Source organism: Amblyomma maculatum, chromosome 11 (assembly GCF_055883805.1).
Source record: "Amblyomma maculatum isolate TAMU_Amacu chromosome 11, ASM5588380v1, whole genome shotgun sequence".
Lineage (NCBI taxonomy): Eukaryota > Metazoa > Arthropoda > Arachnida > Ixodida > Ixodidae > Amblyomma > Amblyomma maculatum.
Window position 1 is genome coordinate 150,132,750 of NC_139354.1, and position 54,332 is coordinate 150,187,081.

At 49.1% G+C, this 54,332-nt stretch overlaps 1 long non-coding RNA gene and 1 pseudogene across 1 annotated transcript; one reads left to right on the forward strand and one right to left on the reverse strand.

Annotated features, from left to right (window-relative positions):
• The first annotated feature begins 316 nt into the window (after window positions 1-316).
• LOC146175172 (uncharacterized) lies at window positions 317-11,264 on the forward strand (annotated as a pseudogene).
• Window positions 11,265-51,053: 39,789 nt separating this feature from the next.
• On the reverse strand, window positions 51,054-52,584 carry LOC146175173 (uncharacterized). Its single transcript, XR_014701873.1, has 3 exons — window positions 52,509-52,584; window positions 51,406-51,549; window positions 51,054-51,303 (listed from the first exon to the last, which is right to left on the reverse strand). It is a non-coding gene; the product is annotated as an uncharacterized LOC146175173 (long non-coding RNA).
• Window positions 52,585-54,332: the final 1,748 nt, after the last annotated feature.

Sequence of the window (54,332 nt, forward strand, 5' to 3'; positions counted from 1 at the left end):
TACAGCAAGAAAAACGCACCTAACTGCAACGGTACTTGATCCGCTACCACCTGTGCCAGGGCATTTTCAGCCTCCTCGTGGCTCACACCCATCCCGATGGAAGTACTCTGTGTGCACCGAAGACGACAACGAGCCGCTAACTGCAGGCAGGGACCTGAGTTATGTGCTGCCATCTGATGCCAGCTTCTGCAGGTATTAGTATTTCCACTTCAACAGAGTTTCAATATTTAAAAACAAAAGCCGCAGCTGCAGACAGTCATGATATAGTACATTACACTGCAAGTGTAGATCGGTTGCACTTATTCAAGCTAGCTCAATGACATACAAGTAAGTGTCTAGTAGGAGCATAAAAGTATTCAAAATTTCCTAGTTTAGTTCTTCAACAGCATAAAAGCAGATGTCAAACGAAGATAAAGAAGCATACTACATTTTTAGTCTGTGCTTAAATTTCTTTGTCCCTCTTCGTGCTGTTTCTCCTTTGAAATGGATGTCACCTACTGCAGCAGGGCCAAGTAGTACATGTTCACAATTATTTCAGCTAAATCAGATGCAGACTTGAACTTTCAAATACCATGCAGTTCAACGAATAATGTTGCAAAGTTCATCTAAAGCCCTTGCTAGCTTCATTCTTGCAGTGTTTCAAAGACAGGATCAAGACTGCAATGCCCCACAGTGCATGGGATGGAGGGCTTGGCTGCAATATGGGAAATGTAGTTTTGCAAGTTGTGCACAAACAAGCATATAACGCAGTGGTGACATAGCATCGATGTCATAGCCTCCTTCCTTGTTCTTAGGAGTGTACATGTTGGGATGTGAAGAATATATGCAGGATGGCAGGCGCCATTAGTCTGCTTCCCTGTAGTATGCGGGACGTTCATGGTGGGGCCAAGACGCAGAAAAGGGAGTTGAAATATATCTGAATTACGGCATTCCATACTAATCATGTAAATAAGTGAACAAAATGCAAAGCTGGGAGCTTGATTAGAAAGGGGCCTATACCGGGCTACGGTAGCTTCATTGGGAAGTGCTTGGTACCCTTTCCTGTGGTCTGGTAGTTACTGCTATCACTGGCCGCATGTTAGAACAGAACATCTTTCAGCCACTTTTGTGCATTTGCTGGCTATGGCAGGCAAGAAAATTTGTCATTTCAGCACTGTTCATTAGGCAAAAAAAAGAAGAAAACGCGACGAAATACATAGACATGACATGTATGCTACGTCACCTATGTGTCACATGTTCACTCATACAAACTTGCATGTATACCCTCCCGGTGACACAGTCCATTCGAGTGATAGCGTTCATAACTCTCATGCATGGCTTGACATGATTAAGGATGTGGTAATACTCACAATGTGTCAACAAATATTGCCTTGATGAGTCTACAGAGACCATGCCTCATACATACCTTGCACACCACTAATCTCGGACGTGGTGTTGGATATTCACAGTTGCTTCAGCTAGCAAAAGGGCAATTTTTCCTTACATAATATGGTCATGTTGTGTCTGCCTAGTGTACATTAGTGCTGTCTTTAGAGCTACTATGGAGCCATCACATGCACTTTGCCGTTTAATTTTGCACAAATATTTGAACAAGTCACTAAGATGCACAAGGATATTTGATTCTGTTGTGAAAAAAAATATATAAGTTGCGTAGCCATAAAGTGTACCTAATTTTCCATGGCATTTTTCTGTTCTCTGTTGATAGACCGAAAAAAAAGCTGCATACCTACTATAAACTTCGACAGCACCTTTATTTAGCACATTTTACAGCCAAGACATTCCGAGATGAACATCCACGGCTGCTACGTATTAGTTCATAATATTAACAATCACATGACACCAATCGCTGATGTCACTGCACTTCTTTTTCAGCGACTATCAGCAAGAAACGGCCCAGTCAGATATTGAGGAACCCCTTTACAAAGAGCGGAAATTCATTGTGTTCGAGGGTTGCCTGCGGCAGCTTCTTGAGACCTGCACAATGTGCGGGCAAACAAGAACCCTTAACTTTAGCATAGTGGGAAGCCTTGTGACTTTGAAGGGGACATGCTCACTGTAGCATTCTTTCCTCTGGAAAAGCCAGCCACTGGTTGAAGGAAAGGCAGCCGGAAATGTCCTCCTGGCTGCAGGCATCTTGTTCTCTGGCTGCGGTATAGCTTCGGTTCTTCGGTTCCTGCAATCCATCGGGGTGCAAGGCATCACAGAGAGGACCTACTACAACTACCAACGGGCATACTTGCTACCTGCCATAAATGAGGTTTGACAATAAGAATATCTCTCATACAACATTCAAGTCAAAGTATACGTTATTAACTCCATAACTAGATGTCGCATCCTTTCATGACAACAACTTGAAGCTACAATGCAACATATAAAACACATAAAATGCTGCATGTATGAAACAGCGGAGGCATTGCAGTGCAATGCACCTGCTATTGCACATCTCTGTTGCCTTTGGCTACATGTTTAATAAACCAGCTGCATGCTCTAGTACTGAAGGCATAATTTTTGCAATATATATTTTTTAGTAAATGTGCTGTGAGAAGAGTGAAAAGCAATGCAGCATTTGAAACCTGCCCCCCCCCCCTCATCCTAATATGCACTAAGGCAACCACATGACTCCAAGTTTGTAGCCTCTAAATTGAACATCTCCTTCTTTGCAGCTTTTTCAGCAAAGGCAAGCAGAACTTGTTAGTGAGCTTGGGACAACAACAGACCTGGCAGGGGATGGTCGCTGTGACTCGCCAGGCTACAGCGCAAAGTACATGACTTACAGTGCACTAGCTCTGCAGAATGGAGCCATTTTGCACACAGCACAAGTTCAAGTCGGTGAGGTAAGCCCGAGTCAGAACAATATAATGATTCTTTCCCAAATCAATTCCATGCTTGAATTTCCTGCCTTGCTTCAATGACTAAAGTGATGCTACACCCTAAACTTCAGCCAATAATGAAGAGCACGTGCAAGGCCACTGAACAAGAAATTCAAACATGGCACAGAACTGGTTTTTGAATTATTATAATTTCAAACCATTTTTATAATATGCTAACTACTGTTCACTTGTGCAGTCACCAGAGGTGCCAAACAGTGTTTCGATGGAGAAACAAGGCCTGATCAAGTGCTTGGCAGCAGTGGAAGACATGGGAATCGGCATTTCTTCACTGACTACAGATACCATCCAATGTTCTTGCACATGTTAGTCTTCAATACAAAAATATATGTCAATGTCACCATCATTTCATCAAGTGTTTAGTCTGATTTATGGGGTCCAATAAACCAAATCAACTGTATAGCTATGAAAGGCGCCATACTAAAGATTTCAGAATAATTTTGACTCCCTGGGTTATTTAATGTGCCCTGAAGTAACCCAGATGCTTTGTGTTTATCCTCCGCCGAAACAGGGCAGCTGCAGTTGGGAGTAAACACGAGTCTCCTGGCTCTGTAAGTGGCAAGAATTAAACCAGCAGAATAAACATTTAGCTTGTCTTACTCTTGCAGATAGATACAAACTGGCCCAATTTATAGCTGTGATTACACAAATAGTCTGATTAAGATTAATGTTCAGTTCAGTTCAGTTCAGGCGTTCAGTCGTGTCCGACTCTTCGTGACCCTATGGACCATGTCACGCCACGCTTTCCGGTCTCTCACTATCTTCTTAACATCACATAGCTTCATCTGCAATGCCTCGAGAATGCCATCTAACCATCGCGTTCGCTGCCTACCCCTTCTCCGGCGACCCTCAACCTTTCCCAACATCAAATCTTTCTCAGCGACTCCTCTCTTCTCATCAGATGACCAAAGTAGCTGAGCTTTAACTTTAGAATTTGACCCTCCAATGAGCAGTCAGGGTTTATGGTTGACAATATCGACTGATTTGATCTTCTGGCAGTCCAAGGAACTCTTAAGAGTCTTCGCCAGCACCACAATTCAAACGCGTCAATTCTTCGGCGGTCAGCCTTTTTCACAGTCCAACTCTCGCATCCATACATCTGACTGCTCATTGGAGGGTCAAATTCTAAAGTTAAAGCTCAGCTACTTTGGTCATCTGATGAGAAGAGAGGAGTCGCTGGAGAAAGATTTGGTGTTGGGAAAGGTTGAGGGTCGCCGGAGAAGGGGTAGGCAGCGAACGCGATGGTTAGATGGCATTCTCGAGGCATTGCAGATGAAGCTATGTGATGTTAAGAAGATAGTGAGAGACCGGAAAGCGTGGCGTGACATGGTCCATAGGGTCACGAAGAGTCACCATCATTAAAAAGTGCTGTGTTTACCTCTGCTCTTACCATTTTGAATGGGCCTCACAGTTCCTTTTCTCCTTTTTCTTTTCTTTCTTTTTTTTCATAGACTGGCACCCAGCCATCAGGCGGTACTGCAGGACAAGCAGACCAGGCATGAAGCACTGGTTCGATGTCTGGCATATTGCTAAAGGTAAAGAACCATATTTTCTCCTCTCATTGACAAGCTTGTAAGCATCTCTTTATTCGTGAAATGTAGGTCTCAAGAAGAAACTGCTTGCCGCCAGCCGCAAGCATGTGATTCTTGCAAGGTGGATTCAGAGCGTTATCAATCACCTCTACTACGTGGCTCGATTGGGCAAGGGGAATGAGGAAGTGGTGATCAGCATGTGGAGAGCTTGCTAAATCATGTTTGCAACAAGCATCACGGACACGATGGTCCTTACAAGCAGTGCCTACATCAGCCACTTCAGGACAGAATATCTATACAGCTCTTTTCGCATGACGATGGTGGGATTGGTGATGGGCCTCCAGTAGTAAGCTGTGTGTCTCTTTCTCAGCAAACATCAGGTGAAACCAGTTATGCCTGTGCACATTAGCTAGTAGGTAGCCTGTGAAAATTTGGCAGCAGCCTCGGCCTTCTTGCGTTCTCAGCCCTAGGTAGCTGGAATACATAGTATTTTAGGGCAGCCTTGGTGCAATTTAATCAAAACCTGTTAGTCTGTAGCAGTACGTAGGAGGCTTATTGCAAAGGTAGTTTGGCACAATCGGCGCAGTATTCCCACCACTGTAGTGATAACATGGCATTCAAGCGTATTGGCTAATAACCCAATATAAACAATCCATTTCTAGCATCACAAGCATTCCTGGAGCTAAAGAAAATCGTGGAGAGCCCACTGCTGCTTCGAGACTTGAAACAAACTTCTCCAAATGCACAGACATTTTCACTGGAGTCATTCCACAGCGTGCTCAACCGATTTGCTCCAAAGTCAAATGCTTATTCAGAAGAAGGAATGCAAGAAATGTACATAAGCAACAAAGAGCAGCGAGAAAACAAGAGTCACACTGCCTGCTTTATTCTTCAGGACTCGCCTGGCTATGCTGCATTTTAACGAAAATGTTTCAAGGCAACAAGCTTCCACCCGGGCTGGCGAGGAACGGTGGAAAGTGAAAACTTCTAAAGCAAGGAGGGGTCACTTCACTGTGAGTCAAGTGAAGGAGGAGCCAAGCTACAGTAAGCAAGCCCAGCAATGAAAACTGATCACTAGTTTGTGCAAATATGATTCACAATGCAACAGTCGAGCCCACTTAAACGAACATGATACCATGCATATTCACAGCATTCACAGCTGTACATTTCATGTTAGACGGTGCAATAGCTCTAATGGGTATTTTGATAATTTTACCCTTGAATGAACCATGGTTTTTGCTTAGAAGTGTTATTCAATCTCAACTGTATTTCCTCTCCAGGGGCTAATGTGTTTTTTTGTTGGGGATAAATACTACAGTACAAGAGTGAAGTCTATTTCAAGCTCTTGCTTACTTAACAGGGATATGGTGTAGTATAGGCAGCTCTAAGATGTATGCTAAGAGAGGGCTGCTTCCTTCTTTTTGCACAGACTATGTTGAAGCACTGCTGCAGGACACGCTGGAGCGCGCACGAAGCTCATATAAAGAAAGCTTCCAGAAGAGGCCCCAACCCACTCCTCATCACATGGCTGCAATGTATGAAAGGCCAGAAAAAGCTGACGTCATAACCTCCAAAAAAAGCCGGTATGCAAGCACAGCCACCCCGAGAGCCATGAGCAATGCCACAGAGTAAGACTAAGCTGTTCTGCCCGCTCACTACTGACAAAAACCAACATGCCAGGATGTTTGGTTTGTGGGGTTTAACGTCCCAAACTGACTCAGGCTATGAGAGACACCGCAGTGGAGGACTCCGGAAATTTCGACCAACCACCTGGGGTTCCTTAACGTACACTGACATCCCACAGCACACGAGCGCCCAGCTTTTCGCCTCCACTGATTGATTGATTTGACCAGAACGGCTACTCTGGATTTTTTGCCTTTGCCGCTGACGTAGGCTAGGTAGTTTAGCTGATTTATGCAGTTTGTGCCTGTTTCTTGAAGCATTATTGCTATGGGTAGGGTTTCTTCTTGAGCTATATTGCTGTAAGAGTGATTTCTTGCTCTTATAGCCTCTGCAGTTCCATTGTGATATTGTGGTGGAGTTCGAGTGTTTTTCTTGATGCGATATGGTTTGTCCTTACTGTTGTGGCTGTCCATTTTGTTCAGCCATTAACATCCTACGTCGTTCGCAAGTCTTTCTCGGAAATTATTGAACTCGTCAGCTAGGCACTACAAATGGCTTCCATGGCCTGCTTCATCTCTATGATTATGCTCTCTGTTCTGTCTATTCTGCTGTTCGTGTCTCTCATTGTTGCTTCAAGTGTTTCCTTTGTTACAAAGTTGTTTTCTGGTTTCTCTGCACACCTTCACTTGGTGGGTGGAGGTTGGTTGGAGCTTTTCTTTCCCCCATTGTCGTTTGGTGTTCTAGGGGAGTGTTTGGATGTGGAAGAGAAATCATTTGTTTCTTTTAGAGGAGTGACAGTGGGTACTGCAGTATTTTTAGGAATGTGGATTTCCTGTCTGAGCACCGAAAAGTGGCCGCCGAGGTCGGGATTTGATCCCGCATCCTTGGGCACAGTAGTTGAGCACCATAACCTCTGCACCACACTGGCGGGGCTAACATGTTAGGATGTCTAGCGAGATGAAAGAAAAACTTACAACGATTCAACGCTGCTGAACCAAATATTGAGCGAAAGCATTAGCAGCGGGTGACCGAGCGTTCTTCTCTTTTTTTTTCTTCTTCAGCCCGCATATAAAGCCCCGCTTTAACCAAGGCGTATGAACGTGCCTTAGTGGCCTATAGGGGTAACGTGAATGCCAGGGTCCTAGCAGGCTGATTCTGACATAACCGTCCCATGTGGAACGACAGACCCAAGTTGGCAGCTTCTGCCGACCACTTGAGTTGGTAGCCCAGCTCTCACCCTAGTGTCACGTGGGGTGTGACCTCACATGGGTAATAAGTGGTTACCGGCCACGTTACACTGAAGGCTGGAAACGTAGAGTAGTATTGCTTTCGCAATAAAAGATCTCTCCATCAGGCAGCATTGGGAACCTCGCCATGAGCACAGTCTAGACGAGAGGAAAGGCTCTTGGATTCCGCTTTGACTGAACCGGTTTACGGTTAATCAGTTTTAACATTTCATAGTGACTGGTCATGACGGACGCTGCAATGCAAGGATTCGAAAAAGCACCTATGGTTATCGGCATCGCACAGTACATGGGTGCCATGCATTCATCAAAACATGGCTGTTATGGTTGAAATCAAATGTGGGTCCCTTAGCCCAGCAGTCAAACACCTTATCCACTGAGCCACCTTGCCTGAAACGGTAAGCAGTCAACTTCATGATGGCAATGGATTTTGTTGGGACAAGGGCAGCTTTGGCCAAAGAGCATCCGGACATAAGGTTTCGGAACCTTTTCATGAATGGATGAGATGAAAGAGACACTTTATTCCAAATTCAGAAGCAGCTGTTTGGTTGCATTCAGCTACTCGATACGGCATCAAAGAAATCTTCCTAATACCCATCTCCAACCTCAGACATCTAAGCAAACGCGGAGGGACCTGTCAGTTAATTACATGGTGTAGTAACCCAGAAGAGAACTGCATGATGCTGATCTCAGTGACATGACAAGCTGCTCCTATTTTGTGCGGATGCCTCTTGCAACCTGTGTAGAGGTTTCCTGACACCATGTAATATGAAGAGAAGGCAGATAAATGACGGGTGCCAGATCCTCCTGCTCCAGGGGTGAATGCTCTACTGCAAAGGATTGAAGCTTTCCACCATCAGCTTCAGAAGCTAGACAATAAGGCAGTGAAGATGATAGCAACACTACAGTTCAAGTTGCCGTCCGAGCAGCTACACTGACTGCCTCGGTAGAGGCAGACTAGCAACCCCGTCACGACATACTGCAAGTGTAGACTGCCACAGACTGATTTCATGAAATAAATAAAATGAAATTAGACAGAAGCCACAAGTCTTGCCAGCATTTCCAGATGTAATTCAAATCAGTATTTCACAGGAAGACGCACAGACAGCACCTGACAAGTTCAATTATTTGAACATCTTCATGACTGCACAAGCTGCGTTGGCCATATCGGGGCTGCAGCCCACTAAGTTTGCTATAAAATGTCATTGGAATTCTGCAAAGCCATTTTGGCGATCAAGAGCCCAAGACAACCGTTAGGGAATGATACCATATCAGGAACAAGAGAGCCTCTGTATCAGCATAGAACATCGACTACAGCCGCACTTCGAAGTACTGCAAGTAATGAGATGCAATGCTTATTTTGTCAGACAAAAAGTAAGCAGAGGACTGCAAGTCTCACAGAATAAGCGTATCCAAGAAGGAAAAAACTCCTAAGATGGGCCACTGTTTTTGTTACTTAAAGCGAGAACACCTGATAGGACTGTAGAGGTTGCATCAAATGTGATTGATGCTCAAGACATTCCAAGTCTATGTGCAGTTTGAACTACCAAGGTTGAGATCGAGAAAGTCTAGCTTGCACCGGTGAGATTTACCTTCAAGCAGACTGACTGCTAAAATAGCAGGGATGATCCAAGGCATTGGAACTGATCTAGAAGACTGAAAGGCATGTTCTCATTCAAGCCTCATGGTAGTATCCATTTTACCAAGCAGAATGAAGCCATAAGCAGTTTGCAACTTCGGTCTGTAGCAAAGTTATAAATATGACCCATTGGGTATGGTTTGAGCAAAGGTCTTTTTGCAAGTCCTATGGAATGCCAATCTTCACTAAGCTCACTGCCGTAACATTTAGAAAAGGCTTTTTTAGCGATATTTATTGCCTCAAGGCATCAGTAAGGTATGAGATGAAGAATGAGCTAATGATTAAACGAATGGGAAAAGGTTGGCTGATTTTATGAAGCCCAAAAGTGAACTATGATGTGGTCCCTCAGTCCAAGTGAGATACGAGGCAGGATTGTTGGCTGAAAGGCCAGCTATCGTGAAGTGCCGGCTACGTGTTAGTTTCAAAGCTGGGCAGACCCACAGCAAATGGTGAATGCCGGCTTCAACATTTCCGTCATTATATCGTATATATCGGGCGGGGATATAAGTATCAGAAATGAGACAAATGAGACCACGTCCGAGTGACAGCTGGTGTGAGGGCAACCCCTACCCGAATCCTCTTAAGCGCAACCTCCTCTGCATGGGTGAGCCCGCAGGGGAGGAATACCGCACACTGAGGGATAAGAGCACGTGTGTGACGCCAGAGGTGTTCCTTTCTTGTTAAAAGGAGGGTAGCGTCGTCCACATCAAGGAGCCATGGTAATGATGAATCTTGGGTCATGAGGCGAGTCGCTAAATCAGCTTGACTTTGTGCAGGCAGAAGGTCCCGTGGGACCCACTCAACACGTACTGGCTGCGGCATGCGCGCCGCAAGATGGTGACTGTCATGACACATCAGAGTAAACGTACCGCTTGAAGTGCGTCAGTGCGAATGACAACTTTGGCCGTAGGGAGCATAGTAATGGTGACCACGGAGCAGAGCGCCTCCTCAGCTGCCACGAACTCAGCGCAGAAAGATGTAGGTTGTTCCGAAAGTTTAAACGTAGATGTCTGATTCAGGCTAGGTCTCAGCAGACTAAATTGCTGTTTTTGCTTCACAGACTTGTATGCTTGCATCCACGTACATTACAATGGATCGGTGGAAATGGAGTGGTAAAGTGGCCACACTTCATGACTTTAGCACACCAAGATTTGTTGCTGCAGGACTGGAAGGCGGCATCGAGCTTCGCATATTTGCCGATGCAGGCCTGAGAGCTGCGGGGCTGTAGCATATGTGCGCGTACATGAAGCTAACGGAACAGCTTGGACAGCTCTGTTGCCTGCCAAGATTAGATTGGTGCCATTGAAACTAATGAGTTTGGCAAAACAGGAATTGATGTCAGTGTTGATAGCAGAAGGATGTACAGTTACTATACCCCGTGGAGAATATTGTTATAGACCAGATGAATAACAAGATCAGGAACTCTGGAGTAGGTGGACGAAGAAGAAGGGAGTGTGAGTGGAAGTTCCGCCTGTTTTGTGTGCACCGTTCCTTGGTCTCAGAAATGTTGCGCAACGTAGAGACATCAAGAGTGTTACACTTTTGGTGCAGAGTGTGGTTTCGATCCCGCTGCATTTCACCACTGACGCACCCCTGGAGCCTCGTCGTAGCCACTGCCTTGCTGGACTCCCGCCACTGATCGTTACAATGCCGCCACTGACTCAGCCTAGCCCAGTGCTTCTCGCCACTTTAAATCAGGCGAGTTCCGGCCTTCAACCCTACCAAAAGCCTCGTCCTTTCGCTGGCACAGCGGAAGAAGACGTTGACGACTGGCTTCGCCACTCAGCTCGACAATGTCGTTTTCTTCCTAACTGACACTGCCCTTGTCTGGTATGAAAACCATGAGGACACGCTGACGACATGGGACCGCTTTGTCTCTGAACTTACACAGTGTTTCGGCGATTCATCAGCGCGCAGGAAGTAGGCTGAGCAGACCCTCGCCCATCGTACCCAACTACCTGGCGAGACCTGCACTACTTATACCGAAGCGGTACTCAAATTGTGCAGGACTATCGACTCTAGCATGTCCGATGAGAACAAAGTTGGCCATCTTTTGAAAGGCATTGCAGATAATGTCTGCAACTTCCTCATCGCCAAAGATGAGATCCCGACTGTTTCCGCTGTCCTCCGTCACATCCGCACATTCGAAGCACTAAAGACCCATCGTGTAACTCGTAAGTTTGGAAGGCTTGCCAATGTGACAACCGTCGCCAACGTTGATGAGCATGTTCCTCTGGACCTTACCTCAACTATCCAGCAGATCATTAGTGAAGAGCTCCTCCAGCTCGATTCCCGCTGCCGGCACCTCACCAGTGCCCTACTGCCCATTTCCATGTGAACCCGCCTACAAGGCGCAATCGCAGCCTGAGTTTTCTTCTGTTCACGCAGCATACCCTGCCTCTTTCGATGAATGATCGCGGCAACATTTCACAAGCCCAGTTTCTTCTAGACATCCTGACTTTCGGCCGTGAAGACCTAGGCGAGGACCCCGGTTCACAGATCAGCACGAACCTAGCTTTTATCGACAGCATAACATCGAACCCTTTCAGGACAAACCCCTTCTTCGGCCTAATACTGTCTGTTACCGGTGTGGAACCCCGGGCCATACTTCAAGACAATGCCGCCGTCGTACACCGTCGCGGTATGACCGATCAACGTATCCAGACACAACCAGTGATCACCCAGTTGACTCCCCTCGGTACTTTTCGTCTCGTCCACACAGCCAGTTTAAGCCCGGTGGCGTACACAACCACTCCCTGCTATTCGCGCCCGTCGCTCGCTGTCCCCGTGGCGTCGTTCCCAGTCACCTCCTCCAGAAAACTAGGCGTCATGGCCGATGGGGGTGAGGCCGCCAGTGAAAGCGCGCTATTCACAGAAATGCCTCCTTTTGTAACTATGCTCAAAAATAGGATCCGTGCGTTTGTTGACGGTATTTCTACAATGCCGTTAGTGGACACGAATGCAACAATATTGATTATGAGTTTAACATTTAAAAATTCCTGGGACAAAAATTTTCTTGGGACAGAAATGAAATTTTCATAGCAGTAGTGGCGATTTGTTGTATGCCGTTGGAGTGTCCAGTGCCAAGGTGTGTCTTGCAGGAACCATATTTTCTGCGGAATTCGCCATTCCACCCCACTTCCACACATGATGTAATTCTTGGTATAAATTTTCTGCACATGTGTGGCACCACCGTAGATAAGTGTTGACGGATGCCTACTGCATGAACGAACCTCGTTTGTGAAGATGTGCTGTGCGTGTGCGATGATACTGTTGTGCCTCCTATGTCTATGTTGTGCATTCCGGTTTAGTGTTCTCGTCGTGCGACCGAAACGTTTGATTTGACCGTGATGCCTAACTATTCGAACTGCGTGAAGAAATCTCTCCTGGTGCCCAATTGTTTGGTGTCAGTAACCAAGGGCTGCACACAATTGTGGACTATTAATTTTTTTTATTACGCAAGCTTGCCATAAGGCATATTATAAAAACCCGTGTAAATTATTTTCTGTTAGGAACCGGAGAAGGCTCCTGCTCTTATTGTTGTCTGTGAGCCATTTAAATAAGTCCTCTTCCCTTGTTGTGGTTAGTCCCACTTGCTGCAGAATCTTTATCCTTGATGCCCTTGTCCATGCACTAGTCCACAGCAGATGGCGAACATTTACTTCTGCAGCAGGTGTTGAACACTACGGGCATGTGGTAGGTCCGATGTCTTCTTCAGATTCCCATCGGCATTTTACCGACGAGGTAAGGAACGCCCGAGCTCTTATCCTCCTAAGGGAAACCTTTTCCTTAAAGAGGATGCTAAGATGAGAATAGCAGAGCGGGCATCAGAAGGGAGCCTTGTGGGGGGGGGTGCTTGAGTATTTGGAACTTCGTGTGTGAGGTGGTCGACCTTTTTCTGCTCAGCGTTCTGAGCATCGTCTTGTGTCCGGTGTACCTGGATGCCACGCAAAATCGTGAAGCGTTCCACATTTTTGGACCGAAGCGGTGGCCTTGTGGTAGAGCATCCGCCTCGCATTCGGGAGGTACCGGGTTCGATCCCTGGTGCCGCCGGGTACCCACCGGTTATAAAATGGGTACAAGCTATCCCCCGGCCTGGTGCTCGGCTCTTCTGGGTTGAAATGCTTGGGAAAAGGGGTCACGGCCCAAATAGTTGCGCCGATGTGGCAGTGATTCGTTCCGCCATCGGACAACAATAAGTCCGCCTTGCGCGGCAACAGCCCATTATGTGGCCCTTTTTTTATTCGGCACGGCCTTTGCAGGCCATGGTTGATCGAAACTAAGCCCCCGAAGGGGCACAGCAGGGTTAGCAGAGCCTCTTCCAAACGCACACCCCTAAAGAAGCCGGGCGCCGGGCCGGGGGACGCTTGTACCCAATTTTACCGGTGGGTGTCCGGTAAAATCTGTTTTTTTATTGAGTGTGTGGATTTCCTGGGTTACACATAGTGTCTTTGTCACTTTCTTTAGTTGTTTAACGGCGGCTAAGGAGTCTGTATAGATGTGGGCTTCTGTTACGGAATCTATTTCATTTATGGCTTCCATAGCAGGCAGTTCTTTTAGCAGCTGGAATGAAGCTTGCCTCTTGCAGTTCAGACATGCCAATATCAGTGGCCTTGGTTATGGATGCACTGCAGCGGAATGTCGCAGCATCCCAAATGAATGCTCAACTGCGCGGTATTAGTAATTCCCTGAACACCACAGAGCGTGATGCTTTGGAAGATCTGCTGTCGAAGTATTCATCCGTTTCTGACTTCTCGAAAGCCACCAGTTCAAGCTCCTTTCCCGGGTCACACACCACTCATCGCATTGACGCCGGTTATGCACACCCAATGTGCCAAAAACCATGTCGTGTGGCGCCGTCAGAGTGCAAGGTCATCAATGAGCAAGTACGTGAAATGTGGCACATGGTGGCGCATGTGGCACAGAAAGGTGGCACATGGTAATTTTGTGTAGGTTACCGCCACTTGAATTCAGTCATTAAAAAGGACGTCTATCCGCTTCCCCGCATTGATGACGCCATCGACTGCTTGTATTTTGTATCATACTTTTCATCTGTAGACCTACGGTCAGGATACTGGCAAATCCCAATGCATCCAGCAGACAAAGAGAAAACGGCCTTCATCACTCGCGATGAACTCTGCCTTTCGGCTTGTGCAATGCGCCCGCAACATTTGCAAGATTCATGGATTCTATACTGCGTTTTCTGAAATGGGAGGTCTGTATGTGCTATCTGGATGACATAGTCATCTCTGGCCAGACATTCAAAGAGCACAACGACTGCCTAGTCCTCGTGCTGGACTGCTTGCGCCAAGTTGGTCTTGTTCTGAATTCAAAGAAGTGCCATTTTGGTGAGTGACAGGCGTTAGTGCTTGGTCACCTCGTCAAAGCTGACGGCGTCCAGCCTGATCCTCAGGAGGCCGGAGCCATTGCCGCGTTTCAGCAACCTCAGAATGTGAAGGAGCTCCGCAGTTTTCTTGGGCTTTGCTCATATTTTCGACGCTTCAACCCTCGTTTTGCAGATGTCGCCTACCCGCTCATGTGCCTTACTGCATATTGCCACGAAACCTTCAAAACTGTATTTGTTGTTTTTTAACAGCCTCCAGCATACAGGCTTATCACTCTGATTCTGGACCGCGCAGCAGTTTCGTAATCTTTGTTTGTTAATGCTCGATGTCGCGATTTACACCTTTATCAGTTTTGTTGTAGCGCAAGATGCACCGAGATCTGTCTCGAAGGTTCCGGCCGCTCGGGTGCCTTTCCACAATGTTCCAGCCCGTACTGGTAGCTGTTTGCGACGTTATCTAGATTCTTTTGTGCAGCCTTTAAATTGAGCGTTGCCGAGTGTGACGGGCATTCTTTGTTCGACGATCGACGAGCACGTTTGTTTCTATCGCCGCCGCCGAGTTGCTTAGTTCTTTTGCGGGCGCAAGTCATCCCAAATAAAGAGTTTCTTTAGGGCAATCATCGACCCTTAATTTGTGTCGTCGACCTCGTTACCACTACGTGATATCTGGTGGGGTGCTGCCTCTGATCCTTCAAGCGAAGACCCAAGCCGTGTTCCTATCGCCCTGGAAGACCAGCCTACAGGTCACCGAGCCAGCCGCCGACTTCAAGGCCTACAGCCCGAGCACGGTCTGCTACCTGATCCCATTCGATCTCGGAAGGCATCGACGCTGACAATGGCACAGCCAACAGCACCGGTTGTTTTCGTCCAGCCCCGTGAGCCCCCCTGCTTCCATGGACAACCGGATGAAGATGCGGGAGACTGGATGGACCTTTTCGATAGTGTGGCAGAATTCAACAGCTGGAACGACACCGCGAAACTTAGGCAAGTCTACTTTGTTCTTCAAGGATATGTCCGAGTTTGGTTCGAAAATCATAAGGCAACTATGAAGGATTGGGAGACTTTCAAGGAAGCGTTTCTAACTGTCTTTTCAAGCGTCGTCCGAAAGGAAAGAGCCCAGGCCCTCCTTCAGTCAAGACTTCAACTCCCTAATGAGCCTGTCCTGGCGTACATTGAGAAAATGAAGCGCCTCTTTCGCCGCGCCGACCCTAATATGACCGAAGGTGAGCGAGTCAAACGTTTATTGCGCGGCGTTAAAGAGTCGCTCTTTGGGGTCTTGTGAGAAATCCGCCAAGAACTGTGGCGGAATTTGAAACGGAAGCGTCTACTATCGAGAAGACGTTGGCCACCCGGATGCGCCACTACGAGCGACCACTTCAGCCGGACTGCTCAACCCACTACCCCAGCGCATCTGCAAGCGGAGAGAACATTCGGGACCTCATCCGGGAGATCGTGCGAGAGGAGCTCCGCCGATTGATGCCATTATCGCAACAACCCCAGGTGGCGACGCTCGCGGAAGTCGTCCGTGAAGAAGTCCAGCAGGCGCTGGGCGTTCCTCAAGCGACGGCTGCGACTGTTCCAGCTCAAGAGGCAACAGCGATGAACTACGCTGGTGCATTACGTCGCCCTGCGCCCCGACGTGATGACTTTCCGAGCCCTTCCCGCTACCGTCCTGTTCCTGAAAACCGCCCCGTGGCCCCCGCCCGCCAAGCTTACGAACAGCACCCAGGCCCCAGGAAGTGCGACGCCTGGAGGAAAACAAACAACCGGCCATTATGTTTCCATTGTGGTGAGGCAGGACACATCCTCCGTCACTGCCCGTAGAGGCGGATCGGCCTCCGTGGTTTCGCTGTCGACGCTCCAGGACCCCGTCCTGGCGAGCGACCACAGGAAATCAATGACTTCCTGCGCAGCGGAGAGCACTCGTCGCCAAGGCGTCTGTCACGCCCGCCATCACCGTACAATGCCCGATTTGCGTCGACGGGCCGCGGTTACGTGCAACGACGGTCTCCTAGCCCCCGTAGGGGAAACTAAAGGCAGCAACCTTTGGAGGTGAGGTTGCTCAACGGCGAAAAGACGAAGATCCTCCGCCGCCGACGACCACTAACGACGACACAACCATTTCATCGCCGCTCCACACGACGACATCGACGACAACACGACCAGAGTGCAAGCAGACACCACCGCCCAGTGAAGTAACAACGGTATGCCCCGGCCATGACCTGAAAAAACGACGGAGCCGAGATCGGACACTAAGGCCCACGTGCAATGCGAGGACGCGAACAAGTGACCTTGAAGTTGATATTGACGGTCGCAGAGTCACTGCCCTAGTAGACACCGGAGCTGACTATTCAGTCATTAGTGGACCGTTAGCCTCTCAGCTCAGAAAAGTTACCACAGCTTGGGATGGCCCGCTGATTCGCACAGCAGGTGGCAACCTGATTACTCCATCGGGACGATGCACTGCAAGAATAACCGTAAATGGGCGTACTTACCCCACCAGCTTTGTGGTCTTGCAGCAGTGCTCCCGCGATGTGATTTTAGGCATGGACTTCCTAAATGAACATAGGGCTATCATCGACCTGCGATCCAAGATCATCAAGCTCTCTCAGACAAAGCCATTCCTGCTACGACGACGTCGATGCAACACATCCCTCTAAACGTCCTCGACGAAGAATTGAACGTCCCGCCCCGATCAAGTATCGCACTCTGCGTAGGTAGCGCCAACATCGAAACCGCTGAAGGCATCGTCGAATGAAATATCCAATTGCTCTTAGAACGAGGTGTCGGCATCGCAAGAGGCATCACGAAATTCCGGAGAGGTCAAGCTCAGGTTCTGGTAACAAACTTCACCGAAGAATACCGACATCTCAACAAGGACACGACGATCGCTTTTCTCGACGAATTAGCGGACTTCAAAGATGTATTCGCCCTCCACGATCAAACGCTGGAAGACGCACCGGACCTATTCCGTCAGCCCACATTTGACATCAGCCCGGCATCGACCCACAACAGGAAAGACCAGATTCTCAGTCTGCTTCGAAGCTACGGAGAGTGCTTCTCATCGCCATCGAAGGTACGACAAACACCACTGACCAAGCACCGCATAATAACGGACGAACACGCCCGACCTCTGCGCCAAAGCCCTTATCGTGTATCGCCGCGAGAACGCCAGGCCATTCGCGATCAAGTTGAGGAAATGCTGCGTGATGACGTAATTCAGCCATCGAACAGCCCCTGGGCAGCACCAGTCGTTTTGGTCAAGAAGAAAGACAGCACACTTCGCTTCTGCGTTGATTACCGCCGCTTGAATAGCATAACGAAGAAGGATGTATACCCGCTTCCCCGCATCGACGACACTCGACCGGCTCTGCAATGCAAGGTACTTCTCATCGATGGACCTGAAGAGCGGATATTGGCAAATTGAGGTCGACGAAAGGGATCGCGAGAAGACCGCATTCATCACACCGGACGGCCTTTATAAATTTAAGGTGATGCCATTTGGCCTCTGCTCCGCACCAGCCACGTTTCAACGAGTAATGGACACAGTCCTGGCAGGCATGAAGTGGCAAATTTGTTTAGTATATTTGGACGACGTTGTTGTCTTCTCGTCAAACTTTGAAGACCACCTAAAACGACTACAGACAGTGCTGGAAGCCATCAAGTCATCGGGGCTAACGCTAAAAGCAGAGAAGTGTCACTTCGCCTACGAAGACCTCCGATTCCTAGGTCACATCGTTAGCAAGGACGGTATTCGCCCAGACCCGGAGAAAACAGCTGCAATCGCACAATTCACACCGCCTGCCGACAAGAAAGCTGTGCGCCGATTCCTTGGGCTGTGCGTTTATTATCGACGATTTGTCAGAAACTATTCGCGGATCGCCGAACTGTTGAAGCAGCTTACAAAGGCTGACGTACCTTTTAAATGGGAAGCGCCGCAAGGAGAAGTCTTCGACGAACTTAAGCGCCGCCTGCAATGCCCTCCTGTACTTGGCCACTTTGATGAAAACGCCGAGACCGAAATTCACACCTACGCGAGCAGTGTAGACCTAGGAGCCATTCTCGTCCAGAAGAGTGCCGGACAGGAAAAAGTAATCGCCTACGCTAGCAGGTCCCTCACAAAAGCCGAAGTCAATTACTCGACGACCGAGAAGGAGTGCCTTGCGATAATCTGGGCTACTTCTAAGTTTCGTCCATACCTATACGGCCGACCATTCAAGGTGGTAAGCGACCATCACGCGCTCTGCTGGCTGGCTCATTTGAAAGATCCTTCCAGCCGCCTTGCCAGATGGAGCCTACTACTTCAAGAATTTGACATGACTGTAGTCTATAAGTCGGGCCGGAAGCATTCCGACGCAGACTGCTGATCCCGCACTCCCGTCGATTCTCCCCCGAAGGACGATGACGACGACGCCTTCTTGGGACCGGTAAGCGCCAGCAGTTTCGCAGAACAACAGCGATCAGACCCTGAGCTGAAAGCGCTAGCCGATTACTTGGAAGGAAAGACCTCTTCCCCTCCTGGTGTGTTCAGGCGACATTTATCATCCTTCAGGTTAAGCAATGGCCTCCTCGTGAAGAACTTTGCACCCAACAAGAGCGCGCAGCTTCTCGTAGTGCCTAAAACCCTTCGGCAAGAAATTCTGCAGGCTGTTACGACCGTGCATCATCCGCACTTGCGCGCTCTATTGTTCGCCTGTGGGCATGGATAAGTGCTGTGGATATGTGGTGTTGGTACAATGGCTCTAAGTGAGCCTGTTTCCAGGAATCCTGTTTTGTAAGCCTGTTTTGCTTTGTGGACACCCTGCAAATGCCAAATTGACCCTGTCAAGAGAACGTCTAGAAAAACACAAAGAAATGTCCCCCTGCGGGAAATAGCCGGAAGTGCTTTGGTTCAATTGTTCACCCTTCCCGTCGAGAAGCCTTATCGTCCAGTGAGGAATGCCTACTGTCCAAAGGAGACGACAGAGTGACACGTCCGCTGACGTGCAGGACAAGAAAGGAGCATGACGCATACGGCCATTAAATGATTTCCCGGGAATGCAGGAAAGATTTGCAATTGTCGAAAACGGACAATGCTGGGAGCGTATGCGGCGCGCACGTGCACTTGGGTTTCTGAGAAGTAAATCCACTTGCCGGAACCAGCCTATCGATTCTTGGCTGAAGAATAGAAATGTACCTCCTCGCCGTTCCCAAGCTTTACCCGCCAACAAGTGACCAGGCTCAACGAAACAATGCCGGGCCAGTCAGTGCTTCAGACCATCAATGCAGTGATGTGTTCAATTGGATGCCGATATCTGAGGGGCGTGCCCTGGATTTGGTTGGTCAGCATCTTCAGAGAGGGGCTGGACATAGGGGGTTTTAAGGACGCTGCAGAGCACGAAATGTCGCTCTGAGCCCTGGGTAAACGGCTCATCCAGTCGCTTCTCGCAATGAACTCTTAACGATTGCCATTTTGCTGATGTACCCTTCTTTTTCTTGTAAATAATCTTGTAAATAAGTTTTCTCAAAGTGCCATTAAACCTGCTTGTACATATTTCACCAACTTCAAAGATTCAATCCCTCATCAACCCCGAGTCTCTGCACGCTACCAAGTGAAGGCCGGGTCGACTTAGCCCCAGCGTCACGACAACTGGTGACCAGCGTTGGGATCTGGATCTACAAGCTACAACATCTGGTGATTCGAGGTGGATCTGAAGCTACAAGCCACAACATCTTGTGATCAGAGGTGGCATCTCAAGCAGCAAGCAGGAGCAACAATCGGCCAACAAGAAAGCAGCTCGGAACATCGATCGCATGTGTGGGTGAGTGCTTGGCTTTTCTTCTGATGTGGACCAGGTTCTAGAACAGGGTTAGATTTTAGAACTGGTAAAAAGTGTTGAAACGCCTTTAGGTTTGGCAGTTTGCACTGTTGTTTTGGAAGTAGCCGATACTCGGAGCGATCATGGACCTACAAAAGCTGCAGAAACCGGAACTGTTGCAATTGTGTGAGGAATTGGGGATTGATACAAGTGGTTTGGCACGAAAACCCTTGATTATAAAGGCAATCACTGATCTGGGAACCGATGATGAGGAGCTCAGTGAAGCATGGAACCTCATCGGTCAAAAAAGGGAGCAGCTCAGACAGCAGAAAGAGCGGGAAAAAGAGGAAAAGGAGCGCGAACGTGAGAGGGAAAAAGAGGAAAAGAAGCTAGACATTGAGCTCCGGAAATTAGAACAAGAGTTGAGCAAGAGGTCGGGCGATTGTCCCCAGCTAGCGGTACCTCGTCTCAACAAGGAGGCAGATTTCAAGATGTCAAAGTACATGCAGCCATATGTGATATCAGGGGATATCGGTCTGTATCTGGCTAACTTTGAGCGAACCTGCGAAAAACTGTCCTTCCAGCGAGACACTTGGTCTCAGAGATTATTGACGGTTCTGCCCTGCGAGGCAGCGGAGGTTGTCGCGCGGCTAAGCAAGGAGGACGCGGACAACTACGAGAAGGTCAAAGCTTGCCTTCTGAGAAAGTATAGGCTTAGCGCCGAGGCGTTCAGACAACGTTTTCGGAACGCTACTAAGTCCAGGGACGAGAGTTACCCTGAATTCCTGTACAATTTAAGAGTTAATTTGGGCGAGTGGCTAAAGAGCACTGATTCCTACAGTGATAGGGACGCCGTAGTCGAGCGAATTCTTTTGGAGCAGTTTTATAACTGCCTCCCAGAAAAAGAAAGAAATTGGTTACAGGACCGAGGCGAAATTAAGTCGGCGACTGAAGCTGCCGAACTTATTGAGGAGTATGCTTCGCGCCGACAATTCAGCAACCCAGCAGTGGATAGGCCCCGCAATCCCAAGTTGAGTGTGAATAACCGTCAGAAAAGGCACTTTGCTAGATTTGCAAACGAAGAAAGGAAGGCCTCTTCAGGCAAACGCCCTAGAAAGGACGGCAGTGAGAAAAGTGGGGAAGTGACCAACGCTCAGAACACAAAGAACAAGCTTGGGGCTAGGAAGCCGCTCACATGCTTTAGGTGTAATGAGCAGGGTCACATTGCCGTCAACTGCCGGAAAGGAAAGATTGCTTTCTCGTATGTCAGTGACTGCGATGAAAATATGCAGCTTTTGGAACCCTACCTGCATGACCTAGTAGTCAACGGGAAGCCTTGCAAGGTACTGCGCGATTCGGCCGCAACGATGGATGTTGTCCATCCGGCGTATGTGTCGCCTTCCGACTATACAGGACAGTGTGCATGGATCCGCCAGGTAGTGGAGGAACAGAGTGTGTGCTTGCCAATCGCGAACGTGGTCATCGAGGGCCCTTTCGGCGAATTAACAACCGAGGCTGCCGTTTCAGGAAAGCTTCCTAAGTGCTATCCGTATTTGTTTTCCAACAAATCGGACATGCTACTGCGAAAGAGGGGAATCCTTTTCGGAGACAGAGTTGTGCAAGCCTTAACACGTTCAAAGGCGCGAGAACTAGCTACACTGCTCATTCCAGAAAAAGCCACAGCGGAGGAAACGGCAGTTAAAACAGTGGTCGATGCGGAAGATAGCAGGTCAGAAAACTTTGAGAGCGAGGCATCTCAAATAAGTCAACTTGAAAGTGAGCTTGATGAGGCGCGGAATGAGGACGTTCTTGAGAATAACCTCTTGCCGCCAGTGTCTAGTAATCTCACGAGACTTTTAAGTGGAACCCGAGAGGACTTAGCTATGGAGCAAGCCAATGATCCTAAGATACAGGAGCTTCTCAAAAGGACGGAGCAGATAGGAGAACTAAAGAAATCTCAGCTGTCCGATCTGGGCGAGCTAATAACAGAGTTTGAGGCCTGCTTTGTGGACAGGCCAGGCAGGACTGATTTGACTGAGCACGATATTGAGCTGACTTCAGACGTGCCAGTGCGATCAAGGTGTTACCGATTTTCTCCAAGGCAAAGAGAAATTCTGGATAGGGAAGTAACTCGCATGCTGGAATTGGGAGTAATAAAACCCTCGGAAAGCGATTATGCTTCGCCTATGATCTTAGTAGAAGCTCCAGGTAAAGACCCTAGGCCTGTGGTAGACTACCGAAAGCTAAATTCTCTCACCAGGGATCAAGTGTATCCTATTCCGAATATTGAGGAGAGAGTAGAACAGGTCAGTAGAGCGGCGTATGTGACTACGCTGGACCTTACTCGAGGATACTGGCAAGTACCGCTCACTGAACGCGCCAGCAGATACGCGGCTTTCGTCACTCCGACGGGCAGCTACCAGCCAACAATGATGAGTTTCGGGCTCAAAAATGCTTCATTTTGTTTTTCCCGACTCATGGATAGGGTTTTAAAGGGGTGTGAAACATTCGCGGTGCCTTATTTAGATGACATTGCGGTTTTTTCCGACTCATGGGCGGACCAAATGGTACATCTAAGAGCTGTACTGAGCCTTTTGCGTCAAGCTGGACTAACCGTAAAGGCCGAGAAATGTTGCCTGGCAAGGGCGACCGTGGACTACTTGGGTCACAATGTAGGTCAAGGTTTCAGGAAACCCAGCGAGATTAGGATTTCTGCGGTAGCAGACTACCCGCGGCCGAGCACGAAGACAGAAATTCGAGCATTCCTGGGTCTGACTGGGTACTACAATCACTACATCCCTAACTATTCAGCTTTGGCTAGCCCTCTGACCGACGCTCTCCGCAAGACAGAACCGACAAATGTAGTCTGGGACGAACAAAAGGAAGCCTCCTTCGTAAACCTGAAGGCTGTGCTAATTAGCCGTCCGGTATTGCGAGCTCCAGACTATGACCGAGAATTCACGGTCCAGTGTGATGCCAGTGATCGAGGGCTAGGTGCTGTTCTCTCCCAGAGAGATGACGACGGTAATGAGCACCCCGTGCTCTACCTGAGCAGAAAACTGAGTTCTAGAGAGAGGGCTTATTGCGCGTCAGAGAAAGAGTGCGCTTGCATTGTATGGGCCATTCAAAAATTGCAGTGCTATCTTGGAGGGGCCAAATTCACCGTAGAGACGGACCATTGTCCCCTGGCTTGGCTGCAAACTGCGACATCGATGAACAGTCGCCTTCTTAGGTGGAGCTTGATTTTACAGGAGTACAATTTTGAAATAAGATACAAAAAGGGGAAGTTAAATGGGAATGCGGACGCGCTTAGCCGCTCTTTCTAAGCGGTCCGAGATGTTCCTCACCATGTATCCAAATTGATAATCAGGTTTTTTTTTTCGTGCGCTTGTATATGTGTGACTATGTAAAGCAGCACGTTTGGTTTTCTAGAAATACGTGGGTCCTGAACGTCTTGAGAGTGGGCTTTTCTCGAACAACAATGGCAGTTTTCTTTTAACCTGGTCTCTTCAGACGGGAGCCGAGTGCTTGCTTGGACATGTGGTTGAGTTTCAGACAGCTCGAGCAATTTGGCCTACGACGATCAAGACAACGCGACAAGCAACAGCGAGCTTCAAGCGTTCATGTGCAGGCCATTAAGTCGTCTCTTCATGCAGCAGCTGCGACTGCTGCCCTCCGAGACTCTTCTGGCGGGGGAGGAGGCTGTTACGACCGTGCATCATCCGCACTTGCGCGCTCTATTGTTCGCCTGTGGACATGGATAAGTGCTGTGGATATGTGGTGTTGGTACAATGGCTCTAAGTGAGCCTGTTTCCAGGAATCCTGTTTTGTAAGCCGGTTTTGCTTTGTGGACACCCTGCAAATGCCAAATTGACCCTGTCAAGAGAACGTCTAGAAAAACACAAAGAAATGTCCCCCTGCGGGAAATAGCCGGAAGTGCTTTGGTTCAATTGTTCACCCTTCCCGTCGAGAAGCCTTATCGTCCAGTGAGGAATGCCTACTGTCCAAAGGAGACGACAGAGTGACACGTCCGCTGACGTGCAGGACAAGAAAGGAGCATGACGCATACGGCCATTAAATGATTTCCCGGGAATGCAGGAAAGATTTGAAATTGTCGAAAACGGACAATGCTGGGAGCGTATGCGGCGCGCACGTGCACTTGGGTTTCTGAGAAGTAAATCCACTTGCCGGAACCAGCCTATCGATTCTTGGCTGAAGAATAGAAATGTACCTCCTCGCCGTTCCCAAGCTTTTCCCGCCAACAAGTGACCAGGCTCAACGAAACAATGCCGGGCCAGTCAGTGCTTCAGACCATCAGTGCAGTGATGTGTTCGATTGGATGCCGATATCTGAGGGGCGTGCCCTGGATTTGGTTGGTCAGCATCTTCAGAGAGGGGCTGGACATAGGGGGTTTTAAGGACGCTGCAGAGCACGAAATGTCGCTCTGAGCCCTGGGTAAACGGCTCATCCAGTCGCTTCTCGCTATGAACTCTTAACGCTTGCCATTTTGCTGATGTACCCTTCTTTTTCTTGTAAATAATCTTGTAAATAAGTTTTCTCAAAGTGCCAATAAACCTGCTTGTACATATTTCACCAACTTCAAAGATTCAATCCCTCATCAACCCCGAGTCTCTGCACGCTACCAAGTGAAGGCCGGGTCGACTTAGCCCCAGCGTCACGACAAGGCGTTGCACGATGAGCCCACAGCAGGCCACCTCGGATTTGCGCGCACGTTGCGTCGAATCCAGAAGAAGTATTACTGAACACGACTGCCTGCCGAAGTTTCCCACTACGTGAAGACGTGTCGTGAGTGCAACGACGCAAGACGCCGCCGATCAGACCAGCAGGACTACTAAACCCGATTCCGCCCCCAATACTGCCCTTTCAACAAATTGGGATGGATCTTCTCGGCCCCTTTCCATTTTCGTCTATGGGTAACAAGTGGATCATCGTGGCCACTGACTACCTTACCCGTTACGCCGAAGCAAGAGCACTATCAAATGGCACCGCGGCAGAAGTCGCCAAATTTTTTGTCGAACAAATTCTCTTGCGACACGGCGACCCAGAAGTGCTCATCACGGACAGGGGAACGGCGTTTACTGCAGAGTTGACGCAAGCCATCCTGGAATAGTCACACAAGCCATCGACGAACAACTGCGTACCATCCCCAGACCGCTGGCCTTACGGAGCGCCTGAACAAAACGATCGCGGACATGATCGCTATCGCTATGTACAGGGTCGTCCACTTTAAGTGCGAACACGGCTCCGCGTGGCCGCGCTCCGCGAAGCGCCAGCGGATCCGGCGCGTTCGCGCATCGAAGCAAAGCCGCGCAGGCGCACAGGGGCCCGGGGGAGGAGCTTCGTGTCGTCTGCTACAGCGCTGGCGCGCACCTCGCTTCCATTGCTGGAAAGCAGACGACACGAAGCTCCTCCCCCGGGCCGCTGTGCGCCTGCGCGGCTTTGCTTCGATGCGCGAACGCTCCGGATCCGCTGGCGCTCCGCGGAGCGCGGCCACGCGGAGCCGTGTTCGCACTTAGAGTGGACGACCCTGTACGTCGACGCTGAACACAAGACCTGGGACGCCATCGTGCCGTACGTGATCTTCGCGTATAACACGGCAGTCCAGGAGACGACCAGAGCGACCCCGTTTAAGCTTGTGTACGGCAGGGAGCCCACGACGACACTCGACGCAATGCTGCCGCACGTAACCAGCGAAGACAACCTTGACGTCGCCGCCTACCTGCAGCGTGCAGAGGAAGCCCGACGACTCGCACGGCTGCGCATTAAAGACCAACAGCGCACCGACAACCGACGATACAATTTACGACGACGCCACGCAGAGTACAATCCAGGAGACCAAGTGTGGGTTTGGACACCAATTCGCCGTCGCGGATTAAGTGAAAAGTTGTTGCGTCGATACTTTCGGCCATACAAAATCCTTCGCTGCGTCGGACCACTGGACTATGAAGTCATTCCCGACGGAACGTCAGCATCACAACGGCGACGCGCACGCCCAGAAATTGTACATGTTGTAGAACTGAAGCCATATTACGCGCGTTAAAGAATCTGTGGTGTTTAAGTTTCTTAGTTTTGGAACATCGAGGCGATGTTTTTTAAGGGGCGAGTAATGCAGCGAAACCTTCAAAACTGTATTTGTTGTTTTTTAACAGCCTCCGGCATACAGGCTTATCACTCTGATTCTGGACCGCGTATCAGTTCCGTAATCTTTGTTAATGCTCGATGTCGCGATTCACACCTTTATCAGTTTTGTTGTAGCGCAAGATGCGCCGAGATCTGTCTCGAAGGTTCCGGCCGCTCGGGTGTCTTTCCACAATGTTCCAGCCCGTGCTGGCAGCTGTTTACGACGTTATCTAGATTGTTCTGTGCATCCTTTAAATTGAGCGTTGCCGAGTGTGACGGGCATTCTTTGTTCGACGATCGACGAGCACGTTTGTGTCTTTAGCCGCCGCCGAGTTGCTTAGTTCTTTTGCGGGCGCAAGTCAGCCCAAATAAAGAGTTTCTCTAGTGCAATCATCGACCCTTCATTTGTGTCGTCGACCTCGTCACCACTACGTGACAATATAGACTCTCCATTCCAGTGTACATTTGAATGCGACTCATTCTTTCCGACAACTGAAGTTCCTCCTAACATTACATCCTATCTTACGGCATTCCAACCCTTCTGCTCCACCTTCAGTGCACACGAACGCAAGTGGCATAGGCCTGTGCTGTCCTCGTTCAGCGCTATGACTGCGAACATGTAATTGCTTACGCCAGTCGCACTCTAAGCAAGACTGAACGGAAAGGCACCATCACCGAGCAGGAATGTCTCGCGGTTGTTTTCGGCGTGCAGCGGTTTCGCTGCTACCTGTACGGAGAGCTTTCGTAGTAGTAACCAATCACCATTCCCTATGCTGGCTACTCAATCTCCGTGATCCGTGTAGTCGCGTAGCCCGCTGGGCACTTCGCTTGCAAGAATACGACTACAGCATTTCGTTCAAAAGTGGCCGGGTTGCCACTTGCCACGACGGAATGCGACGCGGACAACTTTGATCATTACGTCACTGCTTTATCTCAGAGATTTCCAGATACTCATACCTTTCGAACAGTGGAACCCACCGACCAGCATCTGGAGTCGTTCTTAACTGCTGCTCAGGACCCAACCTCGAACAGCCAGTTTTGCCTATGTGATGGCCTGCTATACAAGAAAGTTTACTCGGACACTGGCCTTCGGTTCCTGTTGGTAATACCTGAAATCCTCTGTCTTTCTGTTTTACGCGTCATGCATGATGATCCAGCTTCGGGACACCTGGGATCTTCGAGAACTTTGTACTGCACTCAGGAGCGATTCCACTGGCCACGGATGCGCCACACGAATGACCAGTATGTTGCAAGCTGTCCTCAGTACCAGAGTCGCAAAGGTCCTACTGGTGTTGCACCAGGAATGTGGTGCCACCCAAGGCTCCTTTTGAGAAAGTAGGAGTGGACCTTTTGGGTCCTTTTCCAGAGCCGCATGGAGGCAATCGTTGGATTGTTGTATGTGTGGACCATCTTACTCGCTACTGTGAGACGGCCGCTCTTCCCGCAGCTACAGCATACCAAGTTTCCCTGTATAAGCTGCATTCAGTCATCTTGCGACATGGTCCCCTGAGAGTTGTTATAAGTGACAGAAGTCGTCAGTTCACTGCCGATGTAATTGAAGACCTCCGTTTATGTGCATCTGATTTTAGACATTCGACCCCTTACCACCCTCAGACAAATGGTTTAACTGAACGCACCAATAGAACTCCCACGAATATACTTGCCCCACCCCCCCCCAATGTATATAGCATAGGACCATAAAAATGGAGACTGTGTTCTTCCGTTCATAACATACGCCTTCAACGCTACCAGGCATGAGACCACAGGATACAGTCCATTCTTCCTCCTTTTTGCCCGCTCCCCTTGACACACCCTCAACACCATCCTCCCATTTTCCACTCAAGATGACCCGTGCTTAGCCAAACCTCTTTGCTTGGCTGAAGAATCACGGCGAATAGCCCGACTGAGGACTTTGGCGTCACAAGAGCGATCGAAAGCTCGCTATGATGACCACCATTGCCAGAACATCTACTTCCCCGGTGACCTAGTCTGGCTTTGGAAACCAATGAGAAAGCGCAGCTTACACCAGAAATTTCTGGCACGCTATACTGGCCCACGTGATCTTAGAACGACTCGACGAACTTGACTACCGGACTGCACGTCTTACGGCCAGTGGACGACGTTCGGCAAAAACTGAGGTGACACACCGGCCGTTTGAAGAAGTGCCACTTTCGTGACACCTGACTTGCCCGATGCGCTTCGTTTGCAAAAGGAGGCAGGAGTTACAGACAGATGAATAATGATTATGAGGAACTCGGGAGTAGGTGGACGAAGAAGGAAGTGTGAGTGTAAGTGTCGCCTGTTTTGTGCGCATCGTTCCTTGGTCTCAGAAACGCTGCGTTACGTAGAGACGTCCAGAGTGTTACGTCGTCTGTAAGCCAGGCGGAATGTTTGTAGGAACTTTGACTGATGAAGTGGAAACACTATCACTGCTCCTTGTTCACATGCAGCTGTTTGCTTGCAATCAGCTGTCTGATGCGCCAATGATAGATTCTTTTGTCCTGATGAAGTCTCCAACCTCAAGATATTTTCAACTGCTCAAAGTGCAGTCAGACACCTATTCCCCAGCTATTTTACCCGTATGACCGGAGCACAAAATTGGGAAGGTGTGTACCTGGTGTTTCACGAGTGGGAATCCAGTAGCATCAATGACAATACTGCTCCTGCTGCATGCAAGGCGGGTGCTCAATAATTTGACCACCGGAATCCGCCAGCCTGCTCATGACTCTTCACAAATTCAGCCTGGAATCGGAGAGAAATTGTCTTGCACGATATGATCCCCAAACCTTGACTGCAGGCAATGCCTGAGACATCACCTGTCCAGTGGGTCCCCAGTGAACATCGTGAAAGCAAGAACATTGGTAGGAAAGTAAACAGAATACAAAACATCAAGAAACCTAACAAAGCAAATGCAACCACATCTTGCTGGAGACAGTTGGTAATAGATACTGAATAACAGGGCTCCTCAAATGCTACTTTTGTTGTAATGCAAGAAATCTGTAGAGGTGGCCTTTACGAGTATTCGAGTTAAATTAAAAGCTTTGTGTGGAGCCTATCCTGTATAAATAAATCCTTTACAAATAAATTCTAAAAAGTGCTCCGGGCAACACTTGAAACCGACTTGGGCAGCACATGCATACCTCGTCAGTAATGTCAGTGGGCCCTTTACGTCACTGGCAGTACCTCATCTGGGAGATAACTGGCAACTAGCGCTTGGGTCATGTCCGCCACCTCTTCACTGCTCGAACGCCAATTACTCCCAACTTCCCACGTTATGTGCCCCTTTTTCTTCCTCGCCTTTTGGCACATCACAAATGGTTGCACGAAGGAAAGCCCTGCACGACAAAAGCACCTTTCCAACAACTGACTTCAGAAATCTCACCGTGGGTCAACATGGTCAAAAGCTTCTTCAACCATCGTTAAAAGTTCACCAGCCAGTTTCACAACCACCATAGCGCAGCCAGCTTTAAAATGAATAGGTCTCGGAGTGTAGTGCTACGAAACGCTAAATGTAGCCAATGACTGGCTGTAAAAAGCGATGTTGGGAGGTTACACATTAGACAAGTTGTGTTTTTTTTTGCAAACTGGGAAGCCCTCAAATATCTCTCCTTGGCTGGAACCTAGCCTTGAAGGAAAGCTTTCTTGGACTTTTTGCACAGAAAAAGGATATTTCGTTGCATAACAGGCCAGTCAGGTGGCACAGGACGTGTCTAGTTTGGACTGAAAGACACATGCAAACTTCTTGCATACTGATGCTAGCACAAGATGGTCAGTTCGATCTGGAAGCTCAAGGGTGAGCCAACGAAATTGATCACTCACTTTAGTGCCACAGTAAAGACAGCCAGCAATGAAAAATAGTGAGGTTTCAGACAAACACTGCAGAGCTGTCATAAAAGGAAGTATTTTCAGTGTAGTACAGTTTATTATGCCAGCTCTAAAACACCACTGGAAAAATGATAACAGTTCATGAATGAAACTGCATCTGGATATAAGCAACAGACACCACGATTATCAACAGTCAGCAACACACATCCCCACTGCTAGCATGACATACGTCCAGCTACCTAGATCTCCTGCACACCATACGAAATCAGGCGAAGCACAGCAATGCAATCTCTAAAATACATGAAGCACTCTCCAAAACTCGATGAATTCTTCATCTGATGGTGAAACCAGCAAGACTTCTAAAGGAAACTGCGGATCAACAACGTGCAACCATGGCACAGGCCCTGCTACACCTACGAAACAAAGGGGAAGCAGAAACTGAACAAGTGCACCACCTGATGTCACAGAACCAGTGCGAGGACTTGGGTGTAGCTTATTGTAGCCATTCCCAGCAGAAATGATAGCCTCCGGCTCTGCATGAACTTGAGGCAAGCCAACAAAGCCATCTGAAGATCGATACCCAACGCCAATGGTTCAAGCAACAGGACCCAATTCTGTGGTATCATCAGCAGGAACTTTGAACAAGCTTCCTGGGGCATAACCTTTAGCAGATATTGTAAACAAAGGCTCAAATGTTTGTGGGAGTACTTCATGCAACATGAAGGCAGGCAAGTGGTCAAGTAGTGAGAAGAAGCAAGCAATGTTTCAGAAAACATTAATGCATATAGCAAGGATATGTCACAAGCTGCACATAAAGAGCGAAGTTATGGGATTTCTTGTCTCATATATAGAGCGGAACTAACGGGAGAGCATGCTTCGACAAGACGCTCCGGGGCAGCGACCGGCAAGAGCACATCCTTGCCGGTCGGGCCGCAGTACAACCAGCAGAGAGTATAAAAAAGGCAGACCGGAGTATGCTGCAGCAGTGTTCCCTGCAGCAGTTTGCCCTGGGCCTCTCTCGTGGCTGCTTGCTCCAGGAAAGTGTCTTGTTTTTTTCACCGAGCCCGCGACCAACTTGTCGTCCCCCCTCCCTGTACGGCCGCCGCTACCGACCAACTCTGCAACTACGATTAGATAAGAAGGCTGTGGGGATCTCTTTTGCTACAGACTGTCGGTTAATTGAATATTCTTTTCGCTTTTGTTTAAACCTTGATCTGGCTTAGTATTTCACGCTGTGTTGTTGTGTAACTCTCGCCCTTACTATCTCTGGAATACTTGCTTTGTTATTTTATAGTCTTCTTTATCGCAGTGTTTGTTCATTGTCCGTTTTTTCTCGTGTCATTTATCGAGCCGTTTTTTATTACTATCATGTCCTGGTGTTTTATTTTTTTTATGCAGTGTAATTTAGACTACTACCTATAAATGTTCCCATTGTGTGTTGAAAAAAGTGACGCATAAATTTATTCTTTGATCACACACCAACACATGCACTTCACTGGTTGATCGGCCTACCTCGTAGGGGACGACGGGTAACCGTAGAGGGGATCCCGCGCCTCTGTTAATCGTTAAGGCGGGGTTTGTGACATAGAACAGACCAAAACTGCAGGAAAGGTATTACATATGCTAAATAATTACAAAAATTACAAAAAGGTCAATGAGCTGCAAGGATTCATCAGATTTGCCAATTTTGATAAAAATTCGTGGCACAGCCTGCATACTCTAGTGCAGTGAAAAAACTGCTCCCCCCCCCCCCTCAAAAGAAATTGCACGAGTGTACTCAATTCTTCTTAGGTGCAGTAATATGAAAGCACTGCGAATTATGTCCCACTGCTTAAATTGGTCCTACATTACGCTAGCAAACCTCGGCCGCACTCGTCCAGATGGCGTATGTGTATTCCATATTTACCCAGGTTAAATGAAGGAGTGGTGCAGATGGAACTTCATGAAGATGACAATGTTCGCCGCACAGCAGAACAGAATGTTGTAGTTTGAACTTGATGAAGAAAACGATGCTTACTGCACAGAATGAGAGTGTGTTGCAAAGTGCATTGCTCGTACCGTAGACGGGGAATGCCTCAGCCCACACAACCAAAGCAGAAGCCAGTGGAGGCCGCTTGGAACCGTCAAAGCCGACAGCCCACCATCACACACCCACGTAGCTGGTCGGAATGCTCTGCCCCAAGGCAGGTGACCTCTTCCCCTTGGATAAGTACTCCCTTCTTCTTCTCTCCTTTCAAATTTCATCGTGGTCTTTTTCTGTAAAGCTGTAAATTCTTCAGTTCTGTTCCTTCTTCCTGGTGCTCTGTTCTATATTGCCTTTTGTTTTCCTTTGACTATCCTGCATAGATAAATAAAATGTAAACACCAACACTGGAAAAAGCGACCGACCATGAAAAGAAGAAGAGGAGATATGCGGATAAGAAAAGCGACAGAAAAAACTAGAAACAATCTCAAAGAAACACGATAACAAGCCAAGCTGTCGACAAAGTTCAGGCCCCAGGCTCCAGAAATTGCAAGAGAACAAGTTAAAAGTATCATTATCAACTGTGCCAAATGAATGAATTATGAAAGGAGCTCCTCGCTCTATAAAATGCCAGAGGGATAAATATTAGAACAGGCAATGACAAGGTCTCCCAGCCCGACTAAGTGATTCCTGCGGTACAGGCCCCAAAATGAGAAGCAGTGGCTACCGTAGCTGGCAGAATTCGTGCACATATTCACTGTGAAAGGAGAGCGATGTAATGCACAGTTAGATACAGCTGATAATCAAGGAATAGGGGATTATGTCCAGGCATGACAGCTGGTGATAGCCGAGACAGCTAAAGTAAGGCTTTTAGAACATTCGCTCTACTCCTCCCATGCACAAACCTCAAAGTGAATGCAATGTTGACTGAACTCTCACGCTGTGCAGCAAACAATGTCATCTTTACAGTTCAGACATGAGAGCACTATGCTATCGCCACAACCTATCACACCTCGTAGTAAAACTACAACACACTCTCGCACTGTACAGTAAACATCGCCTCCACCAATTTCTAACTGCAAGACATTTTCGTGTGCTACAACGATCATAGTCTTAATGTTTCATCCACTCCTTCTCCTTCAATAAACTTACGGAAATACACCATGGACATACGCCACCTCACTAAAGACAGAGGCTGCAACCGTGCCAGACAGCCTGCCGAGACCATTGAACAAAGAGAGGCCAGACTAGCCCATTGCCAAAAAGCTGAGCAAGAGTGTAAGCGAGCCAAGATCGAAGCAGTAGCAGCAACTGTGACTACGGCCAATGGCTAACGCGTCCTTGAACCAAATTTCATAACTTACTGCAGCTATTACTGCAGCTTGGAGATAAGAAATGTGACACTTTGCAAGCATATTAGACTGTAAAAAAAATCGAATTAAAAATTCAGATCAGCTAAATGCAGGAACAAAAGTCGTGGTTTGATCTGTGCTTCACCTGTATTACTCCACTGCTGGAATGGATGTATTCTGCGATCTGTTGTCCTGTATTCACGGCTAGGAGTATCAATAAACAAACCTTCAAGCACTCATTTCATTGTGTCAGTATTGAGCACTCACACACTCGGTATCAATCAAAACACAGAATGCTTGTGCTATCAAAACACAGAATGCTTGTGCTGCCTCGGCAGAAGCATTCTGTGTTTTGATTTTAATTTTTTTTTCTATAAATTCCATTCCAAATAAATGTTTATGGTAGATGCTTGGAAGCATGTGCCCAAGCAGACTTGGCGATGCTTAGCATTGTCCTCCATTCTGGCTTGTTTTTGGATGTGTATATATATATATATATATTTTTACTAGGAATTGAACTTTCTCCCCAGGTTTTATTTTTCACTAGCTAACAGCTCTACACCTTTCTTGCTTACACATCTACAAGTTCTGGCACTTTAAAGAAATGCGATGTCTGTTCTTAAACAGTGCCACAAAACACACTCGACAAAGTGCATAACATGGCGTTAATAAAATTGCATTCTCTATTTTTCCACCTTAAAAGTAAACGCACTTTCATGCACCACTCGAAGCAGTGCGCCTGGCACACGTGATAAAGTTTAGAAGCCAGCATGCAGTGAAGCGACAATCACCTGAGATTAAATGGGAGGGTGCCTGAATCCCACGTAGCTCGCCGACGGAAATTGACGACGAACCCGGCTAACGACGCAGGCTGGCAGCACCACCCTGTTGCCTTCGCCCAGCCTGCCCCAATTCCACTCCGTAAACAAGCGGTAGGCTATGAATCGGTGCTGCCTGAAAATACCACGCTTTACAGTAAACAGATCACACACACACACACACACACACACACACACACACACACACACACAAAATAATAAAAAATAATAATGCGAATCTGTCACCCGACGCTTCCGCACTACCTACTTGTTCACATCTCCGCCTCCATCAATATTCGCCCCCTCCTCCTCTAGAGCAATGTGCACAGCCCGAAGGACTTCGGGCGTTAGGCACACGCTTTGAAACGCTGGGTGGCTCGTAATGCAGCCGCCGTCCTGCTGGCACACCACCAGCACCTCCGGCATGCTGCGGCAGCACACATCTTCTTCAGGTGAGGGCATGCGTTCGCAGCAGCCGCAGCGGCACCTGCGCATAAGTAAAACGTGAAAAGGCCCCGAAGAAAACACGAAACGGCATTTCGTGAAATAAGAAAGTTGTAATAACTTACGTGCAGTGGCGCGCGCGCCACGGAACGCACCATGGTAGGCCGTCGTCTCCGCCGCCAGCGGGTGGTTCAGACGGGCCAGTCGATGGCGTGCTGCTCTCACTGCTGTCGTCGCTGTCTAGCGGATCACGAAAGGGTGTGTAATCATAAGGATCGAAGTACAGCTCGGCGGCGGCTCCACGCAGCGAAGCTTTATGCTCGGGATCCATGCGTTCCATGGCGGGGATCCATGCGTTCCATGGCGACCGACACGCGAACCGCAAACACGAAGGGGAAGAAATCGGAGCACCACCGGAAGTAAACAAACCGAGAGTCGGTGGCGTCACTTCGTGCCGCATTATGGGCGGGGCGTCGGCCCAGACATTTTCTTTTTTTTTTTGGCCGGCGCATCGGCGTGTATGAGTTGAGGGTTACAGCGACGGGAGAGGAGAAGCGTTATTTTTAATATGGAATATCTGCGTTATTAAAGATGTTAGCCTAAAATTTTTTTGCGCTTTGCTGACTAGTGAAGGGCGCCGACCGCTCGTGCGCCTTTCTTAAGCACGGCTTCAAGCTTTTCATGGGCCCTTTAAAGCACTTTTCTCGAATTTGGAAGACAGTACCTTGGGTATATGGTGAAAACACTTGCTCCTGTGTCAATGCACGCTCACTGGAGTGTTCCGATCGATGTAGGCAATGACGATTAAAAGCGTGTCCCCATGAGTGCGCAGGAAACAATGCATTGTTCTGTCCTGGTTTTTGTTACTTTTCTACCCTGCTCGGTGTGTTTACAGGCTCTTTGGTCGTGGGCATTCTCGTGATATATGTCCCCTTCCATAACAGTTATAGCATTTGAATTCTCTCTGTTGGTAGCTGTCTTGCGGTCTCAAGTTTAACTGTTCTCGCCATGGCGGTGGGAAATGACTTGACTAGCGTCCTAATTCTTGCCGTGGCGTTGTGATATGACTTTGCTGACGTTCTGGCACCCTGTATCCCCTAAGGTACGTGCTTTCCTTCGGGTGGCACCCGCTGCAGTTGTCATGTGCCTGTCGAGGTGAGGTGCGTTGCTCGATCGATGAGTTCTAGCACATAATGACAGTTCTGGGCAGCCAGAGGCATACTTGGCAAAATTACTTTTTAAAAGGAATTATATACATTACTAATTACTTTGATGATAATCACAGAAAAGTAATTAATTTGCACTACTCATTACTGCTCCCACACAGTAATGAAATTACAAAAACTTCTACTGAGTAGTTCAAATAGTTTTAAATGACGCTTTTAGTTTTCATCCATGCAAAAACTAAACAAAGCTGTAAACAAAACAACTTGTTCACCAGACACGAAATACATATTTTTCGTCTTCCCTTCAAATTCCATTCCAGAGAACGATTCCTTCCTTCTTTTCTACAGCACTTCCGCTACAAAAATAAGATAACCGCGAAAAAAAAAGCAAAAGCATGGCCGAACGGCCGTGAAATAAGCGGTGAATCCAGTATCTTGCTGGCCCGGAGCTGTCTCCGCCATTTCAAGGAACCAAAAAACCTAGGTTATTTATTGCTTCCGCAGTCCCAAGAATGGACGTCGGCACCTTGCGCTCAGGAATGCTCAAGCCACGGTGGCTCACGCCACGGACCCTTCCGCCTTCCTACCCCCACCTAAACCTTCTCTCGCCCCGCGGTGACGTGTAACCAGGTACCACTGTGCCCTAGCCGACGCAACAGGGAGTGCCACTGCGTCTATTGTTTGTTTTCAGATCCGGCCTTCTGGCACCATCCATCCCTTCGGCATTCCCTTGGCGCCTTGTATCCTGCTGCTTGGAGAATGGTTGACAAGGAAATGCTGCACTAGGTGACCCTGCTAAGCTCGAGGTCTCAGACGCACTTTTCTGCTCAATTCTGTCTCCTTTTGCCGACCTATTACGCTAGCTTCGGCTTGCCACTCGTCGTTTATAATTTCGCGGCACTCTACTTTGTTGTCTACTGAAAGAGTAGTGGCGCACTTTAGTAAAAATAATTTTGAAAGGAATTACTTTTTCTGCGAAATTACTACCAAAAGTAATATATTGCATTACTAAATTACGAAACCAAGAAAATACTTCATTACATTACAAATTACCGGCAAAAGTAATTAAATTACAGTAATGTCATTAGTATAATTCAATTGCTGCTATGTCTGGCCAGAGGAGTCTCCCATTTGCCTTCGTGAACGCCGCTCAGTATAAGAGATATGCGTTCTTCGGGGCTGAGACATTGCGGCACCTTTTACATTTCTTTAGTAAAAATGAGGCGGGATTCCCGGCAGTGGATCCCTCGGAGACAAATAACACTGGGAAGAACCGGAGAACTTTATACATACCAGTGACGTCGCAATAGTCACCCACACCTGGTCCGGAGGCGCGGTGCGGGTACTGGTGACCCTCCTCTTCTCTGAAGGTTTGCTTTGAAGTCAAATTCGCTCTGCACTCAACCATGCAGTGCGAGTGAAGTAGCGTTTTTATTTAATTTGTAACTGTAAGACGCAGTGATAATGCCCAACGACTGATCATTGAGATATTGATCACATCAAAAGCAGATAATTCCGAGAAATGCGGTGGGCGTCTCCAGGCTCATTTTATGACCCCTTCCTAATTTTAACAATGAATTTGCCTTTTTCAGAGAGGAAAAAAATATAAGAACCGCATAATGCACTGCGTGAACACCCTTGGTTACATTCCCTCTCAGTTCCCCCTTTAAAGCACCTCGCCTTGCTAAAGGTGTCCGTCGAATTATTAATACTTTTTTTTTCTAGTCGGCGCGTGGTGTTCAGACCAATAGCCATTTCATTGAGCAATAGGCATCACATGCCTTTCGAAGTTTTGAAAGTGCGAGGCATGCTTGACTAGGCTGAGGAGCGAGAAAGGCACAGGAGATAAATGAACAAGTCAAAAGTCTGCCGCAGAGATACTGCAGCGGTCATAGCTTGGGAAAGGAGAGTGAACTGTATATACGCAGAGGCGATGCGGCAGCGCGGCCCGCTGACGGGTGTCGTCTAACACACTCCTGAGCAAGTGTTTGCTATGGGTATCGGGTTAATGCTGGTGTTTCTAGGGTACACGTACGTACACAGCCCCGGTCCAACGTCAAAATTGTGTGGAGTTTGTAGGGCTCGTGGCGCGCTGCACATTCGAAGGCCGTGCCACTTCCCAATGCTCCCTGCGCGCTGCCTGTTTCCTTCTCCCCGCTCGTTCGAGGATAATCGGTCCCGCGCGAGGGGGCTATAAAGGAAGGCACGCACCGCCGTCTCGCCCTCTCTTCGCTCCTGCTCTTCGTTCCTGCTTCGCTCCTGCTTCGCGCCTGGAGCTTCTGCACGGAAGACGACCCGCAGGCTGCAGCCCCCCGGACGACGACCTAGCACCGCCTTCGACGATCCCTGTGAGATTAAAGATGTTTGTTACACGGCCCGCTGTGTATTTGTCGTGCGCATTCCTCGGGCAGAGGAATCGCCCACAACTGGCACCCAACTGGGGCTGATTAACACCCATGTGGACGATTTCTCTGCCAACGTGGAAGCGCACGGCAACACGACGGGCCGGTTCTTTGTATGTTAGGCGCGACGCCATTTTGAGTTTAGGGCTATCGTGTGTGCAGATGACGCGGAGTGTAGTATAGTACTGTTTGTACAGTGTTTTTTTTTTTGTTTTGGGTTATGTGCGTGTTTTTTTAGTGTCGGGCGGTTTGTGTTTTAGTTTTTGTTTGTGCATATGTTAGCTTTATGAAGCGTTTAGCCTTTGTGAATAGCCTCCTGACACGGGCTAGGTGGTAGTCGTGCGCGTGCACCAGTTCTGTGGCTTCCGGCCGGCCTTAGTTGTTGAGTGCAATGCCTCCGAGAAAAGACGTGCCAGATAGGGCCGCCGCTTCGGATGCCAGTGCGTCCGGAAGTGAGGTGAGGGACGCGGTAGAGTCTGCGCAGGTTACCGATGCGGCCGCCCTGATGAGGCAGATGAACGAAATGTTGTCGGTGTTCACACGTCAGCTCGGTTCGGTGGCTAGCGCCAACCAAGCCACAGCTGCGGCGACAGTCTCACGTCCGCGGATAAATGTAGAGGTTCCCTCCTTTTCCGGCTGCACGGACGTCAAGTCAGTCCACGAGTTCTTGCAAGAACTCGAGGATTATCAGACGGCACTAGGTTCCCCGGACGACGTGGTGCTAGCGCAGGTAATCCCCGTGGCACTTGTTGAGAGCGCGGCGCGATGGAGACGCTGCCAGCCAGCCTTCCAGTCGATGGCAGACTTCACAGATCGCTTCCGCGCCGAGTTATTGCCGCCGGATTTCGAGCGCCGGATGCTTGAGGAGCTAGCGTTGCGCACACAGCACCCAGAGGAGAGCCTCCTCGAGTATGTACGCGCAATGCAGGGGCTCTACAAGAGGGCAGATCCCACGGCAACCGATCTTGAACAGGTCGCACGCGTGAGGCAGTGCCATCCGCGCTTCAAGCCGTATTTGCGGGGACATGGTTTTGCAAACCTCGAGGCCCTAGCACAGGAAGCGAAGGTAGTGCAAGCGGATTTACTCGCTGAATCGCGCTACCAGCCGAATCGCTAGAGCCGTGATGCGCCTGGGCCGGAGGCCAAGACTCCGTGCCGCGCGCCAAAGGCGCAGACGTAATGACGGTAGGGCAGGAAAGGCCAGCGGAAGGCTCCGCGATTCCTCGCGCTCTTGACCCGTACGCGTTCGAGCAGCGGCGTCGAGCTGAGGTCGCCAGCGACGTCCGCACAGGCGCGGAGAGAGGGGAAAGACGTCCCCAACCGCTTCGTGGAACGCGGCATCCCCCGACCGCGTGGCAGGTGACCGATCGGAGCCGGGCCACGTGGCACGAGAGTGTCAAGCAAGGCATATGCAGGGAAACGCGGACCGCCGGCGGCGATAATTGGTAATACCAGCCTGTCGCCGTCGGCGGGAGAATTTCGTGGAAGCCACGGCGGAAAATGGGAAATGTACTCCCACGCCGCGTCACCGGGCGACCGCCCCGGGGGCGCAGAGGCTTCTGTCCCCCTCGCCTGTAGAGCGCAAGGAATGCTTTCGCGCTCGAGCCCTTTTATGCTAGTGCGGTTAGCTGGTCAAAGCTACTCGGCACTCATTGACACGGGCTCAACTTTGTCACTGGTCGGTGATGATGTGTTCGAGGCCTGCCGTAGATGTAACATCCGTGTCAGGCCAGCAGAAACCCCTTTGAGCTTAGCAGCAGGGACGACAAAAGCGGAGGGAGCGGTACGTCTGGTCCTGCGTTTTGACGGCAGGAAGCGGAGGCATCGCTTCCTCTATCTGCCCGGCTTAGCCATACCAGTTATTCTGGGAAGCGATTTTCTTTCGAGCGAAGGCATTGTGCTTGACATGGGGGAGAACGGCTATCGCTACAGCCCCTTCACCTCCCTCATTCCCTTTGTTAGCTCACCCAAACAGGAATGCCTCGCTGAGCGAGCGAGCGAGCGTCCACGCTTTTGTGGCAGACCGCTCCCCCGGGACTCTGAATGGTAGCCCATTAGAAGCAATTATTGCGTCCTTCTCAGGAACCGGTAGTCAGCGCCGAAGGCTAGTGGAAACTTTACTCCCGTTTTCGGATTGCTTCACAGAGAAACCAGGCAGAACCGACTTGCTTCAGCACGAGATCGAAACGGGTGATGCGCGCCCTTTCAGATGTAACCCGCGGCCTTTGAGCGCGCTTAAGAGACAGCTTCTCGACAGCGCCCTTGACGAGATGATTGATACCGGCGCGGTGAGACCCTCACAAAGTCCCTGGGCATCCCCAGTGGTTCTAGCGCCAAAGAAACGTGGTTCGGTCAGGCTGTGTGTAGATTATCGAAAGCTCAACTCACTAACGCCTACGGTTGCGTACCCTTTCCAGTCGATCGAGGCTGTGATGTACGCGTTAGGGAACGCAAGGTTTTTCACAGTCCTGGATGCAAGCAGAGGGTACCTGCAGATTGAGGTGGCGGAAGGTGACATTAAGAAAACCGCATTCACCTGTCACCGCGGGCTCTTCGAATTTACTCGACTCCCGTTTGGTTTGTCTAATGCACCGAGCACGTTCATGCGATTGATGAACATCGTGCTGGGCGACGCAAGGTTCAACTACGCGATGGCGTACCTCGACGACGTCGTGATATTCTCACAGTCGTACGAAGAGCATCTCATTCACCTGAATTCCATTCTTGAAAGAATGAGACATGCGGGTATAACGATCAACCCAAAGAAAGTGCAGTTGGCATCAAAGAGAGTGAACCTCTTGGGATTTGTGGTTGATGATTGCACTTTGAGACCGAACGATGACAAACTGCAGGCAATTCTGAACTACCCATGCCCGACGGATGTGAAAAGCTTGCAGAGGTTTTTGGGAATGGTTGCCTTCTACAGACAATTCATCCCTAGTTGTTCAGAGCTCGCTAGGCCGTTGAACCAGCTGTTGCGGAAAGGCTTGAAGTGGGTCTGAGGCAAGGAACAGAACGACGCTTTTGTTGCCTTGGCTCGCGCGATAGCGAACACCGCTAGTTTGCGCCTCCCCGACCTGAACAAGCCGTTTGTCTTGCAGACAGATGCTAGTGAAGCCGGTGTAGAAGCTGTTTTGTTGCACGAACACAAGGGCAAGCTGCGCCCTGTCGCGTTCGCTAGCCGCACGCTCACATCGGCGGAGCGGAATTGCTCCGTGATCGAAAAGGAATGCCTGGCGATAATGTTCGTATTGTCAAATTTTGACAAGTACCTAGACGGAGCGGTTTTCACCGTCCAGACAGATCACCAGGCACTTTCGTGGTTAAAGAGGCTGAAAAACCCCGCAGGCAGACTCGCGAGATGGGCGCTGACGTTGCAACGTTACGTGTACGCCATTGAGTACCGCCGGGGCAGCATGAATAAGGTGGCCGATGCTTTATCGCGCGCACCGTTGAAGGCTAGCCGAAGCGCAGAAGAGGCGCAGACCAGCATTGCTGAAAGCGGCGTCGCCGCTAGTGGAGAGGAGGAGAGGGCGGACGTGAGTGTCGCGCCCTGCGTAGTTAAAGAGAGAAAGGAGGCGGACAGTGCTGCCGCGCTGTGCTGCGAGAGAGAGAAGGCGCAGCAGCTGGTGGCGGCGACTACTCGCCTGCCAAGAAGCGAGGCAGAGAGAAATCTGTCTTTGGGAGTAGCGGTCAGTAGGGAAGAGCTAATTGAGGCCCAGAAAGCAGACGGTCTATGCCAGCGGGTGCTGAAAGAGCTTGCGAGTAGTGCAGCTTGCACTGGGAACGCTGAGGGCAAGTACGACGCATATCTGCTGGGCGATGATGGCTTACTGCTCCGCTACATCCCCCAACTTGACGAGGAAGAGGCGATTGCATCCCCCTTCCGAGTCGTGGTCCGGAGGAAGTTGCGGAAACGATTCCTCTAGTACTTCCATGACTCAGCGCTGGCAGGCCATGGCAGCAGCAGTAAGACATACGACAAGTTATGCCGTGTCGAGACCTGGCCAGGTATGAGAAAGGATGTGCTGGGTTACGCCCGTACATGTCCTGTTCGCCAGGTAGCCAAGCCTCGGGCGGGGAAACCCGCTGGCATGATGAAGCCGGTAGTTAGCAACTATCCGTAGCAAGTGGTCGCGTGCGATTTCATGGGACCCCTCCCTCGCTCCGCGCGCGGACACCGATATATCCTGGTAATAACGGACCACTATTCCAAGTGGGTTGAGGTTTTCCCCCTTAGGAAACTTGTGTCAGAAAGGATTTGGGAGAAACTGTTGGAGACATTCACTCGTTTCGGTTTCCCTTCTGACCTGATTACAGCCAACGCCTCGTATTTCACAAGCAGTCTTTGTTGATTCCTGTCGGGCGCTTCAAATCCGCCACAGGAAAACGAGTCCTTACCACGCTCAGAAAAACATAACCGAGAGAGTGAATCGGAATGTTAAGAGTATGCTGGTCGCGACGACCGAGCTGCACAGAGATTGGGACGCACGGCTGTCCGAACTGGCTTTCGCCACTAGAACAACCGTGAACAGGTCGGTGGGTATGACACCTGCTTACTTGAATTTTGGGAAAGAGATCGCTTTTCCGCTAGAGAACGCCCTACTTGACGCGGCGGGGCCCGCGCCCCCTCCGCTTACGCAGTACGCGGCAAAGCTCCGCGAGCGCCTTGAGGCAGCGCAGCGCGCGGCTCGTGAAAACCTCGATGTCGCGCGCATGGAGCAAGCGGATCAGTACAACAAAGGTCGTCGTCCATCGTTTTCAACACGGGCGACTTGTTACTGAAAAGAACGCACCCGCTTAGTAACGCAGCGCGTGGTTTCGCCGCGTCGCTAGCACACAAGTGGCTTGGACCGTTCGAAGTTACGGCACGGACTACGCCACTCACCTACCAGCTGCGGTTGTTGGCGAGCGGTGAAACCGCTGGTCCAGTGCACGTCGCAGACTTGAAAGCTTACCACCTTCGCAAGGACGATAACTGCGAAGCGCGAGAAGCTCAAAGCGATGCAGCGATCTCCCCCAAAGTAAGCCGTACAGGTAGCTACCCGGTTCGCAACCGACGCTATAATCTAAGGCCAAGGTAGTGCACTACTTTGTCTAACGTCTTTGCTTCTTTCAGAATGCATTCTGATAAGATTTTGCAGCAGCCAGATGAACCACCGTCGCTGGGGCGGGAAACCGCACCCAGCGCATGGTTCAAGGAGGGGCCACTTAAACGGGGGTACCCCCCTAGTTTGTAGTGGTTTGTGGCCCATTATTGTGACCAGAGCTGCCATGCTAGTCGTCTTCAACGAGTCTGGATTGGAGCCCGCTGAACAGGCCTGGAGTACGGGCCTCAGGAAGCCAGGTGTGCCCGGGGCGGAAACGCCTGCTGCAATGTGCATCCAGCACGGCGCCACGTGGAAAGGGGTCAACGATGTAGAGCAGCAGCTCAGGGCCGCTGCCAGGCGTATCCGTGGCCGAGCCCAGCTGCGCTGTGACCCCGAGGATGTGGCCGCTGCCGGAGAGGGACCAGCCGGAACAGTCCCGCCATGCCTGCTGCTTCTCCCGTCCCACGGACCAGCTGAGATGGCATGGCATCCCACCAGAGCCTGGCCACAAGCCTTCATATTTTACGCCGACCCGGGCTCGGACATGGACATGGCCCGGCTGTTGTCGGAGCCCGGGTCGGACGCTGAGGGGAGGAAGATGTAGGGCTCGTGGCGCGCCGCACATTCGAAGGCTGCGCCACTTCCCAATGCTCACTGCGCGCTGCCTGTTTCCCTCTCCCCGCTCGTTCGGGGATAACCGGTCCCGCGCGAGGGGGCTATAAAAGAAGGCACGCGCCGCCGCCTCGCCCTCTCTTCGCTCCTGCTCTTCGTTCCTGCTTCGCGCCTGGAGCTTCTGCACGGAAGACGACCCGCAGACTGCAGCCCCCTGGACGACGACCTAGCACCGCCTTCGACGATCCCTGTGAGATTAAAGATGTTTGTTACACGGCCCGCTGTGTATTTGTCGTGCGCATTCCTCGGGCAGAGGAATCGTCCACAAGTTTCGGGACTAAACTAAGGCAGGCGTTTTCAACCACTCACAATAGAATGTTTTGTTTTTCGAGAAGATCACACTTCTCAGTCAGTGGCACCGATCTGTGCCTTTTCGCATCTTTCCACATTAATTCATTTCGCCCCCGCCCCTTCCTCCCTCTTACTGACAAGCTGCACCCCCCTGAGCGCTGACCCCGGTGCGGACAGCATCCCCCGAACCCCCCTCGCGACGCCACTGCTATATTCAAGAGATGATATAAGAGTCAAGACGAATTTGCTTCCCCAAGGAAACAATTGGCCGCGATCGGCCACACTGACCGCTAAAGCAGAGAAATGAGCGACTCCGCGTTCCCGCAGACTCAAAAGCAGCCGCTACTCCCAGCGCTCGGCCAACGCGAGTACCCAAGGCGTAGCTCCAACCAAAGAGACTCGAGCGCAGTTCCGCACTCCTGAGATGAGCCGAGAGCATGCCCCTTTCCACAAGTCAAAATAAAAATACGATCACTGCAAACTCCCTTCTCGAAAACCTTCGAAAAGCGCACCAGATATGCGCAACACATCGCAGTGCAGCGCGACGAAAGCCTCACCTCTGTCGCGGGTTTTATGGCTTCCGGCCGCTCCCACTCGAGCGACGGAACAACGGGAGACCGCACTAATGAGGGTCCCGTCTCCAGTAGCAAAGGGAAAGTAAACTCAGAGGGGGTCCGAAGGAAGAGCTCGCATTTTAGAGCTAATGCTCTTCTAACAACCAGAACGCGACGCGCATTTCAACACTAGAACCCCCAGCTGAAAAATGCTCGCCAAACACAAGTACACATAAACAGCAACACAGGCACCAGGGTCCGGCACAGAAACTCGCAGAGACAATCAACAACCGCTGAGGCCGAACAGAGCGCGGGCCTTACATCGTTTCTTGAAGAGTTATTTTACGTTGGAACCGTTCAGCAATAACTTGCTTCCATGTTCCCTAATAGTGAATGTGGCCAGGAACCGGGGGGGGGGGAGGCAGGGGGGGGGGGGCTGTCGCCTTTCCAACTTTTATTTGGGGTGGTGGCGTCCCCCCCCCCCCCCCACCTTCCCACTTTCCGACCGCTCGCCCTAAAATCAGTCAGTAGTTCACTTACGTAGCTATATGCACTTGGGGACCATCGCAAACTTGGCGGTTTAGGGTGCGCTTTATAATTCTACTTTTGGTTTCCTCAGTCTATATTACGCCCTCGCACATATTCTCTAATCCTTTTTAAGTATGTAAAAGAAGTACAAAAATAAATATGTAAGTAAGTTTGCTACTTCTGAAGGCTGCCTACCTTCTCTCCCTATAACGTAGTCATCGGCCGCTTTCCTGATCCAGCAGGGTAGAGAAGCGATGTCCTAAGTAGTGCATGCATTTGTTCGGCGACAAACATTCTTCATCAACTTTTTCTTTTGGCAGATAAATGAAAGGCCAAGGAATACAAAAGGATGCCTGGAGGCAGGCCACATGTTACGGGTGCGAGTAAGCCGTTCTTTCGACGCATCGAATTTCAAAATATCTTTACTTCAACTAAAGCCTCGGAAAATAAAATATAAGGAGCGTCTGCCAATAACAATGTCATCTTTGTTATGTCCGTCATTCATTTAAAACAAGGCATTCGCCGACACACGGAAATTATAAATATCCAAAGACGGCGGCTGGCGGCGCGGGAAGGAGGAGAAGGGCAGTGACTCCGCGATATGGAGAGGATCAAGGAAAGTGCATTCCCCGCTTCTGTACTTAGCCTGCAATTCGCGCACTGTGAGTCTTCGGCAGAAGCGTCCCGAACCCCAAGCCCGGGCATTGAAGTGCCGGGATCGGTAGCCCTTTCGAAGAGCGGAGGCTGCTGAGGTGCACCTAACTACCACAGCTGGCTCCTCCTTTACTCCGCACCTCTTAAAAATAATTTTTGTCTCTTTCAAAATTTTGTTTTCAGTTTTGTAATGTCAGTAAATCTTCAGCAGATCTACTACGGGCGCAATTGTTTTCTGTCAGAACCGCTCCTGGAGCACCTTATCTCCCAACGTTACTATAAATATCTAGCGTTACAGTAGTTATGTTGGAGCCTAGACTACGCGGGTGACCCAGTAACGGGTGTGCCCGAAACATGTGGCGTCTAGACGAGTGTAAATAAATAGTTTTTTCGCGTCCGAAAAACGGCTGCTGTAAAGGCAACGGCTCATATAACAGTGGTGACGAGAAAGCAGATCCCAGTCTAGCGTTAAAGGTATACTGAATAAAAAAATTGCCGCCGACATTTCCAGCGCAGATGGTAGCTGTCACATTGGGAGTGAACGAAACAATCCACTTTGTGAACAGAAATGAGCCGAAAGTAAGTATTTTAATGAATACTGCTCAAATCGCCGCACCTAGCGGGCTCCTGTGAAAGCTCTCATAAAACCGGATAACAGGTCACATTTACCTGCCTCCCTCATACCTCCCTAGGCAACCCCAATGCGAGCGGTCGCACCTGTTCAATTTTCCTTTTCCCCGTGGCACTCACAAAGCGCATTGACGGACTTATTTTTATTTTTTTGCTGCTCGTGTTCCTGCGCACAATTCATCGTTCCCTCCCAGCGTGCAAAAAATTGTTCTCCGTATGCGTCCCCCTCGACCTCCCTCGTATCACGGCTGGTCTCGAGGGAGAGGCGCGCGCTGAGCGCGTTAAAGGGGAGAGAGGCGCAGCGCATTTACGGCCTGCGCGCCGAACGAGGGAACAATAGGGTGCTTTCTCGACGGCTGGCTGCCACGCTCGTCGAGTGGGGGCGCATAGACCCAACTCAACCAAGGGACTTTAACTCAACCTAACTCAACCTAAGGCTCTCAACCTCACTCCAGCAGACACCTGGCACGGACAGGGTTCTCCGCATGTGTTTTCGAGGCACCGCGAACATTCACCGGACATCAGTGCACCGGACATTCGCTGCTGCCACGTTCTGCCAATAGTGGTTTTGGCGCTTAATTTGTAAGACGTTTTCAATTGATTGCTGATTGCGCTGTTAAAATTTTTTCAGGGTGGTTCGTGTTAAATCACTGCACGTGGACTGATCGGCATCCATATGGTGTACTGCTCCGTACCTTTTTGCCGCTCGCGCTCTGGGAAATGCCCGGCTGTTTCTTTTCACCAGTTTCCGAGTGACGGAGTGTTGTGCGCCAAATGGTAAAAAAAAAACAACCTACCTGGTACATCCCGCGAAAAAGCCTCGCAAAGAACCTGCTGCTCGTCCTGTTCTAGCTCCAAAACAAACCAAGATAAAAGCTGAGCCACTTGAATCGCTGCCTGTGGAGTGCAATATGTCGGACTGCCCCGATGAACACACTAAAAGCGTCACTACGCAGACTACGAACAACGATGGCCAGCGAGCAAGCCGGTTACTCTCTCTGATCTCAAAGCTGCGCTCTCAAGCTGCATATCACCGCTCCAAGAGCCAGAAGTTAGAGAAAAAACTCAAGACGGAAGAAGAACGCACTGCATTCTACTGCAAAAACAAACAATGCTTCGCTCGGAAGAATCGTGGCGGACGCACAGAATGGAGACAAAAAGGCTGTATTTCTGCTTCACCAAATAGAGTGATATGGAAAGAAACATCAGATATATGCTGAAGGGGTTATTCGAGAATGCATCATATGGCGATTTTTGTCGCGGAAGGGATATGATCATGCTCTAAGGTCAAGGCTGCTGAATTTGCCAGCAAAATGCACCCTCCAGAAATACATGGGCCCAAGTTCGACCCCGTCCGGAATGAGTGCTGCGATGCGAGCAAGACCGGTTCCCGAGGCTTCACTTCTGAGCAACAGGCAGCATATGTCATTAATTATTGAGGAAGCCGGCATAAAGCAGAAATGCATTTATGACCGCAAATGAGATGCTGTGTTCGGTCATAAGGACAGGCCCGACAGCAGCACGTCGAACACGAAGGGGATTTTAGCGAACAGGGTTCTGTGCTTTGTTCTGTTCGGCACTAATAGCCAATATAAGATACCCTGCTCTTATTATTTCACAAAGCAGCTAAGTGGGAAATACCTTTTTCAGTGGACGAAGGCAGTGATAGCCGCTGTCGAGTCGTGTGAATTTATCATAGTTCGAACTGTGACCGATAACTACTCGGCGAACATCACAATGTTCAAGCACATGGGAAATGGCTGCTTGCGTACTGTAGTAACGCATCCGCGTGACCCCGAGCGGGTTATCCTCCTTAGCTTTGACCCGTTGTAAAGAAGACAAAGAACGAAAAACGCTGCGGCATCGCCATCACCATCGCTTGTCTCCAGCGCCCATCTCTTGCGCTGAAGCTGTGCCCTGCGGCTGGCAATTCGACCCTGCTGTGCCGGAATTACTGGCAGCGCTAGATGTGCAAACCAACTATTAAATCCACATTTCACTTGGTGGAGGTCAATCGGAGGTTCCCTGTACCCATCTCGCCCTGGAACTTCGCAGCAGAACGTTGACTACCCCAATGACGGAGCCGACTTCATTGCACCTACCTCCGCCGGTCACCTGCACAGGTGCGCTTCGTCAACGGGACCCCGCTACCTTCAGTGGAAGCAGCGATGACGACGTAGACGATTGGCTGTCCACGAACGGGTCAGCCGTCACAATAACTGGGACGACAATCGTAAGCTCAATAATGTCATCGTTTACTTGAGCGACGTCGCTAATCTGTGGTTCCGAAACCACGAGTCGGACTTTACCACCTGGGCGAATTTGAAGACCAAATTTTCTGATGTCTTTGGCCGCCCCGCCGTCCGAAAACTCCGCGCGGAACAGCGCCTTCGGTCGCGACTGCAGCTGCCCGGTGAAACGTTCACCAGTTACATTGAGGACATTGTCGATATGTGTCGTCGCGGTGACCTGACCATGACCGAAGCTGTTAAGATACGTCATGTCCTCACAGGAATTGATGACGGCGCTTTCAACATGCTCATCGCGAAAGGCCCCACTACGGTTAAGGAAATCTACGACCTCTGTCAGAGCGTGTTTTGATTCGCCAGCCTCATGCATCCCTCGCTGGACTAGTCGCGGGGAGGGAATCATCTAGCCTCTCTGAAGACATCAAGGCTTTTGTACGCCAGGAGGTCGCGCGACAACTTTCCCTGCAGCCATATGTTAAGGAGTCGTCATCAACTGGCCTTGTTCCGGAGCTTCGCCGTGCAATCCAGTAGCTTATATCTGAAGTTCCCCCTAATCCTGTTCCTCAATCAGCTCCGGTCGCACCCTCAATGCCGTTCCCCACGCCCACAATTTTATCGTCCGGTGTTGCGCCACTGAGCTACGCTCCAGCATTCGCGCCGGCTCCTCCTCAAGTATTGCGTCGCACGTATGCCGAAGTCAGTTCAAGTTCCTGAGCCAGCATATTCCTATGCTTCGCCCCCAATGCGGTCGGCACCAACAGCTTTTGCTCCCCCCTTGCTTCCAACACGATCTCCAAGGCGCACTTCAGACAACAGGCCTGTTTGCTACCACTGCGGCATCCCTGGGCACACTACACGCTACTGCCGGCGCCGAATAAATATGGCCTTTGCTGCACGGCCTGCGCCACCTTATTTGGCCCCCCAGTTCCCAGTCCCATCGGGTCCTCCAACAGCACCCCCTGATCCTCCGGACTTCCTCCTTCGTCGTTCGCCATCACCACGTCGCCGCTCCATTTCGCCAATGCGCCGACGACCCGCTACCCAATCGGAAAACTAACCGCCGCAGTTCGCGAGGCACGAACTGCATATTCAACAGAATTTCAAAGTCCTCGTCTTAATCCCGCGAATGTTGTCCCCGTCATCGTTGAAGGCAATCATACCCTTGCGCTCGTCGACACCGGTGTCGCTGTATCAGTTATCAGCCAAAAACTCTGCCGCTCCGTCCGGAAGGTAACTACGCCTCTCGAGGGACTATCGCTTCGTACCGCATCCGCTGACAGTATACAGCCGACAGCTATCTGCACTGCTCGCTTCGTCATTGCTGCAGCCTTGTACATCATCAAATTCGTCGTAATCCCCACATGTTCTCATGACGTCATTCTCAGCTGGGATTTCCTGTCCCAGCATCATGCTGTCATTGACTGCGCCAGACCTCAAGTAGAGCTCATTGAATCGAGTGATGCATCGTTTGATGCCCTGCTCCACGAGCCGTGTCCTCGTTTTGCGGCCAAACTCCTCGTAGCTCATGACACAACCCCCCTCCCCCCCCCCCCCGTTAGCGCTGTTCTGGTTCCCCTCACTGCCTCTTTTACCACCGCCGCGACAGTCCTCTTGTGCCCTCTAACATTGTCTGCCGCCGCCGCTTACACCCAAGCAGCACGCCGTCAATGGACCGCCAATGGTCCAATATTGGGATATATTGGTCCCAATATTGGTCAATATTGGCGTCTGATTGGGGCGCACAAAGAGCCAAGATATATGCCAACCAATTTGATCGGCTCTCCTATCAAAACCAGTATTGGCATACTACCTTGTTTACTGGCATTCAACGGCACTCAATGGCTACTCAATATCTTCCACCCAAGCTCACTCACTGGTTGTTATATCACGGCCATCCCGCCAAGCTCACTGGCCATCCAATATCCTGTATCCATTCTTATTCACTGGATATTCACAACTGGCATCCAGCCAGATTTATCGGCTACCCAATATTTTCAATCCAATCTTGCCCAGTGGTTTTGCATTATTGGCATCCAGCCAGAGCAATTGGCAATCCGGCTAGTTGCTTTTTTGTGCTATGACTAATAGGTACCTGCAAAGCCATCCCCTACTTATGCAGTGCAGATATTTTTCATGCAGCTTTTTATTTAAATAAAGCATGCTGAGGATATCCATGCAAGAAAATAATACAGCTGAAAGGTTCACTGCATGGTGATTTATTAGGTGTGCACGTGTTACAGGGCATGGAAACATTTAGGCAGAACTCTTAGACTTCAGTGCTCCTCCTGTCTTTGCGTCCCTTGGCAAGGTGTTCTCAGGTCCCAGGTTGGATGAAGGCGCTGCGTTCATCGCAGCTTCTTTTGTGGTCGGTTGTAGGGGCAGCAGCTCCATGCAGCCTTTAAAGATATGGACTTGAGCAGCGTGCATAACAATGTATTTCCTTTCGCAGATGGCACCTGGAAATAAAAGCAACATTCATAAATCCATTAAGACAGAAAATTTTTGGAAAGTGGAAGTGCAGCTAGACCGTGGAGTAAAAATGCAAAATAAAGCACTACCTGTTGTCCCTCAGGCAACTTTCTTGTCTGATTTACTCAGGTTGAAATAAGCTGCATGCTCAGTGAGGCCGGCCATATTAACTTGGTTACATTGGTTGCGACATCTGGCAGTGCACGGCTTCCCATGTGGATGTATTGTTGACGCTGGAAACATAAAACAAAATGATATTTGTCGTTATCTATTCGGTAAACGGTAGTCAGTGCTTGCCCCTTTATACTTGTAGTGCCTTTGTGATCGAACACTTGTAGAAGAAAGACGTCGTCATAACTGGAAGCTTCAAATCAATAGCTTTCCTTTGAATAGATTGCCGCAAGAACTAAAAAGAAACTACAAAGGAAAAAACAGACACAAAAAATGGCAGTCGCACTCCGACCGCGGCTGCTAAATTTAGTGTGCACCGCATCATTACTGCAAACAGAACGTTTTAAAAGTTGTCAAAGCTGCAGCCAAAACAACGTACGACACAGATGCTTTGGGGTTTGTATGATACACTGGAACTGAAAAAATAAAGAAATCCGTAACTTAGCATCACGTTTGTTGTGGGAACAAGTTTGTACGTGTGGTAAAGTATAAGAACTATGGTAGCAACTGTAAATAACCTATTTTAAGCGGCTATTTTATGACACTTCTACTACTCGGAATTAGCCCAAGAGAAAGATCAAACAAGTGAATAAGCTACGCGTCGTTTAGACCATTCCAATAGCGCATTCATAACGGCAAATTACAATATTAAATATTCGCTCGCAACTAAAAATCATGTCCCAGATAGCTAGACTTAACTCTTAGTTTACTGGCCACTTCAGACACACAACACACGTGCGATGAAGTTCTAACCTGAAAATCACACAAAACACGCGTCATGTTTTACAGGACTACGTTTTTCTTTTGCAATACAAATTGGCCACCTCTGCGCCGTAAATTTTGTCATTATGACCAGAGTTTATGCATACAAAATAGTGCGCTGAAAATACAGTTCAGAACTGACTGGCGTGGTGCGGTCGAAATAAATGACTTTCCGTTCTCGCAAGCATATCGGTTATTGACATGATGATCAAGGCTGACAACATACTGCACCAAATAATGCAAAAAAAAAGTGTCTTACCATATGGCTAGCGCAGATTTGCAGACCTCAGTTGCAACAATCCAAAATGAATGCTGCCACGCAAAGTACATCCCAGGGATCTGATGCTTTATACACCTGCCCAGTAAACACCAACCCATCTATGAGACGGCTATAAACTGTCTTGCCAAGACAAGCAAGATGCCCGATAGATGTCTCAGTAGACCTCTGAGATGGCTACTAAACGTATATAATATGTCTCGACAAGATATGCAAGACATTGCCAGATGTCTTGATATTTCTTGTAGTGATCTTGTAGCTCAGCTAATGCACCCACTTTTTTAGGCTACAAGACGTCTTGCAAGATATCTCCTAGAAATCTGGAAGACAAATAACTTACTAAACGTAAGTCAGTCTAGCAGATAGCTATAAGGCATCTTGCCCAAGATAAACAAGTCACCTTATAGACATCTGAAGTGGCACCCAAGACAGCTGATAGACATTTAAAAGATGCTTTGACAAGATATGAAAGATGTTTTTATATGTCTTGGTACTTCTTGTAGCTGCCTTCTAGCTCAGCTAATGCACCAACTTTTTTAAGCTGCAAGACGTCTTGCAAGTCATCATCTAGAGATCATTAAAATAGATTCTGAATGTCTAAAATGAGCTCTAGAATCTCCTGCAATGCTCTAAATTATTTATTCCCTGCTATTTCTCGCAAAACTGTCTGAAATGCTTATGTATTTGCAGAGGTTTTCAACACCACTGCCAGACAAAAAATATAGTCTCATCAGATGCTACTACAACTAAAGCTGTATTGCCGTCACACACCCACAGTGCTCTTTCACACATTCAGTTATGATGCAAGCTCAACTGATGTACAATTGTAAATCATTAATTCTCATGCACTACAACTGTTGTCTAGTAATGAGAACTGTATGTTTTTATTACAAAGCGTGCCACATTTCACTGTTAATGGCCATCAGGTGCTCTTTAGAAAGTTTGGTAGTAACTGCACCCAATGCTAGAAAATGAGATGAGTAAACTATTATACATTGCAAATAGGCAACTTAAACAATCTCATGCATGTTAAAAGCAAGGAAAGCCACAAGCAACAGTATGCAAATTAAAAAATGTGGTTCTCTGAAGCCTAATATTGTACCAAGGAAGAAAACACCAGAAAGAGCAAGCTCATGAACACATGCCATGTAAAGAATGATGCACATTGTCATTCATTCTTACAGACATTAAAACTGCAAACAGTAAGTGAGAACTGCACACATTCTTTGTTACAAAACATGCCACACTGTACGGTGGACAGCCATGGTTGGGTGCTCTTTGGGAGATTCGGCAATAACTACAAAAGGTGCTAGGAAACAAAATGTGTAAATCATATATTTGACTTTTTTTCGACAATGCACTACGAAGTTACAAGCACAGAAACTAGACACTACAAGTGGTATGAAAATGACAAAATAATAATGCAGTTCTCTCCAAGCTTAAAATGATCTGTTTACAAAAGAATGACAACATCCATACTCCAAACAACAGGAAATGACTAGAAATAAACAGGGATAGGTATGCAAAAGTGTACAAAACTGGTTGAGTGGTTGAACGAACTATCTGCATAATGTTTGTACAAAATAAAACAAAGCAACAAATTCGAATGAAAAAGCTTCAGTATACAGAAAAAGGCGCTTTCACAAAGAACCATCATCACGTGTTGCATTTCATACTATATGTGCATGCATGTCACCAACTGAATGCTGGTCATACATACATCTTGTAGAAACTGCACAAACACTTGAGCAATAGGCACGACATCAAATCCATTAAAAAATCTACACTGCAAAAAAAGAAGCCAAG